The sequence below is a fragment of the Sceloporus undulatus genome, chromosome 9, assembly GCF_019175285.1.
Source record: "Sceloporus undulatus isolate JIND9_A2432 ecotype Alabama chromosome 9, SceUnd_v1.1, whole genome shotgun sequence".
Taxonomy (NCBI): Eukaryota; Metazoa; Chordata; class Lepidosauria; order Squamata; family Phrynosomatidae; genus Sceloporus; species Sceloporus undulatus.
Window position 1 is genome coordinate 16,393,696 of NC_056530.1, and position 60,948 is coordinate 16,454,643.

Sequence of the window (60,948 nt, forward strand, 5' to 3'; positions counted from 1 at the left end):
GGAGATAGAATATAAGATTGCAAGCTTCTTTTCTTGTGGGAATTCAAACTGTTGCCTCCACAGACATTTAGCAGATGAAATTTTCTTGGCATGAAGGTGGAGTGAAAAAGTTTCACACAGGTTAAATGTATGAATCTGTATGGGTGTCTGGCCAGGCAAAGTGGGCAAACCTGGTGGGTAGGCAAGTGCTCTGAGAGAGCCAGTGTGGTGTAGAGGTTTGAACGTCCGAGTGTGACCCTGGGGACCAGGGTTCATTTCCCATCTCAACCATGGAAACCCACTGGATGACTTTGGGTGAGTCAAACACTCTCAGCCCCAGAAAACCCCATGGTAGATTTACATTAGGGTCACCATAACAATGTGAAGGCACACAATAGCAACACAAAACCAAAGGTTTTGCTGTAACTTCAGAAAAGACTATTTTGCTGATGTTTGCTGCTTTTTAAGAGCTTCTGTGTTTGAGCAATAGAGAGCAAAGGCAATTTCTGAAAAAATGGATATGGAGCAATGAATATTATGCCCAGGACAGAATGTAGTGATTCAATACATTTTGAACAATGTTTTTGATCTAATGAGCATAATGGTTTTATTTTTGTAATGGCATCATTTGTGTTTCATATAAGTTTACAGAATCCAATGTTCTTGGTTGCAGTGTGGCTGATTTTAACTCAGTGAGCAAAACTAGCATAGGAAGGAGACCTGGTTGTTAAAACAAGGGCTCATCCATGGCCGCCCACTAAGCAGTAGTGTAACTACAGGCCTTTTCACACCACACAATTTTAGTACTATGATTCCACTTTAACTACTATGGCTGCATCCTGTGGAATCCTTGGTTTATAGTTTGGTGAGAAACTAGAGCGTTTTGTGAGAATTTTAAATGTCCATCCCTAAACTGCAAATCCCAAGCTTTCATAGGATGCTGCCATGGAAATTAAAGTGGAATATAGTCAAGGGATGGCTTGCTAAGGACATAAATGGTCACAGATGCTCATTACATTTTTTTAAAGTTTTCAAATATGTTTTAAAATTCAGCGATTCCTGTCTTATGCAGGTGGAAGTTCCTATGGAAAGAGCTGCACATTTTTGTGGAGCATGTGCAATGTCCCTTGCAACTCTATGTTGAACTCTTCCAACTCTATGATTCTATTCTATGAAAAGTCTGGTAGCATGAGCTTTCATAGACTTCACTCTGCTTCCTCAGATGCATATTCAGGGTCAGCAAAGTGAATGGCTTTTCATTTCTCTTGTCAAGATGGGTGAGGATGTTAATGCATATGTTTAGTGGATTTCCTTTCCTTTCCTTTCCTTTTTTTGTTGGAAAAGTTTTTGTTGTTGTTGCTCTAACTTACCTGGGATGTAGAAACTGCTGTAAAGCAATGAATGGGGTATGTGAGGGAGGAGATAACTTGTTGCATAGTGTTTCTCTGTTTTCTTTCCTTTGTTCTCAGTTGCCTGTTTTTTCATTCTCTACCAGCCTTGGAGTGTTTCACCCAAACGCCAGGCTGCCTTGTTCCAAGATTGTGCTCATTCACCATTTAATAAGGAAACCAGACGTCCCATGTGTGGTGATTTGTGTGGAATGAACCAAATAGAACCAAATGACCATGCGCACCAAGAAGAACCTGTTTTTAGTAAGTTCTTTTTGGTGCGGAGGGAGCTCACGCAGTTTGGTTCTGCAAGCTCCCTCAGGAGCAAAAACGGGTGGCTCCAGCCCACCCTTTTAGGGCGGTCTGTCAAGCCCCTAAGCAAGTTCAGTATTCATGCTGATGCCACTTCTGAATTGCTAGCTAATGACTTACAGTCTTTGTAAAAAGACTGGAGCTGTCTCAATCATGTTAATGGCCTCACATGTAGAATCATAGAGTCATAAAGTTTGAAGAGATGCCAAGGGCTATCCAGTCCAGTCCCCTTCTGCCATGCAGGTAGACACAATCAAAGCACTCCTGACAGGTGGCCATACATTTTCCAGCCACAGATGCTGGCAAAACTTCAGGAATAAACTCCTCTAGAAAATGGCCACCTAGCCAGAAAAACACACAGAAAACTATGGATGCCAACCATGAAAGTCTTCGACTTCACAAAGATCTGGCTGTAAGTCAGACTAGACAAATACTGGGCTGACCTGGTCTAATATAGTGTCATAATGTCTTAGAAATTCAGGCCGTGCATATCTCATAGGCCCTGGCCTACCCCACAGAATTGTTGTGAAGATTAGGTATGAAAGGGGACATCTATGTAGGCTAATGAGTACATTGGAGGAAAGACAGGATATATATAAATGTATGTACCGGAGGTCCCAGGTTCAGTCTCTCACATCTCTTATTATAAAGATCCGGCAGAAGGTAACAAGAAAGGGAAATGTCACTGTGAACCAGAGTACCCAGCAATGAATTGTATCAGCCCTTGATCATCTAGAACTGTCCAGATATTTTGGGTTCCAGCTTCCTTCAACACTGACCCTTGGACATGCTGGCTGGCAGAATATGAAATGCATGATAGTAGGGAAGGTTGGATTAGATCAACCAGCATTGTGATCTGGGATAAAGCATCTTCCTGACCCTCTTGAATTATGCCTTGCGTGTGTTTGCTTTCTTAGCCTTGCTCAATAAATTGAAATAATAAAACACCAGTCTCTTTCCACTTTTTAAAATTAAATATAAATATTTGAATTCTCCAGTAGGCAATCCATTTACAGTTTCCCTAGATAAAGCACCACAACCTCAAAACAGGCATGTTCTTTAGTGTGCTGACATGAAACCCCATTCTCTAAAAAAAGCAAAAAATGTTTAAAAAAACCCCAAAAACCAACAAACCCCAAAGCAAAAACTAAACCAACCCCAGTGATTCTGGAAAGATCAAAGCAAAATAATGTCAAAAACATCCAACAGCAGAGAAATATACTTAAGGCAAAAAAAAGTAATAACAAGGAATAACTTAGTATAAAAAATGCACACGCACACATGGACACGCACAAACAAAATCAACTGATCTTATCAGCTTTTAGCTTCTTGCCTTTTCCCATGCTCTGCCCTTAGGGTTTTTTGTGGTTTTTGTGTTTAAACTGGATTTTAGTCCTCAGAATAATCCTTTCATTTCAACAGTGGTGCCTAAGGAGTCCTTTCGGGTTTTTTAGTGGCGTAAATATTGAACACCGATGCCGCCTCCTGGTCTGGTTCGTGTAGTGCAGATTCCGTCCCATTAGAAAGCAGTACGCCACTATTTTTTGTTTTAAACTATTATTATGATTAATAGGGACAAGTGGGAATCTAGTTGCATTTGTATCCATTCAGAAGTACCCCTACTAAAGAGGGGGAAGAAGGAATAATTTAAAGCCACAGCGTCAAGCTAGGAAAAATTAAAATGCAAGCACTAGCGCCCATGCTTAGGGATTTCCCAGAATCATGCGATTTTAGGACAGTGTTGCCTTTATGGCTGGAGATTGAGCTTGGGGCAACTCTATTGGGGGGTCAATAACAAGTATCATGTTGTCCCATTTCCGAGGTGGTTGGAGCACCATATTGTGCACCATTGGCTTCTTTATGCTAACGCTTCCCCTCATCCTGACAACCATCACTATCCACCATTTTAATTTTCTTCTTGCAGTCCAACACAGTCCTGTCTCCATGATCCAGAGCAGCCTTTTCTGTTTCAGAGAACTGCATCCTTTGCCATTTTTAGTTCACTTTCATGTGCTGACACATGAAGAAAAACAGCTTCTATTGGTTTCCTCACAGTCTTGGCTCTAGCTGGAAGATGGCAGGCAGTCTGTCTGCTATCTTGGCTGTCTCTGGTAGTTTGTTGAGTCAGTGTCTTGCCATCTTCCTCGGACAGGATGATGAAAATGGTGTTGCCTCAGGATGAGGTTGAGGTCTATCACTTGACTGTGTGAAGTCAATAAGCCCAAGTGGGTATCTTTTACTCCTTTCTGAAGGTGAAAGGTATTTGGCAGGGGCCAGGTCCGAGTCATACATGGGTTTGCATGCGTTGATGAGCAGGTCGCCCATAGTCAGACTGTTGGGACAAGGAGGTATAGGAGAAGCGCGAGCATCCAGAGGCCTTGCTGGCTTGGTCTGACTGCTCATACCCACTCTCAGCTTTTTCATAGTTGCTTGGCTTGACATAACTGGTGAATGCCCGACTGTAGGGTGCGGTGAGGTAGGCTGTCCCACTGTACATGTTTTCCTGAGGAAAAAGCCGCTCATGGGGATCGTAGGCAGAGCGGGAACCAGGTGTGCCCAAGGTGTAACGGTGAGTATATTCATACAGTTTTGGCTGCACTGGGCCTGTGGAAGGATATAGAGAAGTTGCCCCAAACAACGGTCGGGGGGCTGGCGTATATTCAGAGAAGCTGCTTCCCAAACATGGTTCTTCATGTGCGCGGACCTTGTAGTAACCATTGGTGGGATCCTAAGGTAAAAGAAAAAAAAAATGCCAGTGAAGCCAAATGTATGAAGGATTTGAGGATCTGTTTACAGAGTGGTGTAGCAGTTGCAACAGGGATGCGGAATGTGTGGTCCTCCAGATGTTGTTAGATAACAAACCATGGGCTATTCTGCCTAAGACTGATGGGAGTTGCTGTCCCAAAATCTGAAGGGGCACACATTCCCCATCCATAGATTTGCATGCTGGATTAGGACACAAGATGTGCAGGTTCAAATCTCCATTCAGCTAAGAAGCCTAGTAGTGACCTTGCGCCAGTCACCAAATGCCTTTTATTGTGCAATCACTGTATCACATTCACAGAGTTTTACAGCAAGTTGCAAATATCATCATGATATTATCTTTGAAGCCCTCCCTCTTCTTCCACTTTTTCCTCTTTAAAAATTTTGTTGATGAAAATATGGAATGGCCTCATTATGCCTTTCAAATCATGGCGGAATTTCACACTACATACCTGGAGTGCTATGATGCCAGTTTAACAGAACCCTGAGATTTGCAGTTTATGGAGGGATATTTAGAATTCTCAGCCAGAGAGCTCTAGTGCTTCACTAAACTAAAAATCCCAGGATTCCATAGGATGGAGTCATACGTGTTAAAATGGGATCATAGTGCTGTAATTGTGTAGTATAGGACAGCATGCAGTGCTAGGAATTGTTCATCAGAAACTGATTTACTCCAAGAGCGGGCAAAAATGGGAGGAGGCAGTATTCTGCAGATAGAAATAGTAGTGGACTATATATGCTGCTCTGAGTTCCTTTAAGAATGAATAGGAAAATACATAATGGATGCATGAATAAAGGTTTGCTACATGGTGAAGTCAAACACATAATGAACACAGAAGTCTTTGGCACATGATATGGCAATGGCTGCTATCTTAGATGGATATAAGAAATATTAGTCCTTTTCTCCATGAATATTGTCTATGAACAGCTGTTAGCTCTGGGATTTAAGAATGGAACCTCTATGTTCTGAGGCACTATACTGGGTACCAAACACAAATAACACAAACATGGCTGTCACTGCCATAGCCTACTTGTTTGCTTCTCGTAGGTATGTGTTTTTTGGGGAGGGGGTAGACTACAGAAGACAGATGCTATATAATAGGGCTAGTGATGATATGGCTGTCCTGAAGTTGTTGGACCCCAGTTCCCATCAGCCCCTACCAGGATGACAAGTGGTGAAGGACGATGGGAGTAGTGGTTTATTAGTACTAGTAAGTCAGCCCTGCTGTAAAATCATATCTCTTGAATTATTTGAGGAAGACAAATGTTTATAATCTTATGAAACTGCATGAGGAGGTTGGGGTGGGATCAGAAGGCATCTTACATGTCTTTGGTATAGTATTTCCTTGGGCCCTTAAAACAGACATTGGAGCAGATCTATTCCAGATCTCTTTGTTTACAGGCAGTGGTTAGAAAAGCAACCTTTTGGGACTTAAACTCTCAGAATCCCAAGCCAACCAAGTCACTTTTCTAGGCTCTGAATAATTTCAATCAAAATAAGCTAGGGTAAATGTGTGGTCAGGTCTTCCACAGCTCTAGCTGAGCTCACCTTCAGCTCTTGGCTCCCTTCGTCATCCTCCAGGATTTCGCTGTGCTCAGTGTGGGATGTAGCTGGCGACTCGCTGCTGGTGGCCTGGAGGTAGATGGAGGAAGGGGGAGGAGGGAAAGGTGAGCACTGTACAGAAAAATCCCCTTGGCCCAGCTTGGGCTCTTTGGGTCCCTTGGGGCCAAACTGGATGAGACAACGGAGATCCATAATGGGATCTCCTCCTCTATTATCTTTACCTCATTCTATTTTGGGGCAAATGGGTTGTTCTTTGTGTTGCAAAAAGATAATAAGATTGAACTGAAGTTGGAGGGAGGAGGAATCATCAAGTTTAGGAGAATTCCAGTGTTGGTAGAAATGCAAAAATCTTCAGGAAAAAACATATCTTTCCAGGTGGGGCCCCAAGGTAGCTAAAATAAAGCTTTGGAGTGCTCAGTAGCCAGAAGACTACTGCCTTGTAGGAAGGGAGAGAACAGAAAACAGGGGGAAAATGCTAATGGAACAGAATGGTTGTAACCCTAAACAGGAAGATTAGACGCTGCAACACTTTGTTGCAGAGCTTCTCTTGTTTTGTTTAAAAGCAACATGAGTTGCATCAGCATTGCAGTGATTTTAAAAAAATCTCCCTTTAATAGTGTCTGCTAAAGTATTATTTCTCTCAATGTAAACTGCCTCTTTCTCACCTGTTATACTGTATATAAGACCTAGTATGTGGAGACACAGTGGTACAGGTTTATCAAATTACAAATGGTCTGGGGAGAATTAATAGATTCCTTCCTCTCTCATCCTACTAGAATGCAGGGGTCATCTACTACAACTGATCAATAGCAGATTCAAGAGCATCTACTATTTTAACAGGGTACATTGTCTGAAGCAGATTTCCCCAGGCCGATGCTCTCCAGATGTTTTTGACTACAACTCACACAGTCTATTACCATTTGGCACACCAGCCAGAGTTGCAGAGAGTGAATATCTAAAACATTTAGAGAGCCCCAGATTAAGGAAGGCGAGAAATATCGAGAGGGCACCAGATTAACAAAGGAAATAAATATTTAGAGGGCACTGGATTAAAGAAGGAAAATTCACACTGAGAAGATGTAGAAATACAATGGCAGTTAGCTTAGATGTCTTTCAAAGAAAGGGTTAGACAAAAATTCATGGAGGAGAGAAGTTGTCAGTGGCGATAGCAGCTAAGTAGAAACTGCTATCCTTAAGGTAATATAGCCTAATATCTGTGCGTTCATTCTTCAAATGTGGGTTTTGCTGCTGACAAAATGGCAACGTTCATATACAAGATGGTTTAGTAATGCACACAAAGCCAAACATGACTTAATGAGCAAAGTTGGAAAAGTAACTCTTTTAGACTATAGTAACTATGGCCTGTTACAGACTGCCAAAATAAAGCTGCTTTGGGTCTCTTTGGAGGTATGCTGTTTAAATGATGCATGCATCCTAAGAATCTGGAAGCTGCACCAAAACTGCACTCCAGTGCTTAGGAATGGAGTGTGGCTTTGGCACGACTTCCGGACTCTTAGGACCCATGCATCATTTAAACAGCATACCTCCAAAGAGACCCGAAGCAGCTTTATTTTGGCAGTCTGTAACAGGCCAACAGTTCCTAGAATCCCCCAGCCAGTAGGCCCATTGACCATGCTGGTTGGGGGATTCTGGGAGTTATCCCCTTTTCAAGCTCTGTCAATGAAGGCTAAGCATGCTCAATGGGCATGGAATGCTGACAGACTGTCCGGAGATGTTGAAAAACAAAAATCCAAGGAGGAGAAGATGAATGAAATGGAGTGTCCTGGAAGAGGGCATGCCTGGCTGGAACTTTGAACTGCAACATTCCACTTTGTAATATTTTTCTGCGAGTCACATTTGCATTTTTGAATATCACACCCTGGGACTGTGCAACATGCCCTGATTATGGACTTCTCTGGAAAACGTTTGTCCACAGTCGCAGGGGTAAAAGGATGCCAAGTAAGACAGATCCTCGGTCCGACCTGGAAAGACTACATCGCTTGTTAGTGGGCCAGCTTAACTCAGAAATGGGAACCGTCTATTGTACAGTTAGGAACTCTTTCACAATACGGATAATTTCGACTAGGACCCTCGCAATTCCTTTCCACTGGCTATAATTCTGGGGTTTCTGGGCACTAAAGTCCCAAACACTGGAGGTGTCTTCTGCCTCTCCCTCCAGATTCATTCATTAACAAGAAGGTTTGAGTATTTTGTGTGTATGGGGTACAACATGGAATGGCTGGCCCTTCTTATCAAAGCACACTGGGTCACCAACTCTACTCACCATGGGCTCCTTGCCATCGTCTTCTGTCTCACTTGGCCTACTTGGGCTACTCTCAGTCGTTGTGATCTGTACTAGGATGTCAGCCTTGGAGAGCTGTGTTCCACGCTTGGCTGTGGGACAGACAGATGAACAGATATAGGTACTGAGTGGTTCTCTCCGTTGTTTATGAGTCCACATGCAGGGATGAAGGACGATGACTTTAGACCCTGGAGATAGCGGGGCTTATGTATGGATGTAGATATGAAGGTAATGAGGGAAGATGCACCAAACTCTCTTGTACTTTTTGGAAACAAATCTGCTCATATATAACCTGAATAAGAGCTCAAAAGTAACTAGCTAAAGAACAGGTTACTGGTAATTAGTTTCTTTTATAAATAATAAAGGTATAACTATATTGCATTATGAGTCTATGTTAATGAGTTAAAACTGCACTCCTATCTTATTTTTATCCTTAATAGGGGTCTGGCAGAACAGGAATATCACATAGTTCAATATACAGTGGAGGAGGAATGTCACATTGTTCAAGCGCTGGCTCATGCTGTGACTTGCTTCTGCTACATTCAGATTTCCCCCCCTAAAAGTAACTACAGTGTAACTATTTTAGGCTCTTTCACAGACCAGGAAAGAAAATACATGCTTTCAAAAAACTAATAACTATATAAATTTACAACCAAGTTTATAACTATTTTGAGAATGGACTTGTAAAATCAGTTCCTTGACTGAAGATATGCTTGGGAGGCATCTTCCTCTAAACTTCCATGTCTCAGAAATGGTAAAGTTACTTTTTTGGACTACCACTGGAACTCCCAGAATCCTCTAGCCAGCATAGTCACTGGCCATGCTGTTTAGGGTTTCCAGGAACTGTAGGCCACTTAATAATAATAATAATACTAATAATAAACTTTTCTGAACTCTGGTTTAATTTTACATTGCTCATAGAACATAAGTTATTGGGTGATCTAACTACCAACTAGTCCCTGTCTAGTCTGCTTGGAAGTAATTCCCTAGGCTAACAATTTCCCCCCCTCAACAAGACTGGTCTCATGTTATTAGGTACAGTAAGGCAACTACCCGAGGCAACAGATTTTGAATATCCCAAAAGGCCAGCACAATTGTGAGTGATTTAATTTGTCATTGTTGCATTTTTACTGCCAGGCATGGGAAGATGTGCTTGTGGGATTCTCTGCCTCTTGTGCCAAAAGAACTTGGCTGGCTTTGGGTGCTATGCACCTTGACTTGAGTGTGTGTGATTTGCTCCTCTGCCTCAGGCAGCAAAACGTCTTGAGTAGGCAGTATACTTAGAAACCTTTGAAATTGGGAAGACACCTGAAATAGATGCCAGGAACCTTCTTCAGGCACACTGCGTACTATGATGCTACACTGTGGTCGCTCTTTGGCAAAGGCAAGAAAAGCCTTGACCTCAACCCGGCAGCTCTCCTCCCTCTCTTCCCTGTTGTGTGCTTTTTCAGCAAGCACACACGTAGGCTACTTCGAAATACAGGATGCATGCTTTGCTGCCATTGCAGAATCACCAGGCTTAATTTAGCCCTCCAGGTGCGCTTCTAATAGACAGAAGAGCATGAAAAGCAGAGGGCGGAAGAGGCAGCGTGAACTACAAGGATGCTCACCTTTTCTGCAGTGCTTGCGCCGATAGCAGAGAGAGGCAAAGACAACCAAGATCAGAAGAGCAGCAACTCCAGAGGCAGACATGGCACCCAAAATCAGGACAGACCAGACCTCTGCATGGAAAGAAATGCTGAATTATTTCAAGTTCCTTTTATTTATCATTTCTGTATGGCTATCCTTCCCACTCAAAGAATTCAGAGTAATTGACAAGGACTTTTATCTTGCTATATCATCACAACATCCCTTAGGGATGGGTTATGCTGAGAGATGGCCATTTGCCTAAGAGAGTTCTTTGACTGGAAGTGATTTATTTCAAATCCAGATCTTCACTGCAGCCTTGGCACAAGAAGGTGACAGAAGCAGGACAAGAATAAGTATTCAATATATATAATAAGAGTGGGAAATATGTGGCCTGCAAAACATTGTTGGACTCCAGATCCCAGGAGCTGTAGTCAGTGGTGAGGAATGCTAAGAGGTATAGTTCAAAAACATCTGAAATGCCACATAATCCCCATCCTTGATATGTACACTCATCTGTGTGCTTGGTGCTTTACATGACATGAAAGGAGAAGTCACTGCCCTGAGGGGTTTGCAATCACATGAGAGACAACATAGGAAAAAGTTTTGGGATTTAAAACTGGAGAAGAATATACCATGATTTCAGTGATGTGTGCAGGCTTCACAATAGTACATTACTGGGTCTAGAACAATCACCAACTGGTGTCTCATCCCCTGGTGCTTCTGGATCCATCGATCCAGATGTCAGCTCAGATAGATGCAATGGCCAGGAGTGCCTGTTGCCAGCTTTGGTTGATACGCCAATTGCGCCCTTCCTGGAACTTGAAGACCTAAAAACTATGGTAACCTCACAACTTGACTTCTGCAATGCCCTCTACGTAGGGTTACCCTTGCAGCTAGTCTGGAAAGTTCAACTAATTTAAAATATGGCAGCCAGAATGGTCACTGGAAGATCTAGAGGTGACCATACTACATCTATACTAAAGTCTCTTCATTGGCTACCTATTAATTTCCAGGCACAGTATAAGGTGTTGGCCATAACCTTTAAAGCGCTTCATGACTTGGGTCTATCTTACTTACGGGATCACCTTCTCCCATATAATCTGCCCTGCACATTGAAGTCCTCTAGTAAAAACTTACAGCAGCCAGCTAAAACTAGGTTGGCTGCAGTTACCCAAAGGACCTTCTCTTTTGCCACTCCCAAATTAAGGAATCAACACATATCTCTTCCGACAGGCCTTTCCAGATTATTCAACAACTGCTCTAACTGCCTCTGCCCTATTTTTAATAACTGTTTTAAGAATTGTTTAATAACTTAATTGTATTTTATTATAGATGGGAGGGTTTGGGATACAACGATGATAAGCTGTTACTATATTTTACTGATGCTTTTATTGTTAGCCGCTTCGATCTATTTGGGAGGAGATTTTATATATATATATATATATATATATATATATATATATATATATAAAGACATGGAGGGGGGACAGTTTAGGGAAGGCTGTGATGACTTCCAAACGTCTCCAGCCATGGTGGCTAGGGACAATGAGAGTTGTCATCAAAGACAACTAGAGGGCACTAGGTTGGAGAAGAGAAAGGAATACAGAGACATCTCAAAGGAACCTGCCAAAGTGTTTTGGAGCCTCACCTTGGCGTCGCAAGCTGACTGCAGCGGAGCGGGCCCCAAAGCGGTTCCAAGCTGTGCAGTTGTAGGGGAGTGCAAAATCGGCATCGTGAGTCGGGTCGATCAGCAAAGCTGAGAGCACCCCTTGGTCTGTCACCACGGTGTCCACTGTGAAACGATCCAGTGAGCCGGTATCCAGTATTCGTTCACCCCATGCCCATGCCTGTTACAAGGGAAAGGAGAGGGAATCAAGATCACTCTGCCAGATGGGAGATGCCTGAAGGGTGAATAACATCCAGCCGGTGCATGTGTGACAGCTGCCGCATAGAGGCACCTTTAAAACAGCTACACTCCTTCTGACATTAACTGCCTTGAGGTCAGCTGATTGTGTGCAGGAGGAAGTCACTGTGCAAAAATCTGCTTATTTTCTCCATACTACTGCAGAATCTTTGTGCCTCTTTGCAGTTTGGGTGCAGAAATAATAATAATAATTATCACCAGATCTGCACAGTCAGCTGCAGCCTACAAATAGCCCACCAGATGTTAACATGCATCTCACAGCATGATTGAAAGCTTCAAGTTATGTGCAGACCCTTTCCCTACTATTCTGACATGGCAGGAGCAAAGTCAGCATACTTGCAAATATTTCTTGCTTGTGTTGTTCTACTACCTTTTCACAAAATGCCATCTTGAAAATCTTTGGGGCAGGTTGGGCGGACTGGAAAAGGAGTGACTACCGCAACATGAAACATGGCGACAGAGCTGATAAAAGTTACTTTGGGGGCTGAAACTCCCATAATGCCCCAGCCAGCATGGATACTGACTATTTTGATTTTGGGAGCTGTGGCCTCAAAAATAATTTCCCAGGCTCTGTATGACACTACGTTTCACTGCCTAAAAAATGATTTCTGCAGCATAGAGTCTGCAGCATACCAAAAGACTGGTATCCATGATGTGTTTGGCGAAGGGATTTCCCATTCTCCCTGCTTTGCTGTTTTCTCAGGGCTAAATAGCATTGCTGCATTAAACATTTAATATTCAGCTGAACCTAAATTGCTTTCTCACTTCTAAGTCGGAGCTGGATCTGGATTGAGACCAATATACATGAATTTGGGAAGCTTAACACATGAGTTTGGGAAGCTTAATGCTTCTGCTCCTTACTCCCCCGCCAGCTGTTCCCCTTCAAAAAAAGCACCAAAAGCACAATGACAGAGAGAAGACTCTACTGAAAACAACAAACTCTGTCCACTTCTTTTTTTAAAAGTCCACACACATGTAGGCGAAACATCTATTGGAAAAACAGCTGCGGAAAGAGAGGTTTACACTTGATCTAGGCTTGATCCAGACATGTATACTTTGGAGTAAGAAAGAAAATGAGGCCCAGCTTCATGCTATGTGGTTAATGTAGTTTAGCTCTCTGTTAAAAATTGCAATTCCTTTCCTGAAGTTATCTGCCTGGAAGATACTACCCACGAGGGCATCTTTTGACAGTCTCATTTTGAGGAGTGGGGAGATTCAACCAGAAAAAGACGGCAGAGGGGGAAAAGTTCATCTCTTAAAGCTTTGTATCAAGTTGCCTTCACCACTTGAAAATAACAGGATAGTACTAATCACAGATCTTCTGTTGTCTTATCTAGTTTGTCAGGGAGAAATTAAAGCCCAGAACGGTGTGTTCCCTCAGCTAAGAACATCAAAATTCTGGGCTGAGGAAAGCTGAATTCAGCAAAATGCATACATTCTGCAAATCAAGCAACTCTACACAGATAGTTATTTCTTTATTTAGCCCATTCAAGTCTTGCTCTGTTGATCATAGGGGGCGGGGAGGGGGAGACAAAGAGCAATGCTCTTTGCTAAGACGTACCCCATTTCGATACTAGAAACTCTGCTCTGAATTTTTTTCAGAGCAACTATGAACCCGGTGAGCAGCCTTCCTTCTCATCAGGCACTTTCTCAGTAAACTGGATTAGAACCCTTGTCACCCCCAATAGCTGAATGAGAGTTGTAGTTCGACACACATGGAGGGTACTCGGCCATGAGGAGCTCTGGTCACTCCCTAGCTCAAAAGGGATTAGACAAACTTTTGAACAAAGAGAGGCTATTAATGGCTTTAAGGCTGCATCTGCACTGTAGAAACAATGCAGTTTGACACCACTTGTTCTGGTGCCACAGCAAACTATAAATCCCAGAATTCCATAGGATGAAACCATGACAGTTAAAACAGTGTCAAACAGCATTATTTCTGCAGTGCAAATGCAGCATTAGAGAAAATGGTATAATGAACCTCAGTGACTCTGTACCTTTGTAAACAAAACTCCGAAGTGCAAAGTGCATTCAGGGGATGATTTTACTTACATGCCCTGAATAAAGAATATATTCAGCTTTGTTGTTGTTTTTAAGGGTGCTTTATCTGCAGTGTGCTATCTATCATTTGGTTTTTATTTATTGCCAACGTGTGGGCAACATGTAGCCCTCCAGATGTTGTTGGACCGCTTCTCTCATAAGCCCTAGCCGAGATAGCCAATGCAATTCAACATCCCCTGGAGATAACTACAAGTTGTCTGTTACTATTTCAGTTTGATATAAACCACCCTGAGCAACTGTTTTGACAATGGAAAAGCAGGACAGAAAGATTTGTAATAAATGCCCCAGTTCAAACTGAAAAAGAGGTTTGCATCGTCAGTATTGTCCCCTTCAGCAAGGCAGGTATCAGATATGATCCATGCCTATACACTTTTTATGCACATCTTAAAGACTGGAAACTTGGTGTGTTTTTGACTAAAACCTGTGTTTCTCCCAGCTGCTGAACTATAGCTACTGCCAATTTCCAAGCGTGTGTGGCACAATAGGAAACACTTCCAAAAGGAAAACCATCTTTGGATTAAGTAACAGAATGAATCACTTACAATCCTGTCTGGAGGAGGTATGCTTCCCACCAAGCACTCCAGCCGTGCCTTGGCACCCACTGCAGTCTGCTGGCTTGGTCCTGCACTGATGATGGGAGGACCTGCAAACAAAAATGCAGTCAGAATGGTGTCCAAATAATAAATAAGGGCCCTGGCCCTCTTACCTGATGTGCCACTCCTTGCAGCTAATTTTGGAAGAATACAATAAGGGCCCATAGTTTAAGTGAATGGCAGAGTGTCAAGTGATGGGGCTCATGGATTTCATTAAGGGCCCTCTGCTTTCCCTCTTCCTGAAATCTGACCATTGAATTACAGGGCCTCTACTACCTTATCCCCCATGAAACACTGGACAGACTACCTTGTCTGCCCTGCTGCACCAGCCCCCAGGTAACCCATGGCCCCTCACCGTTCACAGCCAGCGTCACCTCCTTCTCAGCAACTCCAATGCGTGGCACGATGGCTTTGCACATATAAATGCCGGCGTCCTCCTGCGTCACTGCCTTGAGGTGCAGTGTATTGCCGTTGCTCAGCACCTGCTGGTACATGTTGCTAAGTTGTATCTCTCTCTTAAGACTTGAGGGTGTTCCCCCCCACTCTTTACAGATAAGTGTAATCGGGGAGAGCATACTGATTTTCTTTTTAATTACATCTCCCAGAATGTACTTTCTCATCTGTTTTGTAAACTGTGATCCATTGATCTAACTTCTTTCAATTTCTATGATTGGAATTCTGTTATGATGTGCAAGTTCCAACTAAGGCTTAGGAGCATGGATTCCTACCAAACTAGATAATTTTTCTTTTTTCTTTTATTATTATTATAAAACTGTTGCTCATGTTTTGGCAGTCCACTTACCACACTAGATCCCTTCTTAGTCCAGGCCAGGGTGAGAGGTGGATTTCCAGTCCAGGTACAGGTGAAAGAGGCATCTGAGCCAACATCTACAGTCAGAGGTTTGGGCTGAGAGATAAGGCGAGGCCCAACTGTGGAAAAAATGCAGGAGGGAAGAGGTTGCTCAGAGTTAGTGGAGTGGAATATCTAAGAAACAGATCTTCAAATGAATCAGGAAGCCTGTCTCTCCCTTTGCTCATATCTCACTTTCATCATGCATGCACTAGGCCACTCTAGCTCCTCAGTCCTCTCTTCTGTAACAGTCTTTGAACCTTGGAAATATCATCCTTTTGGCCTAGAGCTAACAGAATGCTCCAGTCAACAGTCACTGGTTATGCTGACTGGGGAAGCCATAGACCCCCAAAAGTAACTTGTCCAAACTATGGGTAATTCTCATTACTTTTGATCTTATCCCTTCAAATAACAATGCTAGAGACTAAACTGGAAATCTGCATATAAAGCAGGGATGGGAACTGTACAACAATCCAGATCTTGGATTGCAATTCCCAGATCTTGGATTGCAAATCTCAGCATTCATTACCATTGTCTGTGCTGGCAAGGGCTACTGGGAGATGTAGTCCAATAATATCTACATGGCCACATAATTCCAAGCCTGATATAAAGCATGTTCTCTACCATGGCATTCCCAACCATCTCAGGATCTGAATTCATCCCCTTTATTACTCACAATGCACATCCACCAGCGTACTGACATTGGTGCTGCCAACAGCGTTTGAAACCTCACACGACACAGGCTCAGTGAAGAAGGATTGATCAACTGTTGCTTCATAGCTGTCACCATTGGCCTCTGGGACTGGCACTCCCCCTTTTGCCCACCTGTGGAGGGATGTATGATTTCAGGAGAGTCAAGGAACCCCTATGAGAAGTCTCTCTCCTCTGTGAGGAGGAGGTTTTACCCAAAGTACTTGATGAAATGGGCTGGAGCCCATGATAGCTTATGACTTTAAGGTGAAACAAGAACCTTCTTTCCTACAACAGACTAACAAAGGCCCTGTCTGCATAAACCAAATATAATGGCTTCCCTGTCTTCTTGGTGGGAAGAGTGGATGATACTAAGTCCAAGCCCTAGTTCTGGTGTGAACAGATCAGATAATGGCCAGCTCATTCAGCACCAGAACCAGGGTAAAACACCCTTAACACACATTAAAATAACTTACTATTTGCTCTGGATCTTCCAGAAAGATCCAGAGCCCTCCATTCTGATGCTGGACAGCTATTTGAAATGCACCCCACTTTGCTGCCTGGTGTATCCACTGCTGCCACCAGTCGCTCACTCTGAGGTCAGAACGAGGCCCAGCCATGAGATTGAGGTTGGGAGTCTTGTTCTAATCTCAGAGCGAAGTGACCTGCCATGACAGTGGCGAACTATGTGGACAGCTGAGTGGGATGCATGTGCAATACATCCTACTCAGCTGTCTGGTGTGTTTGCCACTGCAGGTCACTTTGCTCTGAGATTAAACAAGATGCCCAGCCACAATCACATGGCTGGCCCTTTGAAATAGGGGAGGATTGGGGCAATTCCAGAACCAGGATACTCCAGACTACCTCCTCCACCCATGGCATATGATTTGGAGAAGGAGGATAGAAAGAAAAGAGCTGTTCTAGATTCTAGAACTTGAGACTACCCAGTGTTGCTGAATGGTTGGAGATTCAGGACAGAAGAAGGAAAGAACCTCTTTCACGCAGTCTGTAGATAAATTACAGAACTTGCTTTCTCAATATGTGGTGATGGTCATCACTTTTGAGACATTTAAATGGTGGTGAGAGAACTGTGTTTTCCATGGGGCCATCAACAGCTAATAGTCATGATGGCAATGTAGTATATCCAAGATCGGGGTAGCAAGCATTTGAGTACCAGTTGCTGGGGAACAATAGTAGGAGAAGCCTTTTGTCCTCATGTCCTGCTCATAGCTTTCAACAGGCATCCAGTTAGCTACCATGAGAATTAGGATGCTGGACTACAATAAGCTTGGTCTGATTCACCTAGAAATTGTTCTATGTTCTCATTGGAATTGTGAGGAGAAGGCAATAGCAGTAGCACATAGCTTGGAACATTATTTTCTGGAACACAAACTTCCCGGGTCTGGGGTTTTCTAGCAGTTGTAGTCCAAAAATAACTTTTCCAAGCTTTGCAACAGCACAAGGAATCATGAAATAAATCCCAGTCCTCAAAAAAGAGGAAAGGATGGGAGTAAAAAGGGTATTTAGCAGCACCTTTGAAAGGGGATTATATCCAGGGAAACTCATGCTAAAATAAAAAACAGTCTTAAAGGTACTGTCACATTTATTCCTTCTTATGCTGCAATTTATATGTGGCTACTACTTTGAAAACTACTCCCTGTCCTGGTAACATGGAAGCACTATTAAGCATACAATATTCATAGTTGCCATTAGAGGGCATCCTGAACACAACACTGATGCCGCCTGATTTCTGTGTGGCAGGATTTTCTATTCTTCTCTTACCTGTAACCAGTCACTTCAGGGTTGGAGGTAGCTGTGCAGAGGAAGCTCACTTTGCCACCCTCAGGTACAGTCTGTGGTTGCACAGACAGGATTACAACAGGTGGATCTGAAAGACCAAGGAGAAGAATGAATAAAATCCTGAACTGTCCTCATCCTCAATTTCCAAACGACTTGTACATAGCATGTTTGTGGATCAAGCTATGGTTAAAAATAAGAGTATGGGCACACTACCTGTATGCAGAAAATATCACACAAAGAGCAGGTTTATATGTAGAAGGAGGAGGAAAGAATATCAACAATCTAAGATATGTACCACTAAAGAAGCGACTCATACATGTGGCGCAAATGGCAGTGCTGGGCAGTACAGCGGGACATGTGTGTAAACAGCCACCTGGCTTTACTATGGAGTGCTCTAGATTTTTATGCAAAAATTTGAGCAAAAGGTGAGGTTTTTAACACTAGTTTAAGGGAGGGATAGGGCAGATTCAGTGAGGAACTGGTATCACATCATTAAGATAATCCACAGTTGAATCAGGGATTTGGCTCTGCATCATGTTGCAGTGATCACAGGGGAAAACCAGTTAAATTGGCCCATGTTGGCATGACCATTATAACAAGATCCCCAAACTGGCATCACAGTTCTTCTCCCCTGGATCCACTCTGCTAAAATCACTTCATGCACTGGAAATCTACACACATTATTTGTCAACTCCATTCCCTTTTCAGGCCCACCTCCTTCCCATCAGGTCCTCATGGCCCATGAACTCACATTGCACGTTGAGAGTGACTGTGGTTTGTTTGCCAGCTGGGGCTGCTGGATTGCTGACTCGGCAAGTAAAGGAACTACCCATGTCCCGGCTGCTTGGGGTCAGGAGGAGGGTGCTGACAGCCACTTCTCGCTTGCCATCATCCATCAGGGCCTACAGAGGAGAACATAAAGGTGTTTGTATGCTTAATACTGAGAAGTGTCAAGCCCTAGGGCTGAAGCCATCCTGGTCTCCCCTGGTCTTTCTCAAATGGTCCTGCACCTTGCCCCACGATTACATCATTTGGTAGCGTGCCAGGTTTTTGTGGGCTTTTTTCCCTTCAATTTTAACAGAATGAGATGCTTCTCACAAGATTGCTAATGGCAGTAAAAGCTTTAAATTAAATATACTGGAATTTTTGACCTCACCTATTTTCATTTATCCATGCTCATCACTGAGATATGGCCCCTCTAAGAATTTCTCTGAAACTAAAGTCCTGTACAGACTGGCACTTTGTGCTGGTCTGGGGTCGAAAGTAGGGCTTGGGACAGCAGAGCGTCCGCATGCTCCTGAGCCCTACTGCATGCTACAGGAGCCATCTTGGTGCATTGCCATTTACATGGGGCACGCAATGATGACATGGAAACCCACTGAGTGACCTTGGCCAAGTTACACTGTCTCAGACTTCAGAGAAAGGCAGCGGGAAACTCCCTCTGAACAAATCTTGCAAAGAAAAACCTGTGATAGAATCACCTTAAGGTTGCCATAAATCAGAAACAACCCGAAGGCACAATCCCCACCATCCCAAACTGACTGTTACACTGGTGTAAGCATATCTTGAGCATTGTGCAGTAGCAGCATGGGGAAGGCAGCATCTAGAGAGGAAGGTGCTCTAGATGGTTCATTGACATCTAGAGAAGAAGGTGCTCTGCTGGTTCCTAAGCTGCTTGGAAACCAGAGATGGCTTTTGTTACTGTCCCCCTCCACCTAATTTGCCATGTTACCTCTGCCACTGTATTGCTGTCTCCTTCTCCTCTGTCATAGTTATGACAGTCAATGGGATTGTGACTGATTTTTTTTGGGTTGAATAAAAGCAACTACTTGCCTTTTTGTATGTGCGTAATGTTGTTGGGAGTGTTGATGGTGGTCATTATAGTGAGTTAGTTCACAACAATAATATCCTGTGGCTGGGAAAATCCACTCCCTCCACCCTGCAACCCTTTATCTACTGTGATGTTCATGGAAGCCTGAGGGAGATGACAAATTATGTTATTCTCCTCGCTCACTAAAATGTCCCACTGCCTACTCAGCCTTTTAAGCCTTGGCTGAACTATACTATGGCTGTCCTGTAATATTTAGGCATACTTTCCAAGTTAACTGTAGGATTGCTCATCTTACATTTTTGTTCCCATCCTCTGCCTGTTTATCTCTTGCCAACACTCAAGACACCTCACCTTAGAATATACAGCAGAGTCTTGCCGCTGCCCATCACGGTACCAGCTGATCTCAGCAGCTGGCTTGGCACCAGCAGCACGACAGGAGAGGTTGTAGGGAATGTTGGATATCACATGCACAACTGGACCATTGTAGATCTCAGGGTCATTGGGAGGTACTGGAAGAAGAAACATAGAAGAGGGTAAGTGTGTGAAATGGGAAGGGGTTACCTACACACACAAATAAGAGATTTGGGAACATGAAAGATTCTTCACAGCAGATACCCAAGGGCAGGTAAAAGTGGAAAGGTAGTGTTTCATCTGAGCCCAAGGTCAAGAAAAACAAGAATGAAGTACTGAATGAGAGTAGTCTGTTGGTCTTGCAACTTTTCTGGATGCATCTCATTCTTCAGAGAATACACAACCAAACTGGCTTATGCTACAGGGAGATCCACATAAAACCATAGGACAGGGGTGGGGAATATCTGTCCCCCTCAGTTGTCATTAGACTGCAACTCTCATTTGCCCCAGCCAGCATAGCATAAGGACAATAGGAATGGTAATAACATTTGTATAGTCACAGATGCTGCAGAGCTGCCATAAGGCAAGGCCCATCATGCTTATGGGTGCCTGTATAGTGTGTGTGTGTGTTGTGCATGTGTTAGATGCCAAAGGCAGCAATGGAATTGAAAATGTTTTACTCTGATACATTCTCTAACTCTTGGTCCAATTTTTGCTGCCTAAGCAACCAGATACTTAAAAGAATACATGGACTCCTCTGCAAGCTTAGAGTCCAAACTATTCATCCAATATGATGAGAGTGGGGCAGTAAGACAATATGAGCCTAGATCAAAGTTGGGCAGCTTCTGAAGGTCAGGACAATTTGGCAAGACTTTGGCAGCCCATACACCCCAGTGCTTCTGAAGTTCATCCCCCCCCCCCCAATGAATCTGCTTGAGATGCAATTTATCATTTAAATATTACTTTTCCTCTGCACCCTGAACCCAGGCCCCCAAAGCAGTTTTCAGAAAGGACTAAAATGTTCATTTTCAGCCTCAAACTGGCCTTGTGTCAGGGAGGAAACTACATTTAATTAGAGAATTTCAGGACTTGTAGTCTGAAGAAATATGAAGGGGGAAAGAAAGTAACTTACTGAGCACAGTAAGTTTGGCTCGCTGTGATCGCAGTGCTGCCTGTGTGGCTTGGCATTCATAAATGGCATCATCATCCAGCTCAGCATAGTCAATCCGCAGGTTGTGTTGCCCCGCAGAGGCATCACCAACAATAGAATAGCGGGACCAACCTGTGGTAAGGCAGAGATTTGAAGAACAGTGTTAAAAGTATCAGTGTTAACACATTGCAACAACAAGATGGCACCCTCTACAAGCAACATGCAAAAGGACTGGCAGTTGAAAAACCACCAGAAGCCTCAACCAATACGGACAAAGGTGAGATATAATTGTGGGAGGTATAATTAAAAACTATCAGACAATCTACAATTTCTCACTTTGGAAGCAAAAAGTAACTGTTATTTTGAGGTAAAGGATAACAAAAATTGTACCGGGTCACTACAACTAATTGGTACAAGTTGGTACTGGAACAGCACTACAGCCAATAATGCCTGTAGCTGTTATCTGTCTAACCACAGCTGATAAACCTCACTTCCCAAAACCACAATGAACATACCAGGCAGGTCTCTTTCTCCCCCCAAGGCTAGTCCATCCTTGGTCCACTGAACCATGCCACGGTAGCCCATAACCACGCAGGCTAGCGTCACCGACTGCCCAGATACGATCACTTGGTCCATGGGCTGTTGGAAGAAATAGGCTGCCAACCCTGAGGAGAGAAAATACCAAGATGGTGGAGTTTAACATATTAGTAGTGACCTTCAGCCAAGGTAAAACAATTGTTTTCTTCTCAAATTTGGACCAGATTGGCATGTTTAACCTCTAGACATACCAAAATGTTCCTGATGTAAAAACATGGAGACTTTAACTAAGGACAGAAACAACAAAATGCAGGCCTCTTACTAATATCTCTACTTTTTCTCTTGACTGGCATATAACATCTTGACTGATGAAGAAGTCAGTGGAGCTTTGAAAGATTGCAACAAGTATATTGTGCATTTCGGTTGGCTAATAAAGGTATCACTGTTTGGTGGATTTTTGTTTGAATTTACTAAATGGCCAATACAGCTACCTCTGCTTATTAGAAGTGATGTAGAGCTTGTGGCTCTTTTTGGATTCATTTTAAAAGAAATATGCAAGAAATGACTCACTGCTTTAGTCTAATCTAAACAATCTTTTTGTTTCTGATAATGGCCGATCAAATACTTTTTAAAATGTGGGAGAAGGATATGGAAATGATATAGTTTTCAATGTCATTTTGTCCACACTGTCAAGTATTGGGAGGGAAAATGTTCCTATGTATCATCCTTCACAATACCCCAGTGGGCTGCATCCCACTCCATTTTGCCTAATTAAATCTGAGAATCAGAAATTGTTTTAGCCCCAAGATAGCCTGTTGCAAGCTTCCCCAGAAGCTTCTGGTGGTTGCTATTGGCTATTTTGATGCACATGTGGGCCTTTTCACACATCACCTTATACAATCTTGGATAGTCCTCCCCCCCGCACTCCGAATAGGAAGTGAGGAAAAGACCTTATCAGGGTCTAAAATGGTAAGGTTGGTTATCCCCTGCCCCACCAAATGCAGTGAAATGGCCTCTAGCCCCCACTTCACTTCCCAGTGTCTTCTGGAGCAGTGTCAGACATTTTAGGGTTGTTGTTGTTTTTTGCTGCATTCCTTCATGTTGTTTCTGATTTATTGTGAACCTAATGTTAACCCAAGGTCTAGCCTTCCTCTGCATCCCTTCTTTTTGATATCAATTTTATATTAAAGGGATGCTTTAGGCAGGTAGCCAAGAGGGCAGAAAACTAGCCATATTATATAAGGACCATAACTGGAGATCCTGTTGGAACAGCATGGGGGAAGCCAGGGCACTTAACCAGGATAGATCAATTAAGATTGGAATCTGCATAATCCCTCATTGCAGTGATAGTGGGTGATAGACCTTGGACTTGCACAAGAACAGAATTCTAAGATGGCAGTCAGACTCCTTTGTCAAGGGACATTCATAGTGATTGTCCAGCCATTTATAGACTTCAAGTTCTATTCTTCCCTCCTGGGAACTTCACCTTAATCCCAAAACTGCCATGGGATACCTTTTGGACTACAGTATAAATTTATCTGTTTAGGCACTACCAATTTGGTATTGTTTTGAGAACAGACAGACACTCTATATCTCACCTGACTCTTCAGCAACTGCTGGCCAACTCAGATCAATAGGCAGCCTGCTGAACCACTTTCCTCTCACAACCCCCTCTCCTCCGACTGAAACCTCTGCTTCTGGAATCAGTATCACCCTTTGCAATCCTTAAAATCACTATCTGATATTTCCACTTGTGCTATTATAAATAACACTACCTTTGGATCTTGAATTCTCAAGTTCTGTTTCTCAGGACCGGTATACAGAGACTGAACACCTGCTTCTAGTTATCCAAAGCCCTCTCAGCAACTTCACTTGAGCTAATAAAATTCCCTCAATTAGACACTGGTTGAGGATGCCTTATGGGACTCTGGCATTTTGAGTAACACTAAGGTGATCCTATCATGGGGTTTTCTTGGCAAAATTTCCAGAATTTGGGAGTTGTGTTGAAAAAAGTGCAACATTTCCGAGCGCTGAGCTCACTTCTGTGGCTAAAAACCACTTCTCTGCTTCTAGTCAGTGTTGATATGTGTGTATGCTCTTGCATCCTTCTGTCTGTGCTTTGGATCTAGAGTAACAGTCAAAAATTGCATACCCCACCTGCTGCCTGAATTGGCACAGTCTCCTCAGTAGGGGTAGAGCTGTGAATGAAATACCCCACATCAATCCCTGGAGAGCTACTGCCAGTCATGCTAAGCTAGACAGACAAATGATATGACTTAGTGTAAGGCAGCTTCCTTTGTTCCTGCTAGATATATTGGGCCATAGCTCGGTGAAAAAGCACATGCTTTGCATTCAAAGGATCCCAAATTTGCTGGCTGAAATGAAGGGCCCATGCAGACAGGCCAAAATAAAGCTGCTTTGGGTCTCTTTGGAGGGATGCTGTTTAAATGATGCATGTGTCCTAAGAGTCCAGAAGCCGCACCAAAGCCACAATCTAGACTGTATTGTGGTTTTGGCATGGCTTCTGGACTCTTAGGATGCATGCATCATTTAAACAGCATCCCTCCAAAGTGACCCGAAGCAGCTTTATTTTGGCCTGTCTGTACTTGGCCTAACAGTCTACCCTGAAACTCTGTAGAGCCACTCTCAGTCATTGGACCAGATTACAGATGGGGACCTACACCCTCCATCTATGTTTTAGTACAGCTTCCATAATCCCTTTGCATTCTCCATGCTAGGTGTGAGCGATAGGAGTTACAGGGCAAAACATCAGGCGTGCCAAAAGTTCCTAACCTTGCAGCAGATATTGCTAAGTCAGACAGACCAATGTATTTGGCCTAGTAGTTTCCAGATTATTGTTTTCTCGTACTATTGCTGTGGTTGGCCTGCAGATTGCTGTGTTTATCACACAAAAAAACATGTTATGGAAAGACAGATAGAATGGCTGCACAATCGTTTGAATGCTATTGCTAGGAGCCATCCATATGGATGTACCAACAGTATAAGGCATTGTGCTATATTCATCTTAACATCCCGCTGCCTCATATGGCTGTATGTGTAGATTAGGTTGAAACGGATAGCCATCACCCCACCCCCTTGTACTAGTGATGTGGCTCCATGACAGTTCATCCTTCAACATCCACACAGAGATAAACACCTCTCCCTCAGCTGAGGAAAAGTGTCCATATCCCCAAAGCATTTCTCCCATCTGTCAGTAGTTTTACAGTGCAGTTATATGCATTCCTACTCAGAAATAAACCCTATGAATTCAGTGAGATTTACTCATAGGTAAGTGCACATAGGATCTCAGCTTTTGTCTCTTTCTCTCTCCATTTCTCCTTTTGTGCAAAAAAGTGGAAAGCACACAAATGTGAGGAGGTGGGGGGGAAATCTGAAAGAGTGTGTTTTAATGTTTTTGAGGCAATGCAGCAGCCCTAGGTCCCTGGCATTGCCTTATCTCCCTGCCACAGACTGCTGAGGTGCCAGTTTGTGCTCTGTACATGCCCTTCAGACAAGAAAGCCTCCATTTCCGCTCCCTGCCGCCTCCATTGAGCCACTTTCTTCTACTCACTTTCCACCAACTTCCCTGGGGCTACAGGCGAATGCATTAAAAGAAACTTTAGAGATAGTGTTTTGTGTGCATGTATATGTGCTTCTATGTGTATACACACACAGCACAAATTAGCATTTCACTAAAATACTACTTTCTTAGCTCTTCATTTGGTTTTAACTAAAAAAAGAGAGCTTGTGGGTCAGCACACACCAAAAAAGGTCCAGAGGTTGGCAGAAGAAGCAACATGTAGAAACAAATCGGTATAACCAATTGCATTGATTTCAGTATTTCGTTTAGTGGAGGAGTTTTTATACTGCATCTTCAATAAAATGCCCAAGGCGAGACAGGATGGTTGCTTCACACAGCTGTACTCTGAAATAGCAACATGTTTCCGTACTGACAACTGTTACATTTCAAAAGGGGATATTAACACAAATGTGTTTCAAGGTTTGTACATGCGCCTGGGGAGCTGTGGCCAATCTTGACTCCTTCTTCCATATGGAACAGTCCCACAGTGCTGCTTCAGAGTACGGCTTAGAAAAGTTAGTTTTTTGGGGGATGACAATTTCCAGGATTCCCTGGGTGGTTCTGGAGAGATGCAATCCAAAAAACTAACTTTCCTAAGTTCTGCCTCAGAAGCCACCCATACTTCTGTGTATACAGTACTCAGTCCATCATGTGAAAACAGGATGCAGGGATGTAGTGGAGCCAAGGTTCACAGGGCTGGAATGCTAAACCTTTTTGATTTGCAAAGATGATGGCCAACGCTCACAGAATTCCTTGTTCCTTCTGAGCTTAGTTGCAATCAATCCTCACAGTAACTGGGGGTAAGGAATGTAAATACCCTGATATTCCCATGGTCCAGCTGTATGTTGGTATCATATTGCTGGAGGCCAGCATGGGCTGCAGAGGCTGTGGTGATTTATGAAACACTGGAAAAGGTAGTATTGTGAATATACATATAGACCCCCAACACATGGAAGGCTGAAAACAATGGGTTAAGGGTCTTGACAGAGGATACATCCCCCCTCCACACATATTCTGAATTTCCTTCAAAAAGCGAATATCAAAAGATGAGCTCTGGCAACTAGATCAAACGAGACCGGATTCCTTTTCATCCCCTGTTGTGCTCCTAAGTACCATACCAGATCTTGTCGGGGTGTTGTGAAGTCAATGAAGCTACTATCAATCAAATTAGCCTTTTTATCTTTTGGATATCAAAGCAAGCCACCACTTCGGGAATCCTTGTAGTCCTTCTGAATGGCTATCAAGTCTTCATTCCCCATGAAATCAACTTGGTCCGGGGCTGTTTTTAAATCATCATCATCGTTAATAATGTATTATGTTATTAAATATGATCATAAAAACCTAACTGCTTTGCTATAGTCAACCCCCACCCTTTGCTGGTGGCTTTTGCCCATAGACTCCAGTCTACAGCCTGATCCACTCCCATTGCCACCAGACTCTTGGTCTTAGTCACTCCTAAACTGCTTCCTTTCACTTTATCAATCAATCATTTAATCAATATTTATTGATTAGCCCGTAGGCCATCTCAAAGTACCACTTTATCTATTTCAGTTAGCTCTGTATGCTAGGAGTGAGTCCATCTCACAAGTATGTTCTTTCATATTCTTCCCATGTAAAAGTTAATTACTGTATATACTTGGCTATGAGTCAAAGACAGATTTGGGGGCCAAAATTATGAATTTTGATATGACTCGTGGATAACTCAAGGGTGAAATTTAGGATCATGTAGCAAGGGATCTAAAGGATGACGGAAAGGAAAACAATGTCAAAGAATTTACAACATTCCAGCAGGCATAGCTATTTGTGTTCACATTAAAGGCTGGCTGGATGAGAGAGCTGAGGGGAGGTCAGTGCTGTTATATTATGGCCTTCCCAGACATTGATATAAACCTACTCTCATGGAATTGCATGCAAACTGTTGTTGCTGCTAATTGCCCCCACCCACAAGTTGGCTTTGACTCATGGTGACTCCATGAATGAGTCCCCCCCCCCAACTATGCTGCTCATGGCCTGCAGGCTCATGGCCATGCCCTCCTTGGTTTAGTCAATCCATCCAGTATGTGGTCTCCTACTCTTTCTTCTGCCCTTAGCATTATTGTCTTTTCTAATGAGTTATCTCTTCTCATGATGTGACCGGAGTATGACTACCTCAGTTTAGTCATCTTGGCTTCCAGGAAGAATTCAGGCTTGATTTCTTTTAGGACCAATTTTTTTTTGTCCATAGCATCCTTAACACTCTTTTTCAGCACCACATCTCAAATGCGTTGATTTTCTTTCTACCAGTTTTCTCCAGTGTCTAGCTCTCACATCCACACATGGTGAGGGAAAAGACGATGACTTGACCGATCTTAACTTTGGTATCAGCTTGATAGCTTTGCATTTTAGGATCTTTTTCTCATTCTTTCATAGCTGCCCTTCCCAATCCTAGTCTTCTTCTTACCCCAGTGTAATCGCTTTTTTTGTCATGGTTGCCATCCTCACTAGTTGCACCGCTTCAAATCGCTTTGGAAGGAGGAGGAGGAAACTGGGGATGGAGGGAGAAGGAGGAAGCTAGGGACAGAAGGAAGAAACTGGGGAACGGAGGGAGAAGCTGGGGAACGAGGATGGAGGAGGAAGGGTTTTTTAAAAAGTAAAATTGATAGAATGTTCAATTGATTGATCTTAATTTTAATTTTAATTGCCTGTCTTGCAAATATCTCTCCCCAATACGTGTAGCAGAGTCGGATTCCATGGCCGAGGCAAATCCAGTCACTCTTCCCAAGCTGTTACCCTTCCCAGACTCTGCCCTCCATCCTTCTGGCCACTGGGAGGCTGCTAAGATCCAAGAGGCTGAAAGAGCTTTTATTGGCGAACAGATTCCCTCCATCTTGAGGCTCTTATCTCTGCAGTAAAGCCTGCTTAACTGCAATCCAATAACGCCAGGCCTTTTGTCCCATTGTTTAAAAGTTTACCCACTAAACTAAGGTCTGAATAGAGGGATAATCCCCTCAAGAGGGTCAGGAAGGCTGAGACACAGAGGGAGCAGAGACAAAGGCCTTGGAGGAAGTCAGGAAGGCAGGCCAGTTCCCTCCCTGGCCCCATAACCCCCGGAACAGAACCAAGGCCAGCTGATAGGACTGAGGGAACCGAGCAGTACCACCAAGATGGTACCAACCCACTATGCTCTTTGGACCACCAATATATTTAACTGTTTCTCAAAAACATGGTTCACGTGCCACATTCTGGCTCTTTAAAAGCGATTTTGAGATCACCGTTTAATCTTGAGTGGGGAAGTCACTGGGGCCATTAACAAATAAACTAGCAAGGAAACTAGCAAAAACAGAAACATTTTTAAGGGTAGCATCCTGAGCCATCTTGAAGCAGAAATTAAGACTGCCATTTCTTTCCCTTGAGGTCATCCCAAAACATTCATGGCCTGAGGCAATGGCATAAACAGCAAAATTTGGAAATTTTTCTTGGCACGTTTTACATATTGCAATGTCTAAATTTATTTCCAAATCTGACAGCACAGAAACTTCTTAAAGAGATGCAGACCCATCCTGGGGTAGCTGTGTCGTTATTGCTGTTGTTGTTGTACCTTCTATACAATGGACAAAGCAATACAATATGATGGAGAACATCGGGAGCTCAATGACATTCTTGACTGTGTCAGCTGTGTTGGCCATGCAGCAAAATAAAGCAAAATCCAAAAAGCACATTGTGGTGATACCCTTATCAAGTCAATCAAAAGGTGCAAAATGCATTACACAAGCTTTTGAAGCTCTCAGGGTTCTTAGAGGCTCAATAGACCATCCCTTTGGAGCAGCATACAGATTCCCCCTTCCTTGCCAGATTGAGGCCAAGTCTGCGGCCCCAATCTGGCTTTTCTGTGGCACAAAAAGAAGCTGCAAATAGCATCCCCTTTTTGCTCAGTGGAAATGGCATCCTAGCCATGGTGGCGGTAGCTTTTCGGCACTCCTTTGGTGCAGCACATTTAAAAACTGCGCCAACAGAGCAGTGTGCTTGGGTGTGGCGTGACACTGGCATGGGGGCAGCCAGCATGCATAAGCCATGCCCCCCAGCCCTGCGCCAACATATAACACTGGTCTGTAGAGGCTCTAAATCAGGCACAGATATTTAGTCATTCTAAGAGGCAAACTTGTAACCCTAACGCCATCACTCCCCCCCCCCAACATGACTTTTTACCATTTTTACTATCTTTGATGAAGAAGCTTTGAAAGCTTGTGTGATTAATTTTGCACCTTGTGGTTGGCCTAGGAAAGTCATTGCAACACTGTGTATTTTTTATTTTTGCAAACCTGTGCTATAAATAACAACAGTACTTGCAAGAGATTATGTTGAGAAGCAATGACAACATTGAAAAAAAAAACATTTTGCATGTTGCTTTTATGTGATATTTTTGCATAATTTGGAGGCATTTCTCTATTTTAATTGCTTTAAAAAACCATTTAAAAGCCATTTAAAAGCACTTCATTAATAATTAGTTTAACCTGTTACTTTATCCTGTTTGAGTATCAATAAGGAACACATGTTAGTTTTTAAGCATGAAAGAAGAGACTGACTATACCACTAATACATTGCTTTTAAAATAAGATGTCACAAATTGCCAAATGCCCTCCTACTATGGCACATCCTGCTCAAGGCATATGATTCCTATATCATGATTATTATGTTCCTATGATCCCTATGTAATTTTATTTATAATGATAGTATTTTATTGATTATAAACTGTACTTGTATTTGTATGTGTATCTGTATTAATTTTATTGGACATAATCCCGCCTCAATCTGCAGGGAGAGATGGGAAATTTAAAGAATCTATCTATCTATCTATCTATCTATCTATCTATCTATCTATCTATCATTTATGAAGCAGAAGTCTTATTATAAGGCAGCTGTCAGGGTCTCCTCCCAGATTCCCTCTGCTATGGATTTATTATTTCTATTTGAAGTGCTTATTATTGTTGATTAGAAGTAGTATTTGTTTTAAAGCTGCAGTGAAGTTGTGAATAGGCGCTGAGCCTAATGATGGGAAAGAGCAAGATCCTCAAGGTTGTGTAGCCTAGGAAGGAATGTGAGAGACTGTGGGGGTGTGGGCATGAAGAGAGTTATATGATAGTAACTGTGCATTTGAAGCTGGCTCTGGCAAAAGTTTGCTTTCTGTGCCGAGCTGCTGAATAAATTCTTTCTGATTCATCCATGAAGTCTGGTCCTTGAGTCAGTTAGAGATAGGGCATCACAGCATCTTTCCTCAGCCTTTGGAAGCTGAAGTAATTAGGCCTCCTAGATGGAATTGTCGGTGCTTTGCATGAATGATATCCAGAGCAGTCCTGCAATCTGCTACTCCTGCAGCGACTTCACCTAAACCTATGGTTTGGGTGTACCATAGCATTTTCATCTGCAGGTACAAAGGATTCAAGCATCCGCGGATGGCAAGCCCGCATTGTCCCCAATGGCAGTGCGTGCATGCAGCTGTGCCACCATTGGAAACAACTGCACTGAAATCATCCCTCCCTCCCTTCCTCTGCCTCAGAGGCTTCTGCCCTTGGCTTTGAGGGTGGTTTGGAGACGGAGGCTGGAGCTGGAGGTCCATTGGCTGGAGGAAGCTGGACCTGTGGTTTCGGTCTCAGAACCTGGAGGTTTCATTCCGGGTCTAGGGCCTTGGTCAGTGGGATCTCTGAGACCCAAGCCCTGACCCCAACGCTGGCTCTGGCTCCCTCCAGCCGATGGTGCTCCAGCCTCCGCCTCTGAATTGCCCCGAAGCCACGCTCAGGGCAGAAGACTTGGGAGGGTGGGGGTGGGAGTGGGAAGGAGGAACAAAGGAAGGAAGGAACAAAGAAAGGAAGGAAGGAAGGAAGGAAGGAAGGAAGGAAGGAAGAGGGAGAGAGGGAGGGATAAAGGGGGACAGGAAGCAAGGAAAGATGGAAGAAAGAGGGAGGAAAGACTTCAGTGCAGTTGTCCCTAATGGTGACACAGCCACGTGACCTCGCTGCCATTAGGGACAATGGGACTTGAGCATCCACGGAGTTTGGTATCCACAGAGGGTCTGGAATGGATCCCCCATGGATATCGAGGGATGACTGTATATTCTAACCATATCTACTACCCAATACTTAAACACATGTGTAAAAGGGGAAATAGCGACGGGCTCTTATAAGCAAGGAGGGGCTTGCATTTATGTTTCCCTCTGTTCCATTTACTAGAAAAGGAATTGGTCTATCATTTTAGTGGATGAGTTTCATTCTCAAACATCTTTTTGGGTTATTTGGTTTAATGGATAATACTCACAAGATAAGGATTTTAATTGAAACAGATATTTTATTTGCTGGTTATTGAGCAGCCATTAACCATATTCATTTCGAAACCACTTTTCATTAATGATATAATTAATAATGTGAGTTTTTAATTATTCTGCATTATTATTAGCTCTTATCAATGCAATTACCTTTTTGGGCACTCTCTACACCTAAAGACTGGAAAAAGCTTAGGTCTAAATCCAATGTTAGTCATTTAGAGTAGACTAGTTCACTGAATGGGAACTTGATAAATCAACATTTTTGAGATATACTCTGGCTGGGACTCATTATTAAATTAAGCCTATGAGATACTTTTAGTATAATACTGAAGTTCTGTTTAAAGTGCAAACAGGGAAGAATGCCATTTCTTATGCTTTTAGGTACTTACAGACAGAGAGCTCCTAGCATCACCAGACAAAAGACAACGTGGAGTGAAATGATTTCGATTTTGCCCCTTAACAAATATTCTGTTTCCTTAAACAGATTCAAGGGGGGGAAAGGTGGAAGAAAGTGTGGGAAAACATGGGAGGATTGCAAATGGCAAACACTGGCCAAGCTAGCTACTGAATTCTGGTAGCTGTAGTTCAAAAAAGAAACATTTCCAAGCTCTGATTCTGTCCCACAGCAAAGACTACCCTTGTGTGAAGAGGAGATTGACTTTTGGCCCTGCTCCTTTTGTTTCTGGCTTCATTGTTTGCCACATGTTGAGAAGGGCAATGTCTTCATAAAAGATCATGATTATGCATCTGACGTTTCTCCACCAAGGGTGGTTGCCAGTCCTTGATGGTGGAACGCACGACGCACCAGGGATGGCACAGTGAGAATAGAAGTTCACGGACTGGAAAGTTATTTTTTTTGGACTCCAAATTCCAGTTGTAGTCTAAAGAGGTAACTTTTGCAGGCTGTGAGACAGAACTCAAGCATTCGTTACCATTTACGGACCTCTTTGTGTGAAGTACATATCACTTGGAAACATTTTTCTACATATTCAGACTGATTTCAAAGTCTGAGTGATGCTACGAGATTTGAAGTCAGTCTTGAGAGATTCAGGTTCAAGTCCATATTCAACCCTGGAGCTTGCTAGGTAATGTTGCACCTGCCATTCTTTCCCTTGGTCTGATTTATCTCACAGGGTTTATAAGGAGAAAGGAGAAGTCATGTTGTTTTTGAAATATGTATAGTGACCCTAAAGTGATCCTATCATAGGGTTTTCTTGGCAGATTTTTGTTCTGAAGAGTTTTTCCATTGCCATCCATCTGCTTGCCCAAAGTCACCTCATGGAATTCATGGCCAAAAAGGGTTCCAAACCCTTTTTTACAATTCTCTGCACTTCCAACACTAAAATCACTACATCACACTGGCTCCTAAAACTCACGTATGCTGCCTCACATATACTATCTTTAAGTTCAGATGAGGAAAGATGGGATATTAAAATAATCACTGCTTCATTTGCACACCGTTCTTCATTCAACATATGCACTGTCAGTTCTGGGACAGGTGCCATTTTTGTTGTCTGACTAACTTTTACATTGACATTTACTCTGTTCCCAGTATTCAGATGTGAGGGCAAATCAGGGGAACATGTTCACAAGATGACTGGACAAAAACCCATAATGAGCAGAAGGACAAAATAAAAGTTTGAAGGGGAAAAAAATCTTTTTGGGATGGAGATTCCTGCAAACAGCACTCTGAGTGTCAGTATGCTCAAAATGCTACTGAGGAGTTGTAGTCTCCCTGGTGAACTTGGCTGGTTGGCATGGAATGGAGTATCCTGTATAAGTCCATGGGTTCATCTCTATAGGCCAAATAAAACGATCTCACTTTGTCCTTACAGTCATCTGTCTTCATGGTGCAGGGCCAAATCTCTGATTCGAGTGCAGACCGTCTTCACAATGTAAGATCAGTTCTGCACCCAATCTGTTCTATCACTCCCTTAAACCACTGGCTGACAAAGCAGGGACATGTTTATAGATAGCCACTGGCATGACTTGCTCCCTCCGCGAATAGAAATGAGGAGCCCAGCATCGATACATGGCAGTCGCCTCATTGTGACCTCAAAGGGAGTGACTCATGTCAATGGCTTCCAAGAAGTGGTTTTTAACCTTGAAAAGCAGTGGACAATGAAATAATGGGTCTCCTGTTATTTCATTCTGTTGCGCCTAAATGATACTATTTATACAGCCAATCTCAAATATTATATTTTTATGTATGCCACCTCCTTCAACTCCAAGGTCCATATCTGTACCCATGGTCCTTGACCCTATGCCTCTTTCTCCTTGCTTCTCGCCACCTACTCACCTGGCCTCTTCCAGCAAGCAAACAAGGACAAAGGCCAAGAGATGGGGGAGTAGCAGCTTCCACTTGCCTTTGCACTGTCTTCTGAGCAACAGTGCAGGTTACCCCAATATAGATGGCAAGCAAACAGAAATCAGATATACGAAGCGAGTGGATGACCTTGGCCTGCCATTCACTGTCAGCCTGAAATATCTCACAGGGTTAATGTGAGGTTACAGTAGGAAAGACAAGCTGCCTGGGTTAAAGGTGGAATAACAATGTGTTCGCATCTTCCTCATTCACATTTACTTTCTCTCCATCATCTTGCACAAGGCCCTCCTTCACAAATCCAGAGCTAACATTATTTTCTTGCAAATTCATTTGCTTGTTTAGTCTGTTTCGCTCCACACTCTCATCTGCTACACACACACACACACACACACACACACACACACACACTCTTACAGAATGTACACAGCTGTAGGGAATGCTCCTGTCTTTGGCCCAAAGGGAGGAGTCCATATGGGCTTCCATCTGGTGACATTCAAGAGCATTTCACTACTACAAGACAGCCCCATGTAGGCCAGTGTTACGCAGTTAAAAGACGGGATGCGTCGGCTCACCTCCTGACCTACCATCCTGGAAGCCATTGCTTGTTCCATGCATTTTTGTTAGTCATGCTGGTAGCTGCCCTACTCCACAAGACATGTCCTTTACAATGCTGCTATGCGTTTGTGGGCAAGTTGGGATTTGGGGGACCAGCTGCCACCACAACACTGGTCTCAGGCAAGGGAATTGATGGCTCCACCATTAGGCAGAATGATGTAGTCTCCTCAGGCATTAGCTTTTTTGAGTACCAGGAAAGGGCAGCAAATGATTGTTGATTTATTTGGTTATTATTGTAAAGCCAGGGACTGTGAAAGGCACTTGTGGGATTTGCTGCCTCATGTGCCAAAATAATTTGTCCGTTTCTGGACTTGTGTCCTGGTTTTCAAGAGTGTTCAAGAGTGGAAATTTGTAGTTCGACTGCTTTCAAAACTATGCTTTGCAGTTCAGGTTACCAGACATTGTGGGGCTTAACTTCCCACCTTCCCAAATATCTGACCACTGATCATGGTGGCTGGGGCTTCAGGGAGTTGAAATGCAACAGCATCTTGTGATCCAACTTTGGGATCTACTGCTTAAAAGCGAGAAGGGGCACGATCTAGGCCTCACAAGATTGCACTTCACAGAATCATAGATTCACAGAATCATAGAATCGTAGAGTTGGAAGAGACCCCAAGGGCCATCCAGTTCGACCCCATTCTGCCATGCAGGAACTCTCAAGCAAAGCATACCTAAAAGATGGCAAACCAGCCTCTGTTTAAAGACCTCCAAGGAAGGAGACTCCACCACACTCCTGATCACTCTTGCTGACGATCAGGCTACAGAAAGTCAGGCAAAGGAGCCACATAAAATTGGTTAAGGACTGGATTCAGCCCTAGAGCTGCAAATGGTCTATCCCCATACTAGAGAAGGTTCAAGATTCATTTACAATCAATGAGCATGTTTTACTCTTTCAATAAAAAGCTCATATGCAAAAGTTTTGTGGCTTCAGGTAGTCACAAAATCAGAGGAATAGTAACTCTGGATTAAATCAGAATAAAATGGTGTGATTCTGCATTATGTGGTGGTGTTTCAAAATAAGAATGGCCTTTAAAAAAGTCACATTCTTCACTATGTGATTCCTCATCCAAGCTGATGAAGAGACAGTGGGACTAATTGTGAAAAAAGAGAGTTGAACATTCTTGGCAGTGTTTGTTGTTGTTATTACATGCTTTCAAGTCGATTCTGATTTATGGCAACCCTATCATGGGATTTTCTTGGCAGGATTTAACCAGAAGAGGTTTGACTCTCTCTCTTAGACTGAGAGAGGGTGGGTTGCCCAAGATCACCCAGCAAGTTTCCATAGCTAAGAAATGCTCCTGGAGTCCTAGTCTCACTACTCTATACTTGACAATATGATATGTTAGTTTTATACCAATTTTTGGCAAGCTCTCCTATATTAGTTCAGATTATCTGTCCATCTTGCAGTCTATTTTAGGGCTACTACAATTAGCTCCCAGACAGAAATCTTTACCACCACTTGAAACTGGATCCTTCTAAATGGAAACACCAGGGATTGAACCAAGGCCACTGGTGGCTGGTGGCTTCCATGTCAGTGGGATGATGAATCCATTTCAGGATTTAGTCAAGACTCTAGACTTTAAAGGAATTATCCTTGGTGCTGAATCTATTTTGAGGATAAGGTTCAACATCTTGGGTTACTCTTTTAATGGGCAGACTAAAATTCTGACTAAAGTTCAGACTAAAACCCCATGCCATCACTGGGGATTCACTGTCCCACTGATATGGAGACCAAAGACACCACTGCCAGTGGCCTCCTGCATCTAAAAAACAGACACTGTACTATTATGTTGGTTGTGGCCTTCTGCAAAGAATCCTTGGAATTCTGAGGGTCATTCACACTATGGAAATAAACCGGTGTGAAACTGGTTAATTTCTGTGAAATTCAGGGGGGCGACAGAAAATCCCACTTAAACCGGTGCTTTTGACATCAGATCCCTTACCAGTTTTTTTTAAAGAACCACAACGATCTACATCTCTGATAGTGTGAGCAAGCTATCAGATTGATTCTGATCATGCTGCCACTATTCCAGAAATGGAGGTGCCTCCATTTTGATCTAAAACAATGGTGACTGAGTTTAAATGCCCCTAAGAGATTCTGTAGTGTAAAATGTAGTGGGAACAGCGAACCGATTGGTGCAGAGATGCGGGATCTCTTCGTGACAAAAAAGTAACCATGAATGAACCCTTAGTTTGGCAACTAAAGATGCTGAGTGCAAAATGCTATATTAATATGCCAAGAGATCAGGGTTCGGATCCCTGCTCAGCCATGGAAATCCCCTGGATGACCTTGGGCAAGTCATTCTCTCAGCCTCAAAGAAAGACAATGGCAAACCTCCTCTGAAGAAATCTTGCCAAGGAAACTCCATGATAGGTTTGCCTTGGGTTCAAGTCAGAAATGACATGAAAGTACACAACAACAACAACAACAACAACAGAAAAAGAATCTAGAATTAAGAGATCCCTAGGTATCACTTCTTACAGACTGCATATTTCTCTTGGTTTTCTAAGGAGGAAACTAATGCAAAATTCCAGCTGCCAGGAAAGAAGTACAGATTAAATGCAGGCTCAAAAGACATAAATCTTGAACAGCAGTGCTAAGCCTGAGTGCTGGATGCCATGAAGGCGAGTACATTTTCTCAATCTCCCCAACTCTTTTAAAGATGTAGCACAGTTCTGCCCTTTCTATGCTACCTGGAACAGAAATCAATAGACAGCGTAATGGTTACAGCTATCTGCTGGAGAGGTAGGGCTCCTGTATTTCAGTTACAAAACACTTCCACACACATCCGCACATTCACCACTTGTTGGGCTTCGTTCTGCCTCCTCCCACCCTCTACCCCTCATCCTGCCTCAGGCTCAAAGACGCCTCTGCCTCGTCTTTCCATGCTTCACGGCAAATCCTTTTTGAAGCCTGGCAGAGGCGAACCGCTGAATTCCTGCCTGCTAATAGGCGTGAAATCGGTGGTCCATTGTGCCAGAGCTGCAGGGGGAAGGGAGATGAAAGCCGCCCAGATAGCACAAATAGCTCTTGCCAGGCTCCATGTCCACCCTACGGAAATAGGCCAGAGTCACCAGAGAGGTGGGCTACTCCTCCTCCTTCTCCTCCTCCCCAGCAAAAGTTTGCCCAGAGGATCAGAAGATTCAAACCATGGAGAAGCAACTCACCTTTGGGAAACAATCTGAATCCAGAGGAGGCAGAACGCCATAGTGGAACCATTCAGTTCTGTTGCCTATTAATGCCTCCCCCAGCCACTCTTTTGGCTTACTACTCCTAGAAACCTCGAGCAGCATGCCCAATGGCCATGCTGGCTCAGGGATCCTGGGATTTGTCATCCCCAAAGAACTTTTGCAAGCTCCGCTCTGAGGACAGCAGGGAATCCACCGCATCTCTTCAACCACATAGTGCAGAATACAAAACAGGTGATATCCTGCAAAAAAAGCACAAAAGCAAGTCCAGGTGTTTTGTGGCTTTTGCTTTGTTGCTGTTTTCTCATCTTCAGCTAGTCTATGCTTCTGCAGTGGCAGAAAGGCTTCCCACCATGCAGTATAATTAAGAAAAGTCCTACCATGGAGATCTCTACAAAGCATTTGAGGAAGAGCTGCATCTTAAAAGACCTTAAAAAAACAACAACCCAACAGCAATCACAATTGTTTTTGTGTAATAATAGGAAAGGTCGAGAACTGAAGAAAGCATACATGAAAGGTGTCTGCTAATGGTATGCCCCTCAGATGTTCCACATCAAACCCAGCAGGAGGCTAAACTTATGGTTACTGTTAGCGAAATCAAGGCATTCCTACCATGAGGCATAGTGAGGCAGCTGCCATGAGAAACAGATTTGGGGTCTCCTGAAAGGGCAGCAAATTGTTCATTACAATACTTGCTTTAGTAACACATTTGTATTGGTAAGGATGGGAAAGGATGTTCTGTGGGATATTCTGGCTCATGCACTAGACTAATTTGGTTGACTTTGGGTAATATGCGCTGTGATTTGGGTGAGGTGGGAAAACCATTTGCTTCTCTGCCTCAGGGAACTAAATGTCTTGGGCAGGTGCTGAAGCAAACTGAACACTCTCTTTTAACAACTGCAGAATGACTGGGTAAAGTAGCACCCATGGGATCTCTTTGAAAAGACATCCATCCAGGTTGGGAAATGTAAGTGTTTATCCTGACACTGATGTCCTACAAGCCCTCTTCTCTCTGCCCAACCGGAAGCTAGTAGGAGGCTGCAAAACCTTTGTAGCCTCATACTGGAACTTAGATACAACAGCAGTGGTTTTGGTCCTTATTTGATAAGAGGATCTTCTATAATTGAGCCAGGAAGGAAAGGGCAGAACAAGACAACAGGGAAGCCATGTGAGTGTGTGTGGCACAAATTCCATGTTGTTGTTTTGCAAGTGGGGAAGTTGTGGGGAGGGAGCTGCCAGAGCTGGCAGCTTGTGAGTGCCTGAGTTGGCGGCTGGACAATAGGTGCTTTGTATTACAGCCTCATTCAATCGCCATCAGTTCCGCCACCCAGCCATCTCCATACTGTCTGGTCTGTGGACCCCTCATGTTCAACAGCTCTGCCAGTCCTTGTGACCCATATGTGCCCCCCACTTGGGCATTCCCTTCCAAAAGGTCTTTGTTTCTACCCATGAGACAGTAACTTGGAAATTTTCCACACACACACACACCTACAGGGAGAGGAAGTTGTGGAATGGCACAACCAACTCATATGACCTTCAGATCCCATTTCTCACCACTAGGAGCAAAGCTTGCAAAAAGTTTCTTTTCGGAACTCCAGTTTCTTGAATCTCCAAATAAACGTTCTGGCATAACATATAACTCTCTCCTTCCCTAGCTTTGAGGTGGTACTTTGCTATAGGGTCCTCAGGGGTCCTGTTATAAGGTCCTAAGGGGAATTATCTCTCCCCGATCTGGCGCCCTCATGACATGTGTCCTGTTCATCATATACTCTAACATTTCACAGATGAAAACCAAGACACATGCGGCTAAACAACATCAGAGTGTGATCAAGATGGGGGGAAAATCATCAATGAGGAAGAGCACTCATTTTAGAAGAGGCTGCAGCAGCTTGCTTTTCCCAAGCCTATTGGGAAGGGTTTCATCCCCATCTTTCCCCACTGAAACACCTGAGTGCAGCCTACTTTGAACTCAGTTTGCAGCCTTTGAAGTCAACTAAGCAGCAAAGTAGTAGCAGGAGAGAGAAAGTGGGACATTTTAAAAGCAGCTGAAGAAGTGGGGCGATAGAGGATTAATCTATAGAAGACATACCAGAACTGGAGCAGTTACTAAGGAAGGTAATAAACAAAAGTGCAAAGGCAGGATTAATGATGAACATAAAGGAAACTAAAATAATGACCCCAGAAGAAATACATAAATTTAATCTAGATAATGAGACAATCAAAATAATTAGAGAATTCCCATACCTAGGATCAAACATTAACCAGAGTGGTGACTTCATTCAGGAAATAAGAAGTCTAGGATGGGTAGGACATCTATGAAGGAGTTAGAAAAGATCCTAAAGAGTAAAGATGTACAACTGTATATACATCTACGAAAATAGTCCTAATGTCAGAATCATTCAGGCCATTGTATTCCCCATTGTCATGTACAAATATGAGAACTGGACAGTAAAGGAATCAGACAGAAAGAAAATCAACACATTTGAGATGTGGTGCTGAAGAAGAGTGCTTACTGTGGACAGCTAAAAAGACAAAAAGATAGGCCCTTGAACAGAACAAACCAGGGCTCTCCTTGGAAGCCAAGATGATAAAATTGAAGCTGTTGTACTTTGGCCAAATAATGAGAAGGCATGGATCACTAGAGAAAACAATAATGCTAGGAAAAGTAGAGAGCAGACGAAAGAGGGCAAGACTGCATGCCAGATGGATGGACTCAATTGGGGTGAGGTGAGGGGCCAGGCATGGGTTTTCAAGGCCTGAGCAGAGCAGTGGAGCATAGGGAGTCTTGGAGGTGTCTCATCCACAGGGTCACCATGGGTCGAGATCATCTTGAGGGCCATTAACAATAAGCCATATGTGGACAAGCAACTTGAAGGCACACACACTCACACATGCACTCACACACACAACAACAAAATAGCAAAATGGCCTACAGACACACACTGGTGTCCCTTCTGGTGAGTCTGTCTACTGGAAGCCAACGCACACTGTAAACTGGGGCATTCTGGATGTTGTTAGATTGTAATTCCCACAATGGACACATTTGAGATGTGGTGCTGGAGAATAGAGCTTAGGTTACTGTGGACAGCTAAAAAGACAAATAGATGGGTCAAATCAGGGCTCTCCTTGGAAGCCAAGATGATCAAATCCTCTGTTGGGCATGCTGGCCAGGGCTAATGGAAGGTGAAATCCAACAATATCAGGAGGGCCACATTTCCCATCCCTGTGGCACCACCATGTACAGATCATAATGGCAAGGGCCCACCTCCTTCATTTACCAGCTCTTCACACGGACAGGCCTGGCACTGAGCTCTAAACACCCTGGCAGTATGTTGCCATAGCTGCTTGGCACCAGCTCAGCTGCCAGAAATTAGGTCATTCCCAGAAGCCAACAGATGTTAATTTTATGCATTTGTCTCCGTAAAGCTGGCCACTCCTTTTGTCTCCTCCTCCTCTGCCCCAAATTAAAAGGGCTATGAAAATCCCCTAGGCACAGCTGCCCATTCCCACTACTGCAACTTACCGCCCGCCTCTGACCCCCAACAACTGACAATAAAATACAAGAGCAGAAATTGGAAAAGTTACTTTTTGGACTAAGAATTTCCTAGCCACCATGGTCAATTCTGGGGATGCACATCATAGAAAAAAGTTAAGATTAGGACAATTCCAGCATGAGCCATGTATACACACTCTTTATGTCTTCCCCTAATTCGACACCATAGCCTAATAATGCTACTTTTAATGAGAATCAAACTCAGCAATCACTAGGACAAGGGCGGGCAAGTTGTGTTCCTCCAGATGTTGTTGCAGAACAACTTGAATCATCATATTAAGTATGCTGTTTAAGGCTAATGGAACTGTATCCTAACAACATCTAGAGGGCCAGAAATAATGTATTTCTGGTTTAGGAATAAGTTAGCTTTTAAAGCTATAATTGTAACTACTTTTTAGTTTGGGGACCCTGGAAAAAGAACTTTGCAAAAGTAACTTTCTTTAATTTTCTGCTCAGGCTAAATTATCAACAATCAAATTTAACTGAAAATTGCTCTTTTGGTTTCAGCTGCCCATGCAGTTTTTTCAACTGGAAATGTCAAGACTGTAAACTGTCAAAGTATACATTCTACCATTGAACTATGCTGTACCTCAAGGACCATTGCTTGATCATACAAACATATACATACCCCAGTAACATATCACTCGAGGGTCTTCCTCACCTATATCTTTATCTACATTATAGCTATCTGTCCAGGATATCTGAAAGACAACTCTCAAATGAGCCTGCTTCTAGACACAGCTTGGGGAGGGGGACTATTTGGAGTATTGCTCCCATAATTGTTTATAGGCATGAGCAATGAACCTGGGTTGTGCTGACTATAAAACAGCTCAAACCCAAACATAGAGGAGGAAAGTGTAGCCCTCCAGATGTTGTTGGCTTGCAAATCCCAACAGTCCAAGCCATGATAGTCAATGACAACTGGCAATTCCACCATGTTCTCCATCAGTGGAATACATTGTACGACGTCCATTATCAAGATCTGGAATTACTTAGGGCTGAGTGTGTGTGACAGGGCTGGAAGTGCCATTAGACAGAGAGAGTGTGAGTGAGATGGCCATCCCTGACAGAGGATGGGGGAGGCATCCCCCTGGCTATTTCCATCTATTGAAGGACAGGCTCAATGGCCTCTAACCTATTCCTCTGCCCTTAGATGCTGCAGAGGACAATGTGTCCTCCTATCACCACTAGCAAAGGCTGAGCTGTCAGTCCAGGAGAAAGGCTGTGCCTTGTATTCTATCAAGGACAGTTTTGATAAGGTTTCCTTCTACTCTATCAAGGACAGTATTGATAAAGTCTCCTCTGTCTGAAGCAGGAGGGTTACTTTGGGGCGGGGGGGGGGGGCGGGCAAAATGAAGGCATTGATCCCCCAAATAGGAATTCTGTCCCTCTCCCCCATTGAACATTTCCTTTGGTCCCCACGTTTCTAGCAGAGTCAAGAGTGAGATATTCAAAACCTTTCACATCAAGACTGATATTTGCTGTGTTTGCATTTCCTTGGTAATTTCACCAGGCTAAACTCGCTTTTGCAAATCTCCAGTGAAATTCTAAGTTACTGCAAGGCTAGAAATTTGAGAACAGGAAAAACATTAATAATTTGGGTTGAAATGTGGAAGTGAAATGAGGTTAGAGAAGATAGAGGAATAAAAAGGAGAGAGAAGAAAGGAGGAATGGAGGAAAGGAAGAGAGCTTGAGGAGGAAAGTAGTAGAGGGAAATAAGAGATGATAGAAAGTTGATGCAACAGAAAGGGGGAAGTATTGATGGTCATCATTGTTAAACAAATCAAATCAATGGAAGATTGTTAAATTATAAGACTGTGCAGATAGAGGTGAACTTGTTTGAACCATATGTCTGTGTAAGTTTTTGTAAGAAAGTAGGAACCCTGAAGTGATCAGTCTTTCCTATTTATTTATAGTCATATTATAGCCTATCCTTATAAGAATCCTGGTGTAGATAGCAACGTTAAAACCACCAAGTAAGAAGGGAATACAGTAAATATATGATAAAAGCAATGTGCAGGGAGTTATATTTCTATTTAATTATTTCTAAGCTTGCGTTTCCTTTGATTTGGTGACATGGGCACACCTGCTCAAAAGTTAAAATGGCTTCTGGGGGAGCATCATCTTATTTTTAACCTCAGGCAGCAAAATGTCTTGTGTTAGGCCCAGAACTATTTTAAAATCCATCCCTAAAAATCCCAGTCAAGGGTAAAAAAGGAACAGAATATTAACAGTGCTTTATTAAGAATATAAAGCATGGGGTCTTCTACAGTCTTTCTCTCTTTCTCTCTAAGGTGTACATGTATATGTTGTTGTGTGCCTTCAAGTCATTTCTGACTTATGGTGACCCTAAGGCATTCACCCATCATAGGGTTTTCTTGGCATGTTTCTTCAGAGGTGTTTTGCCATTGCCATCATCTATTGTAGAGAATGTGACTTGCCTAAGGTCACCCAGTGGGTTTCCATGGACAAGCCAGGATTTGAATCCTGGTCTCCCAGTGTCCAACACTCAAACCACTACGTCATGCTGGCTCTCTGTATATGTGTGTGTGTGTGTCTGTATAGATACACATGCATACACACACGCACCATATCACTTTTGTCCAATCATCCCCAATGGAGGTGGAGACACTGGCAAAAAAGCCAGAGCTTTGAAGTAGCTAAGGATACAACTAGATGGGATGCTAAAAGTATAATTAGAAATCATGCCAAGATTTAAAGAAATGTAACAGCAAGCTCAGCCGCTCCCATTGCATTTTTGTTGGGAGTGTGGCACGTGGGGAGGGGAGGTTTAAATGTTCGCAAGTCAGCTGTGATCCCAATAAAAATCAACCTCCCACCACCACCACACAGCTGTGAGCCTTAGAAAAAGAAAAACACTCCCACCAAGTGTGAACGTTTTTAAAAGACTTCTTGAAGGATAATGTGTGTGTATGCATGTGTGTGGGACGGATTCTGATCTGCACCATGGTCAGAGAGCTGGGCAAAGTGTGGTGGTTGGAGGTGTGCCAGGTGGCCTGGCCTGTGCCTCCTTACCTATCCTTTTGCCTTCACGCATGTTGGTAGACACTGCCCCATCGTGGGAGAAAGAGTCAAAGGCCTATCTGGTTGCCTTTTGTATATGGAATGGGAGCTTGACACATTATGCTCTGCCTCAGGTTTAACCTGTGATATTTGTTGTTATGTAGTGCCTTCACATTGTTTCTGACTTAAAGTGACCCCAAGGCAAAATTGTCACAGGGCTTTCTTGGCCAGATTTGTTCCAAAGGAGTTTGCCATTGCACTCCTATGATATGATAGCCCTGTTTAAATATCTGAAAGGATGTCATATTGAGGATGGAGTGAGCTTGTTTTCTGCAGCTCCAGAGAATAGGACCCGGAACAATGGATGGAAGAGGAAAAGAGATTCCACCTAAACCTTAAGAGGAACTTCCTGACAGTAGGAGTTGTTCAACAGCGGAACATACTTCCTCAGAGTGTAGTGGAGTCTCCTTCTTTGGGGGTCTTTAAACAGAGGCTGGAGGGCCATATGTTGGGGATACTTCAATTGTAAGTTCCTGCATGGCAGGACTGGATGGCTCTTGTGGTATTTTCCAGCTCTATGAATCTACGATTCCTTTGAGGCTGAGTGTGACTCGATCACATCCCATCTGGATTAGTGTAATATGTTGTACATGGGACTGTCCTTGGAAACTGCTTGGAAACTGCAGCAAGACCAAAATGCAATAGCCAAAGTGCTGATCAAGGCTAGCTACAGAAAACATATTAACACCCCTATTCCCCTGGCCATCAGTTTGTTTTCAAACACAATTCAAAGTGCGGGTTATGCCCTCTTCATATATATACAGTATATATATATTCCATCCATTGTTCTGGGTCCTATTCTCTGGAGCTGCAGAAAACAAGCTCACTCCATTCTCAATATGACTGGTTTGGAGTACTATGCACTTTGACATGGGCAGTGTAATTTTGCTATTCTGCCTCAGACATCAAAATGGCTTGGGCCACCCTTGGATGGAGTCCCACTCCATATGGACTCCTGGCCAGAACCTTCAGGCATTCAAGGCAAGGACTCACATGTTCAGGGAATATTGCCAAGCCACCAAGGGCAGGCCTGACAGATGGACACTCGCATCCCTGGAACTTCTGTGTCAGAGGCCTCAGATTATGTACAGCTAAAGGTTTAAAATGGTCATGTATCCTACCTTATAGAGAATAGTGATTTGTAGGAGGCAGAACTCAGAAAAGCTGAGACTTTTTGTTTGTTGGTTGCTTTTTTTACTGCAGCTTGCAGAAAAGCCCCAGCCAGTGTGACCGAGGACCATACTGACTAGGTGATTCTGGGAGTTATGGTCTGAAAAAGTAAAAATGTGCAAGCTCTGTGCATTTGAAATTAGGTCAAGGGTGCAGGTCACTCACATTGGCTATAAATAGTCAACTCACTATGCATATAAAGGAATTTGCATTGAGGCATTGGCATACAGTACACTGCAGGATGTACATTCACCCATATTTGCATATAGATGTTACTAACCATCTGGGAAATTATCTGGTACATTCTGATATGCTCTCTCCACAGACCATGCACAACAAGCCTTGCCATTTAAATGTGGCTGCCATGATTCATGGTCGCAATCTTTTCAAAAGCACTTTCAAAATGTTGAACATTATATATATATATATATATATATATATATATATATATATGTGAGAAAGAGAGAGAGAGAGCATGTGCATGGTGTAGTGGTTCGAGTTTTGGACTATGACTCTGGAGACGAGGGTTCAAATCCCCACGTAGTCATGAAAGTCACACTCTCTCAGCCTTTGAAGATGGCAACGCCAACCCCCCTCTGAAGAACCTTACCAAGAAAACCCTGTGACTGGTTCGTCATAACTCAGAAATGACTTGAAGGCATACAACAACTATATCTATATCTATATCTATGGAAATGAAATATGTAGCTTCACAATTCATAACAGCAGCAACCTCATCTTGAACTTTTTTTAATCACTTTACATTATTTAAAGCAAGGATTATCAGATCATCAAGTTACAGATTATCATGATTTTATCATTTTTGAGCATCATTTCGTATGCATCTCTGTACTTCAAATGGTTCTTGCAAGCCCACACAATTATAGTTTGACACTTTATATGCAGAAGCATTTCACCTACTCTGTTTGTGGCGCTTTCTGGATGACCAACCACGGTTTCCTCGGCTCTAATGAATTATTTTAAAAATTCATTTTACGCTTTAAAAACTTGGTATACAGGATGTCCCTCCACTCTTGTATGTCAGTTTGCAAAGTTATCTGTTGCTGTTGTTGTGTGCCTTCAAGTCATTTCTGGCTTATAGCGACCCTAAGGTGAAACTATCATGAGGTTTTCTTGGCAAGATTTGCTGGAGGGGGCAGTTGTATTTGCCTTCCTCTGGGGCTGAATCTGTGACCTGTCTAAGGTGATCTTGTAGGTTTCCATGGCTGAATGGGATTCAAACCCTGGTCTCCAGAGTCATAGTCAAACACTAAACCCATTGAACCACATTGTTTCAGTGGTTGTTGTTGTTGTTTTAAAAAACACTAGCTTGTTTGCAAATGCTATTAGCTGGTACAGTTGGCCCTCCTTATCCACTGATTTTTTTATACACAGATTCAAGCATCTACGACTTGAAAATATTTTTTAAAAGTATAAATTTCAAGTATCAAACCTTGATTTTTCCCATTTTATATAAGAGACACCATTTTGCTATGCCATTGTATTTAATGGGACTTGAGCATACGTGGATTTTGTTATTCACATGGGTTCCTGGAACCAAACCCCAGCGGATAACAAGGGTCCACTGTATTTACCTACTGGTCATAAAAGAAAGTGCCTTCCTACTCCAAATTCCACAAATTCAAAGTGTGAATAGTGTAGGATAACTGGTTTTGGTTTGTGTATTGGCTATGAAAGTACAAATTGTGCAGGTCCACATTACAACGTAAACTTCTCCTTTTTCAGCCTTGAGGGACCTGGTCATGAAATGAACGAAAGCCAGACAATGCATCCAGAACTCCTAGTCAAGCTTAGTTTAAGAGACAGATAATTCTAGCCTTTCTGTGTGTTCTTGTATAACAGAAGAAGCAGCACTTTAAAAGCAGTGCCTTCTTTCGTTGTCCTCTGTGTCTCAGAGCTGGGCACAGGCATTATAAACAGGTTTTGGGGCTAAACCCGAATGTCACATCAAGCCCAGTCCCAGATCTGGCAGATGCAATAACTGTAGTGAAAGCCTCATCTGGGTTGTTGAATTTTCCCCTCCCTGCGAAATATATTCAGCAGTGACAAAATCTTTGGGATCTTGCCAATCTATCTAGTGCCCGTCAAGCATATAATAATTGCAGTTTTTAAAGGCTTCTGTGAATCCCCCCCGCCCTTGGGAAAATTCAATATTCCTGTTTCCTGCAACAATTTTAGCTGGTAATAATCAATGGCTATCTTAAAGCATCTCTCCCGACGTGTTAAAAATCAATCCAAATGTTTACCGCTGCAGGAAATTAAGGGAGCAGACAATTACTTCATGACAGAGGATGAGGCTTGGGGAAAAAAAGTAAGAGCTTTATTTTGTTTAATAGCAGCTGCCACTTTACACAATGCAAGGGGCCTTACATCCAGAAAGCATGCCAATATATACAGAGATGTAGAGATATCCACTTTACACATTCATTACTAGACCTAGCTGTTCATTAGTTGGAACAAGTGTTTTTAAATCAATAGACTCGTCTCTCCCCATCCCCATATTGGTTTGCACAATACAACAAACTGACTGACAAACCCACATGCTTGAATAGAATAATCCAAAGGAGTCACAATATCGGTCCAGGGATGGGCATGGCAGAGATTCAGGGATGGGCAATGGCAGAAACAGGAGAGGGCAAGATCTAGAACCCCTATCTATCTTCCTTTGTCCCATGTCTAAGCTGGAAGAGCAGGGCCATTAGCTGGCATCACCAATTTTGCTGCCACAGAACCAAATCTCCTATTAATATTTGTATATGTGTATATGAGAGTCTTAGTGCAGTGGCTTGAGTGCTGGGCTAGAACTCCAGAAGACCAGAGTTTAAATTCCCACACGACCATGGAAACCCACTGCCTTAGAGAAAGGCAATGGCAAACCTCCTCGGATTAAATCTTGCCAAGAAAATCCTGTGATGTATTTGCCTTTGGGGTGTCGTAAATTGGAAACACGCAACAACATTATTAAGACTTCTCTTACTTCTCCCAGAATGCCATTCCAACACTACTCTGCTGGTTGAGGGATTCTGGAAGCTACAGCCTCCCCCCCCCCCCCAAATAATATTTCAAGAGGGCCCTAGGATTGATGTCTTAAAAAACAACTACTTGTTTGACCTCTGAGTCATCTTTCACCTTCTGTACATGTATGCATTTCTGAAAGTTCCTGGCAGCACCTCCTGTTTTGGTCTCCAAGCACATGACGTAGCTTTGCAACCATACAGAGGCTGAGGGTCCAGTCTGAAGCAAGTACCAGCAATGGTATATACCTTATGTGCTGGAGAAGAGTGCTGAGGATAGTGCAGATAGCAAAAAATACAAACAAATTAGTACTTGATCGGATCAAGCCTGAACTCTCCCTGGAAGCCAAGATGATAAAACCGAGGCTGTTGCACTTTGGCAACATAATGAGAAGACACAACTCAAGGGAAGGTAGAAGGCAACAGAAAGAAAGAGGGCCCACATGATGGATGCATAGGCCCCAGATGGATATATTCAATCAGGGATATCAAGTGCCTTAATTTACAAGAGAGCAGAAGAGGAGTCTTGGAGATGTTTCATCCACAGTCATGGTTGAGCTCAAGGCTCTCCTCTAACCCTTTATCTTCACAACAACGCTGTGAGTTGTTGGTCAGGTTGAAAGACAGCAGGTGGCCCGTTATCACCCACTGAGTATCATACTTCAATAGGGACTAGAAAATGGAACTCTTGACTCCTAGTCCAACATCCTAGCCACTACACCACATTGATTCTCTCTTTCTAAGTACCTTGCACATTGTGCCAGGGTGAGATACTGAGAAAAGCTTTGGGTCTCTCTGTAATGGTCTGAAAGCTGATTGCTCATCCATTTGGTGACAATGAATATGAAACTTTGGAGGCAGGCTCCAGCAGCATAGACTATATCAATGCAGAGTGCAAGCAAGCATCAGATTTTGGGTGGTTCCCCATCCAAAAATCTCTTCACATGTGGAAAAACCGAGAATTAAGTTAAGCCTTGAAACCATGCCCTATGAGGAATGTCTAAGGGAGCTGGGGATGTTTAGCCTGGAGAAGAGAAGGCTATGATAGCTCTGTTTAAATATTTGTAGCCATGTCACATTGAGGACGGAGCAAGCTTGTTTTCTGCTGTTCCAGAGCCCGGATCAATGGATGCAAGCTCCAGGAAAAGGGATTCCACCACAGCATTAGGAAGAACTTCCTGATGGTAAGAGCTGTTCGACATTGGAACACACTCCTTCCTCGGAGTGCAGTGGAGTTTATTTCCTTGGAGGTCTTTAAACAGAGGCTGGATGGCCATCTGTCGGGGATGCTTTGATTGAGAGTTTCTGCATGGCAGAAGGGGGTTGGACTGGATGGTCCTTGTGGTCTCTTCCAACTCTATGATTCTACTTGCAAGGTGTTTTAATACTGGTCAGCTTCCATCATGCAGATACTTAATTTCCCCCCTTCCTTTCCAGTCCTTTCTCCTTGTGGGTTGTGTCTTTATTTTTACATTACAAGCCTGAGGATAGAGGCTGTCAAATCAACTATTTGTAAACTGCTCTGGGAGCCTTTCTGGCTATAAGGCACAAATGCTTCAAATATAAATAAAGAAATACATCTAGAAGTAGATCTCAGGGTGCTTTGCTGTAGATCAGGGAGGGCTCTCGATTCTCAAATGTATAATAGAAACAATGAAAAAAAATGCTTTTCTCCTAAATTAAGTTGCTGAAAAAGAACATTAGAGGGAAAACCAGGAGTTGATTTTTATATGAGTGGAAATCTGTGCATGTGCAGAAAAGAATTGTGAGTTGATTTCTGGGCTCAGAATCACCTTCCGCAGCTGTAGGAACTCCCATAGGAGTTTATCACACTGGGGCTGATTTTGACATTAAAGAGAGATTAAAGCACATTTAAAGCATCCCGCAAACGAAGTGGCAATGGCAAGTAATTGCACAAATGATTATCACATGCAATTGCGCATATAAAATGATATCGAAAATGCATTGTCACTGAAATCCCGAAAGTAAAAAAATGCGCATTAATGCTTCTTTGTGACCACTTTAATAGTGCAAAATTGTGTGAAACTGTTATGCATAATTATGCGATTTCCCCAGAATACTCACAGGATAAGCTCCCAATTTCCTTTGTGTGATCAACTCCTTAGAGATGGAAAAGTCAGCTTTAGTGCACCTTTTGTGCATGTTGTGTGCGTGTATGTCTGTGCATGTTTACAGGGAAAATTAAAAATATTTTAAAAAGAAAACAGAGGTTAGTTTCAAAGATTATAACCCCAAGAATCTCCCAGTCAAGATGAACAGTGGCCATGCTGGATGGATTTCAGAAAACATCAGGCAAGCTGTAGTGCTCTGCCTTGAGTGACTATTGCTCACCTGTTTCCAAAGGTGTAGCCATGTCAATCTGTTGCAGTGAAACAGCCGAGACTTGTGGTGCCTTAAAAATAACTGCACATGTTGCAGTGGGATCTTTTTTGGACCATTTAGTCCACAAAAGCTTATGTCATAATACATTTTTTAGTCTTTAAGTTAACAATAAAGCTGCTTCAGGTCACTTTGGAGGTATGGTGTTTCAATGATGCATGAATACCTAAGAGTCTGGAAGCTGCACCAAAGCTACACTCTAGTCCTTATGACTGGAGCTTGGCTTTGGTGTGGCTTCTGGACTCTTAGGACACATGCATCATTGAAACAGCATACTTGCAAAGTGACTGTCTGTATCAGGCCTTTAAAAAAACACACAAAAAAGCTGGCCCTTGCGGGTGGACCTCAAGAGTTTAAATTAAAAAACAACAACATATTATTCAATGTCTTCCCAAAGTCTTTAGCGTAACCACTTTCCCAGCAAAGCAATGACGGGGGTTGTAGGGAGGGGAAGCACATCACAACATTGTTTCCTATTCTAAAGATCACCTTGAATTCCTGCAAGGCTTATTTTTAGTTGATCAGTGCATCAGTTATAATTCTTTCCTGGCCTTAGAAAATAGCCCTTCCCTTCCCTCTCGCCTCCCCCTACCAGGTTGCAGACCAACCATTTTCTCCCCTAGCTCTGTGTCAGTGATAGGCAAAAAAAGGGGTAGTCATTTGCATAACTTAATACAAGCGAGGCACAGCATTAGTATTCAGATAAATGCACTCGTTGCAACTTTGCCAACTTGAGATCACTGCAAATTTGAGTGGATTTCCACAGAGACAACAGAAGGCACATCCCCCAGGCCAGCTTCTGCTCCTGCCAAATTTCAGTCACACAGCTTCTCAATGAGATGACTGCATTTTTATATTTATTTTATTTTAAAGATGAAGGAGAAAAATCATCTTTTTTCCCCTATCATTCTTGGAGCCAGCTGGATTTTGTGTTATGTTATTTTATTTCTTGCTGGAACACCAAGAACAACCCTGAAGCAAAAGAGGAAGGAAATTCAGGCTGGATGGGCAGAAGCTGTGAATATCTGACAATAGAGGGGTTCATTACGTCTACTTCATACCAGATACTTTAAAAAAAATACAATAACCAGGACAGATCAGGGAGGCACAATGCATTCTACAAGCTCTGAACACCTTTGGCTTGGTGAAGAATTGTGCGCTATTTGAAAGCTTTGCTGGAAAGGGAGAAAAAGAGTTGTCTTATTCAATGTTACTAAAATAGCTTGATACAGAATATAGGTATTTGAAACGTCTTCCAAAGAACTCAAGGGTTCCACAGTGGTTTATTAAGGGCAACCCATCTGAGGGGCATGCTTCTGCAAAAGACAGCTCATCCTCCAGAACTTATTTCTGTCTGAAAGAGCAAATGATGGGGAGTGTGTGGAGGTATGTGCAAGATCAGTGGATCTCAACCTTTGGCCTGCCATACATTTTCAACTATAGCTTCCATAACCCCTTACCATTGGTCATGATGGTTGGGACTTCTGGGAACAAATGGAAGGTCGGTTTTGAGAAACACAAATGTAGGTCACCCTGTCCCATTTTAGCCATTTATATGTTTTGGGATACAATGACCACCCTCCAAAGCCAGGATGTAGGTCAATACATCTGGTGGGTGCCAGGTTAAGGAAGGCAGATGTTGGTAGAATTTGGACAATTCACTTTTTAGACTACAACTCTCAGGCCCCTCCTAGGCTTAGCCCATGGCCATGATGGTTGTGGGTTCTGGGAACTGTAGTCCATAATGGAAACTCTTCCGTTAATGGATGCTAGGTCACAGCGGGAGCAACAGCAAATCCTTGTCAGCACCCTACATCAACTGAGTATACACATTAGAACAGGAACAAGGAGATTTCAGAGGTTCAGCCTTCCACTTTGTTTGTTCGATCAATCCATGTGCCAGAGCCATATATTAAAAACATGGCACAGAGGTAAAGACTCTGAGAATTGAGAAGCAGGAATGCCTCTGAGCTCAACTCAGGAATTTGTTTTCAGTGCCAGAACAGAACTCACAGCTACAAAAATCTCTTCCACATAATCACAAATACTTGGAACCCACAAAAGTCCATCTCAGTTCAGCAACTTAATTGACACTGCATCCTCATATATCTTAGGAGCAAGCCTTATGCATGGGATTTAATTATGAGTAAACACATTGTCAAACATTAGCAAAAAAGAAAAAGAAACTTCAATGGATGATAACTGAACTTCTTCAAACAGTTAAGATGTGAAGTAAAAGAAAACGGCAACAGAAATAGAGTCAGAACCCCTGAATAAACTGTTCAGAGATTTGTGCACAGGGACAAAGAGAACTACTGTACTATAAGAATCAATGCAGAGAAACAGAAGATGAGAACGAAAAAGGAAGAACAAGAGACCTATTTCACAGGATCTGAGAAATCATAAAGAAATTTAAACCAAGAGTGGGTATGCTTTACGACCAGCAGAACACATTACATGGTCAAATAGAAATAAATACAATGGAAACAATACATGGAAATATAAAAGAGATTAATGAAGATAGATTCATTTGAAGTAGTATTGTCTGAAGATGATCCTTCAATTTTAGAAAATGAAGTGGAAGCTGCACTGAACACTTGAGAGAAACAAATCACCAGGAACAGATGGCATACCAGTAGAGCTGCCTCAGTCTGTGGAGACAGAATTTAATCTAGTTCTAGAATCATAGAATCATAGAGTTGGAAGAGACCGCAAGGGCCATCCAGTCCAACCCCAGTCTGCCATTCAGGAAATCACAATCAAAGCATCCCAGACAGATGGCCATCCAGCCTCTGCTTAAAGACCTCCAAGGAGGGAGACTCCACTACACTCTGAGGGAGTGTGTTCCTCTGTCGAACAGCCCTTACTGTCAGGAAGTTCCTCCTAATGTTGAGGTGGAATCTCTTTTCCTGCAGCTTGCATCCATTGCTCCGGGTCCTAGTCTCTGGAGCAGCAGAAATCAAGCTTGCTCCCTCCTCAATATGACATCCCTTCAAATATTTAAACAGGGCTATCGTATCACCTCTTAACCTTCTTTTCTCCAGGCTAAACATCCCCAGCTCCCTAAGGAAAATTCTGCAACAAAGTCTTTCATCATATATGGAGTGAAAAAATGACTCATGTCTAGGAAGAAGCACTAGGAATCATATTGCTAACATACTTTGGATAATGGAACACACTAAAGAATTCAAAGGAAAATCAGTCTGTGCTTTATAGGTCAGTGGTTCTTAATAGATCATGAAAACTATGGATCACTCTTAAAAAAACGAGTGTGCCACAACATTTAATTGACCTGAGGCATAACCTGTACTTAGAACAGGATACTACTAGAACAGAATACAGAAAAATGGAATGGTTTCCAACTAGCAAGGGGGTCAGGCAAGGTTGTATTTTACCACCCTGTCTGTGTCTCCAATATGATTAGAGGAAGGAAGCAAGAAAGTTGGTTGAAAGAACATCAACAATTTAACATATGCAGCAATGAATTAGACAAGATGCTGAAGTGCAAAGATATATAATTGAATACTATATTAGGATGGTCCATGCCACTGCATTTCCCATTTTTATGGATGGCTGTGAAAGCTGGACAATGAAGAAAGTTGATAGGAACAAAATACAAACTCATTTGTGATATGGTACTGTACCGGGGAAGTGTTTTGCTGATACTGTGAACTGCTAAAAAGATAGCTAAATATCTTATAGCAAATCAAGCCTGAACTCTCCCTAGAAGCCAAGAGGACTCAACTGAGGCTGTTGTATTTTGACCATATCATGAGAAGCCATGATGCACTAGAAAAGACAATAATACTCTCATTTATAAGGACACCGTAAGTCGAGGTCAACTTGACAGCAGTTTACAACAAAACAATAACAACAACAAACATGCAGAGGAATGCCCTGTGGAGGAGGAACCAGAACTTTAGGTATTCCTGTTTTGTGTTTTGTTTTTTGAAATGTGAATTAGGAACACTTGCCAATCTATACAGATTCACCCTGTAATCTAACAGTAGATCATTAAATAATGTCTGCCAGCTCCAGTCTTAGAACACATGCCAGAGTTGTTTGCCAAACGCAAGGATTAATAGGACTAGGTATGTTATAGTGCAAGTCAATGTGTTTCAAGAGCCTGAAAAACACAATGATGCAAGTGCAAGTTGGTACCCTGTTGGAAGAGAAGGTTTAAGAACTTGAGGTCCATATGTCCACTCTGCAGAATATTAGTGAGCATGAAGCTTTCTTGGATTGAGTGGAGCAGACTGTCCTAGTTGAGGAACACACAGGAGATGTCTCTGGGGAGAAGGTCAGTTCCTATATACAGGAGACAGACAGTTGGAAGAATGTGACACATTGAAGGACTGGTGATCATGTTTAAATCATAGAATCAAAGAGTTGGAAGAGACCACAAGGGCCATCTGGTCCGACCCCATTCTGCCATGCAGGAACTCTCAATCAAAGCATCCCCAACAGATGGCCATCCAGCCTCTGCTTAAAGACCTCTAAGGAAGGAGACTCCACTACTCTCCGAGGGAGTTTGTTCCACTGTCGAACAGCCCTTACTGTCAGGAAGTTCCTCCTAATGTTGAGCTGGAATCTCTTTTCCTGTAGCTTTCATCCATTGCTCCGGGTCCTAGTCTCTGGAGCAGCAGAAAACAAGCTTGTTCCTTCCTCAATATGACATCCCTTCAGATATTTAAACAGGGCTATATCACCTCTGAACCTTCCCTTCTCCAGCCTAAATATCCCCAGCTCCCTAAGTCGTTCTTTATAGGGCATGCTTTCCAGACCCTTCACTGTTTTAGTTGCCCTCCTTTGGACACACTACAGTTTCTCAAAGTCCTATTTGAATTGTGGTGCCCAGAACTGGTCACAATATTCCAGGTGGGGCCTGACCAAAGTAGAATAAAGTGGCACTATTACCTCTCTTGATCTAGACACTATGCTTTTATTGATGCAGCCTAAAATTGCATTGGCCTTTTTAGCTGCCGCATCGCACTGTTGACTCATGTTCAACTTGTGGTGTACTTGGACTCCCAGATCCCTTTCACATGTAGTTTCATTCAGCCAGGTGTCCCCCATAATCCTATATCTGTGCATTTCATTTTTCCGCCCTAAGTGCAGTACCTTACATTTCTCCGTGTTGAATTTCATTTTGTTAGCTGTGGCCCAGCTGTCTAGTCTATTCAGGTCATTTTGAATTTTGATCCTGTCCTCTGGAGTATTAGCTACTCCTCCTAATTTGGTGTCAACTGCAAATTTGATAAGTATGCCCCCAATTCTGTCATCCAAGTCATTGATAAAGATGTTGAACAGCACTGGGCCCAGGACAGTGCCCTGTGCGACACCACTGGTCACTTCTCTCCAGGATGAAAAGGAGCCATTGTTGAGCCCCCTTTGGGCTGTCACACTTAGCTTGTTTTCTGCTACTCCAGACTGGAGCAATGGATTCAAGCTCCAGGAAAAGAGATTTCACCTCAACATTAGGAAAAACTTCCTGATGGTAAGAGCTGTTTGAATACTGCCTTGGCATGTGGTAGAGTCTCTTTCTTTTAAATAGAGGCTCGACAGCCTTCTATCGGAGTGCTTTGAGCATGTATTCCTGTGAAGCACGGGGTCGGACTGGATGGCATTTGTGGTCTCTTCCAGCTCTATGATTCTGTGAGATCATGGATAGGTTTCACTGGCGCAGATTTCATCAACCTGCCTTCAGATTCAGCGATATTGTCTCAGGGAACTTCATACCAACACATTTGAAGGGCATCAGGTAAGGGGAAGTTGCAGTAAAATGAATTTATTTAGTAATGACACCATATTTTCTTGGAATGAAATAAGTTTGCATTGTTAAAATCAGGTTGTCCATATGATGTTCTGGGGTGGAATGAGGGGGAGTCCCAAAATCCTGTCTGAGGAAGAGATCCCAAAAGCTTGCACATATTTCTGGGACCTTTTTTGTTTGCCTTGTAAAGGTATTACACTCCAATGGACTGGGAGGTTTCTCTTGCAGTTCATACAGCTACCACTGCTGTTTTGCAGATCCAAGTTAAAGCTGGGTCCTAGTTTGGAAAGATTAGAAGATGCCCTTGAACAATAGTGCTAGATTCAGTGTGCACTTTGACTTCACAGCTGCCTCCTCGATCTCTTGTTACTCGAACTCAACTTGGAAAACATTGCTATTTGGAGCTAAAATTCCCAGAATTGTCCCAGCATACAAAATAATTTTTCTTAACCTCTGCGTGGTACAGACGCAAGCACCACACCTGTCCTGGAAAACAGGAGCAATGAGAGCAGCAGCTTTGTTTTTGACCAAACCCAGTTTGGTTGATCAAGACTTTTTATCCATTCCCAAATCATACAGAACTCTTAACCAGGCCACAATACTGCAGCAGCGATCTGGTTTCTACCTGTTGTTCACATTGGTTGGTCACGCAGCGATATACACGAAAGTGCCGAGCTCAGCACATTTGGAATACTATTTCTGTCCTCCAAGTCTCCCTCTCTCCTTCCTCACCGTCTTGTTCTCCCATACTCTGCCTGCTGCCTCTAGCTGCTGGCTCAAGACACACCATTATTAGACATGGCCCCCTTTCCTCCCCAATCCCTTGCACAGAGGTTGATTCAATGCCAGCAAGGAGCAGGCGCCCCAGGGCAAGAGCGCCACAACCACTCAGCCATCATTAGTGTTACTGCAAAGGGAAGTTGTAGCTGGGGGCCCGGACCAAGCCAGGCGTGTAAGTGTGAACTCAGCCATCCCCTCGACACCTCCCTTCCCCACACGTCCTGGCGCCCTGAAACCTACCCCAGGGGCACCACTCTCTGTGCTTCCATCGCTGCCACTGAAGGCATCTGACAGCAGATGAGCCAGGGTGCCCAGCCAGCTCCTCCGCAGGGATGCCAGGGCAGCAAGGCCAACCTTTTCTCCTCCCCAAATGCGACTCCTCCTCTGCCTTTCAGAGCTGCACTGCATGCCAGGGAGAGGTTTCGTTGGTGCCCCTTATGCCATCGACTAGAGGAGGTTTGGGCATAGGACAAGGCCACCCCGTCCTCTCACTGTCCTCTCACTGGCCTAGGTGGCATGCGTCTCCCTGTGACCCTTAGGATGACCCTGGGCCGCCCTGTTTAGAGCCAGCCTTGCCATGCTAGCGGCAGTGGGCAGAGAAGCCACGAAGGATGCTGAGCATGAGACAGGGACATACTAAAACAAATGACAGTACTTGCCGATAGGGAAGTCATACTTGCCTATAGGGGATCACTGGAGAATACTTGCCCATAGAGAAACATTGCAGAACAAGTGCCCATAGGGACACATTGAATGCTTGCCTTATGTTTCCCTATGGGCAAGCATTCTCCAGTGATTCTCTAGGGGCAAGTATGGTTTCCTTATGGACAAGTACTGTAATTTGTTTTAGTATGTATGGCCTCAGGAGACAGGCAGAGAGGTCTGACCCCCACAGTCCATGGTCCATTGGGTTATGCTGGGCACCAACCCTACCAGGATGAGCCATTCTCTGCTATGCTATGGCTTTCCAAAGGGCCTTGTGCAGCAAGAGAAGTTTCCCAATGGATTCTGCTGCCTGTGGAAGACTAGCAGGGAAATGGGGCTTCGGATCTGGCTCTTTGGCCAGAGAGGCAGCCGCTTGAGGGACTTGCCCCAACACTTAGGACCTTTTCACACATGGAGGAATGCCTCACCATCCCAAAAGAAGAATGTGGGGCCACTGCGAAGATGCACAAAATTATGCACTAACTCATCATGCACCGAGATAAAAACAGCATCCATCCAAAAGAGAAAGCAGTGTGAATGCGAAAGAATTCATCACATGAATGCATACGATCGGGCCAGGATTTGGGCCTCCTGCAATGCTGGGAGCCAGGTACAGGAAGTCTAACTCTGAGCATGTGCAGAGTGCCTTTCAGTCCCCCACTATCACACACCCTGGATGCATCTTAACCCGATTTGGCCCCGCTTTAACTCTTTTCTGGCTCAAGGCTATGGAACTGTGGGAGTATGTTGTGGGGCCCAGAGCAGACTCTGGCCCAAGGCTATGGAATTCTGGGAGTTAGGAGCATGTTGTGGGGCCCAGAGCCCAGAGCCCACAACAAACTCCAACTCTCAGAATTCCATCGCCTTGAGCCAGAAAAGACTTAAAGCGGGGCCAAACCGGGGTAGTTCTCCAGTGCGGTTGCAGCCAATCAAGGGGGAGGAGCCCAGGCTTTCCCCAAACAGCCTCTTGGGGGACATCCTGACCTTTGGAGGGGGCGCCCCAAGGTCGGGGGGGGGCTTTGGCCCCATGGGGGTTTTTTTTGGGTGGGGGGGGGGAGAAAGATTAAGAGTCAGCCTCTGGGGGCATCTTTCACCGCAGAGAAACAATGCACTTTGATCCCGCTTCCTACAGAGTCCTGGGTCGGGGGGGAGAACAAAAGGGGGGCGGCTCAAAGTTAAACCCCAAGGAAGAGTCAGTCCCATGCCTAGTCCTAAGCCCGATCCTCCAAAAAGAGGGGAGAAAGAGGGGTCCTTTAACCTCCCCCCCCCAGAGCCAGGTCCGGGGGTTCCTTTCCTCTCGCCTCCCCATCCACAAAGCATCATCATCATCTTCATCATCATCATTAATACCCCGCCTCTCCAATTTGGATCGAGGCGGCTTGCCACATTAAAACCCCTCCAACCCAAGGACCCCAAAACGACCGATTCAGATCCGAAATGCCAACCAACGAGACCAAGCGGACGGGGCAGTCGGAGGGAGGGGAAGAGAGGGCAGGTTTGGAGCCTCCTTCCTCGGAGATCAAACTGCAATTGGGGAGGAAGGGGGGATCTATAGCCGAGGGAGGGATCCCCCCTAAAAGAAAAGTCTGCAGAGCCTCCTTTTCCTTGGGCTGACTCTACGGAGAGGGAGTTTTCCCTTCAAGGTCAAAGCCAGGCAGCTCCTCCAAGGAGACCCCCGACTCTTCCTCCGCATCAGACCCTTCCTCCCTTCCCCGATGGAAGGATCCAGGGTCCGATCCTTTTCTGCTCCATCCATTACGCCCCACGACCTTTGAGTTCGATGAAGGACGCGAAACTGAGCCGCCTCTCGCTTTGATTCTTTTCTGGATCAAGGCTATGGAATTCTGGGAGCTGGAGTTTGTTGTGGGGCCCGAGGGCCCCACAACAAACTCCAACTCCCAGAATTCCATAGCAGTGAGTCAGACAACAAGTTAAAGCGGGACCAAACCGGGTTATTTCTCCATCCCCAACCAAGATCCTTACCTGTGCCGGCTAAATAAGCCAAGGAAAAGGTCCAGGTGAGCAGAGGCGGCGTCCTCATCCCTCCCTCCTTTCTCGCCTTGCTTCCACACGACCCTCCCTCTTTGTCCCGGGTTCGTCTCGGGTTATCTCTCTCGGAGTCGTTGCTGTTGCTCGATCTGGAGCCAGAGACGCCAAAGGTGGATCCTGACCTTGGCAAGCAGAGGCTGGAGGATCCTGACCTTGGCAATTGGCAGAAGGAAGGGAGAAGTGGCCTGTCTAAAACTATTATTGTTATTGTTAGTATGATGGTTCGGGGTCCTGCCCTGCCTGGTTTGCCCTCCGTTCCGCGGCTCCTTCTTTCTTTCCTTCTTTCCCTCCTTCTTTCCTTCCCTCCTTCCTTCCACTCTCTGCCTCTTTCGTCCTCCTCCCAGGAGCTCCGGCTCATTCAGCAGCAGGGCAGCGCCGAGGCCACGCCCACCTCGCTCCTGATTGGCTGCTCCGCAGGCTGCACTCATTAAGAAAAAAGCGAGAGCGAGCCCTCTTCGTCTTCTTCTGAATCATAGCATCATAAAGAGTTGGAGGAGACACCCCCCCCAGGGCCATCCAGTCCATGCAGGAACTCACAAGGCCCCTCCAGCAAATGGTCATCCAGCCTCAAAGGCCATCCAGTCCAACCCCATTCTGCCATGCAGGAACTCTCAATCAAAGCATCCCCAATGACAGATGGCCATCCAGCCTCTGTTTAAAGACCTCCAAG

General features: G+C 43.6%; 1 protein-coding gene across 3 annotated transcripts; it reads right to left on the minus strand.

Moving 5' to 3' along the window:
* Positions 1-2,677: 2,677 nt before the first annotated feature.
* KIRREL2 (kirre like nephrin family adhesion molecule 2) lies at positions 2,678-60,583 on the minus strand. 3 transcript variants are annotated; one of them, XM_042438864.1, is made up of 15 exons: positions 60,213-60,583; positions 21,703-21,852; positions 21,170-21,319; positions 20,038-20,195; positions 18,607-18,757; positions 17,838-17,943; positions 16,042-16,190; positions 15,318-15,445; positions 14,871-14,997; positions 14,465-14,565; positions 11,586-11,784; positions 9,919-10,029; positions 8,291-8,400; positions 5,992-6,075; positions 2,678-4,407 (listed from the first exon to the last, which is right to left on the minus strand). In XM_042438864.1, the coding sequence occupies exons 1-15, from the start codon at positions 60,268-60,270 to the stop codon at positions 3,964-3,966; spliced, it is 2,226 nt and encodes a 741-aa protein (XP_042294798.1). In that variant the 5' UTR covers positions 60,271-60,583; the 3' UTR covers positions 2,678-3,963. The 3 variants fall into 3 exon arrangements, with proteins under 3 accessions (XP_042294798.1, XP_042294797.1, XP_042294799.1); XM_042438863.1 differs by having other exon boundaries at positions 14,871-15,000; XM_042438865.1 differs by lacking the exon at positions 5,992-6,075 and having other exon boundaries at positions 14,871-15,000.
* Positions 60,584-60,948: the final 365 nt, after the last annotated feature.

What these genes read in the sequence shown, in the direction of transcription:
- KIRREL2 (XM_042438863.1), bottom strand. Translation starts at nt 60,270, where the DNA reads ATGAGGACGCCGCCTCTGCTCACCTGGACCTTTTCCTTGGCTTATTTA. An exon ending in ACTCTGCTGTATATTCTAAG is followed by an intron (nt 18,758 to 20,037) that starts GTGAGGTGTCTT and finishes TCTCCTCTGTAG; the next exon opens with GCCCTGATGGATGATGGCAA. An exon ending in AAGGGAGCCAAGAGCTGAAG is followed by an intron (nt 4,408 to 5,991) that starts GTGAGCTCAGCT and finishes CTTTTACCTTAG; the next exon opens with GATCCCACCAATGGTTACTA.